The sequence below is a fragment of the Pristiophorus japonicus genome, chromosome 7, assembly GCF_044704955.1.
Source record: "Pristiophorus japonicus isolate sPriJap1 chromosome 7, sPriJap1.hap1, whole genome shotgun sequence".
Lineage (NCBI taxonomy): Eukaryota > Metazoa > Chordata > Chondrichthyes > Pristiophoridae > Pristiophorus > Pristiophorus japonicus.
The window spans coordinates 239,195,079-239,267,167 of NC_091983.1; the positions used below are offsets into that span (position 1 = coordinate 239,195,079).

At 49.3% G+C, this 72,089-nt stretch overlaps 1 protein-coding gene across 2 annotated transcripts; it reads right to left on the minus strand.

Moving 5' to 3' along the window:
- Nucleotides 1-28,025: 28,025 nt before the first annotated feature.
- On the minus strand, nucleotides 28,026-52,523 carry LOC139266966 (netrin-G1-like). 2 transcript variants are annotated; one of them, XM_070884607.1, is made up of 7 exons: nucleotides 52,281-52,523; nucleotides 39,437-40,080; nucleotides 36,321-36,497; nucleotides 35,208-35,227; nucleotides 31,551-31,718; nucleotides 29,881-30,015; nucleotides 28,026-28,255 (listed from the first exon to the last, which is right to left on the minus strand). In XM_070884607.1, exons 1-7 carry the CDS (start codon nucleotides 52,521-52,523, stop codon nucleotides 28,026-28,028), a joined length of 1,617 nt encoding a protein of 538 aa, XP_070740708.1. The 2 variants fall into 2 exon arrangements, with proteins under 2 accessions (XP_070740708.1, XP_070740707.1); XM_070884606.1 differs by lacking the exon at nucleotides 35,208-35,227 and having other exon boundaries at nucleotides 31,551-31,768.
- Nucleotides 52,524-72,089: the final 19,566 nt, after the last annotated feature.

Here is a 72,089-nt window from a genome sequence, read left to right on the forward strand (position 1 = left end):
CCCGACCTCGCCACTCCTTCGCCCCGACCTCGCCACTCCTTCGCCCCGACCTTCGCCCCGACCTCACCGCTCCTTCGCCCGGACCTTCGCCCGACCTCGCCGCTCCTTCGCCCTGACCTTCGCCCCGACCTCGCCGCTCCTTCGCCCCGACCTCACCGCTCCTTCGCCCCGACCTCGCTGCTCCATCGCCCCGACCTCACCGCTCCTTCGCCCCGACCTCGCCACGACCTCGCCGCTCCTTCGCCCCGACCTCGCCGCTCCTTCGCCCCGACCTCACCGCTCCTTCGCCCCGACCTCACCGCTCCTTCGCCCCGACCTCGCTGCTCCATCGCCCCGACCTCACCGCTCCTTCGCCCCGACCTCGCCACGACCTCGCCGCTCCTTCGCCCCGACCTCGCCGCTCCTTCGCCCCGACCTCGCCCCGACCTCACCGTTCCTTCGCCCCGACCTCGCCCCGACCTCGCTGCTCATTCGCCGTGACCTCGCCGCTCCTTCGCCCCGACCTTGCCGTTCCTTCACCCCGACCTCGGTCCTTCGGCCCGACCTTGCCCCGACCTCGCTGCTCCTTCGCCCCGACCTCGCCCCGACCTCGCCGCTCCTTCGCTCCGACCTCTCCCCGACCTCGCCGCTCCTTCGCCCCGACCTCGCCCCGACCTCACCGCTCCTTCGCCCTGACCTCGTCACGACCTCGCCGCTCCTTCGCCCCGACCTCGCCGCTCCTTCGGCCCGACCTCGCCCCGACCTCGCTGCTCCTTCGCCCCGACCTCGACCCGACCTCGCCCCGACCTCGCCGCTCCTTCGCCCTGACCTCACCCTGACCTCACCGCTCCTTCGCCCCGACCTCGCCGCTCCTTCGCCCTGACCTCACCCTGACCTCACCGCTCCTTCGCCACGACCTCGCCGCTCCTTCGCCCCGACCTCACCGCTCCTTCTCCCCGACCTCTCCGCTCCTTCACCCCGACCTCGCCGCTCCTTCGCCCTGACCTTCGCCCCGACCTCTCCGCTACTTTGCCCCGACCTCGCCGCTCCTTCGCCCCGACCTTTGCCCGACCTCTCCGCTACTTTGCCCCGACCTCGCCGCTCCTTCGCCCCGACCTTCGCCCGACCTCACCGCTCCTTCGCCCCAACCTCACCGCTCCTTCGCCCTGACCTCGCCGCTCCTTCGCCCCGACCTTCGCCCCGACCTCACCGCTCCTTCGCCCCGACTTTCGCCCCGACCTCACCGCTCCTTCACCCCGACCTCACCGCTCCTTCGCCCCGACCTCGCCGCTCCTTCGCCCCGACCTTCGCCCCGACCTCGCCGCTCCTTCGCCCCGACCTTCGCCGCGACCTCGCCGCTCCTTCGCCCCGACCTCGCCGCTCCTTCGCCCCGACCTTCGCCCCGACCTCGCTCATCTTCTGCTGTCATCTGAAAGATGTTTGGTTCTCCTCCAGCAGAGGGATATAATCAGTATATAAGCAGACACTCTTTGCATATTATATTGCTAGTAAATGGATTTGTATGTGGTTAGGGACGACCTCCAAGTATGAACAGATTATGAGAATGACCATACCTGTCAGATCAGAAGTAGGGACAAATTATTGGCAACCTAATTGAACCGCTCTTGTACCCATTCTAATGGTTGGCTGCCCAGTAGTTTTGGTAGCATCTGCCACAAATCCATTCAGGCATTTTTCATTTTCCAGATTGAGTAACGGGAGAATGTTATAATTGTCTCCAAATACGACTTTTGAAAAAGTTTCATTTTGTGATTGTACATTCATTAATGCTTTTCTTCTTTCTTTAAATTGTCCCTTTCTTAATTATATGGTCACCTCCTCCATTTACAGAAAGGGATTTATTTCAATGGTGCATTCATTCACATGCCATTTCCACACAGAAAAACTGGGTAGTGTTTCAACTTGTTTCCATGTGTGTGGCTTGCAAGACCATTGAAAGAATGATGTAACAATTGAAAATTCATTTATAGTTTGTTTGCCTTTATAGAATCAAAGAAATTGCAACACAGGTAGAAGCCTTTCATTCCACAGTATTTAGCGATTAAACTGGAGGAATCTACTCTAATCTTAATTCCATATCCTGTCTCCATATATAACTTTTTACATTCTTTTTCCGTGGAGAAAAAAAATTATATCCTATATATAAGCATAATACCTATATTTAAGGGGAATAGAACATGTCCAGGGAATTTTAGACCAGTCACTTAACATCGGTTGTAGGAAAAGTAATGGAACCCCTGTTAAAGGAGAAAATAGAAGAACATCTAGAAACCAAAAAGTTAGCATGGATTTCAAAAGGGAAAGTCTTACTTGACCAACTTCATTGAATTTTTTGAAAAGGTAACAGAGAGAGTAGACAAGGGTACTGCAATAGATGTAACTTATCTAGATTTTCAAAAGGCCTTTGATAAGGTAGCCCATAATAGACTGATGAACAAGGCCAGAGAATGTGGAGTCAGGGCACAAGTAGCAGAATGATTAATACAACCTGTGGTTAATGTCTGGTTATTGGATTGATTTTTATATTCAACAATCCAACACTAGAGGTTGCCATTGCCTTGGGAACTATGGGAGTGCGGGTTCAATCCTCAGAGTGACTATTTGCACTCGGTTTTTCAGTGTCCTTCTGAGCATGCGCATTGGACTCCGCCCGCTTTTTGAGCATGGGCCCTCGACTCGGTCGTGCATACGCACTGCGACATACGTGGAAGTCGGAAGTGGGGCACGAGACAAAGAGACAGCCACTGGAGCTGGAGCTGGAGCTGCTTCTAGCTTTTGGATTATTTGGAACATTTTCGCAGCCTTTTGTGGTAGAGAAAACATCGGAGGTCGTGGCAGAGAGAGAGACTGGGGAGGGAGGGAGAGAGAGAGAGAGACTGGAGAGGGAGAGAGAGAGAGAGAGAGACTGGGGAGGGAGAGAGAGAGAGAGAGAGAGAGAGAGAGACTGGGGAGGGAGAGATAGAGACTGGGGAGGGTGAGAGAGACTGGGGAGGGTGTGAGAGAGAGACTGGGGAGGGAGAGAGAGAGAGCGAGAGAGAGAGAGACTGGGGAGGGAGAGAGAGAGAGAGACTGGGGAGGGTGAGAGAGACTGGGAAGGGTGTGAGAGAGAGACTGGGGAGGGAGAGAGAGAGAGCAAGAGAGAGAGAGAGACCGGGGAGTGAGCGAGAGAGAGAGAGAGACTGGGGAGGGAGAGAGAGAGAGAGAGAGACTGGGGAGGGAGGGAGAGGGAGAGACTGGGGAGGGAGGGAGAGACTGGGGAGGGAGGGAGAGGGATAGACTGGGGAGGGAGAGAGAGAGAGACTGGGGAGGGAGAGAGAGAGACTGGGGAGGGAGAGAGAGAGAGAGGCTGGGGAGGGAGGGAGAGATACAGAGAGGCTGGGGAGGGGGAGTGAGAGAGAGACTGGGGAAGGACGGAGGGAGAGAGAGAGATTGGGGAGGGAGAGAGAGAGACACTGTGGAGGGAGAGGGAGATAGAGGTAGAGAGAGAGACACTGAGGGAGGGGGGAAGAGAGCGATTGGGGAGGGGGAGATAGAGACTGGGTAGGGAGAGAGAGCGAAAGAGACTGGGGAGGGAAAGAGAGAGAGAGAGATTGGGGAGGGAGAGCGAGAGAGAGACTGGGGAGGGAAAGAGAGGGAGAGAGACTGGGGAGGGCGAGGGAGCGAGAGAGCGAGTCTGGGGGAGGGAGAGAGAGCCTGGGGGAGGGAGAGGGAGATTGGGGGAGGGAGAGAGAGACTGGGGGTGGGAGAGAGAGAGAGACTGAGGGAGGGAGAGGGAGACTGGGGGAGGGAGAGGGACACTGGGGGAGGGAGAGGGAGACTGGGGGAGGGAGAGAGACACTGGGGGAGAGAAAGAGAGAGAGACTGGGGGTGGGAGTGGGAAAGAGAGAGAGACTTGGGATGGGAGAGAGAGAGAGAGACTGGGGGTGGGAGAGAAAGACTGGGGGTGGGAGAGAGAGAGAGAGATTGGGGGTGGGAGAGAAAGACTAGGGGTGGGAGAGAGAAAGAGAGACTGGGGGTGGGAGAGAGAGAGAGACTGGGGGTGGGAGGGAGAGACTGGGGGTGGGAGAGAGAGACTGGGGTGGGAGAGAGAGTGACTGGGGTGGTTAGAGAGATATACTGGTGGATAGAGAGAGAGAGACTGGGGGGGGGAATGAGAGAGAGAGACTGGGTGAGAGAGGGAGAGAGAGACTGGGGTAAAGAGACAGAGACTGGTGTAGAGAGCGAGTGAGCGAGAGAGACTGGGGAGGGAGTGAGAGCCTGAGGTGGGAGAGAGAGAGACTGGGGGGTAGACAGAGACAGAGATTGGGGGAGAGAGAGAGAAAGTGGGAGACTGGATCGCAGGGGAGAGTGGGAACTCAGGGAAGACGGATCACGTTCTTCCATCCAATTTTACACCCACACCCTATTTCTCGGAAAGTGCGTGTGTGACTAGGGACATCATTGGAGCGGATAAAATGTGGAGTCACGACACTGTCACTATTCACTTCATACCCAATAAACCTGTTAACAATCAGTGACCCACGTACAATACCCATCTATGGTGGGAATGGGGCAGGAACTTGGGCTGGGATGGGGCAGGAACTATGGTTGGGATGGGGCAGGAACTTGGTCTGGGATGGGGCAGGCACTTGGGTTGGGATGGGGCAGGAACTTGGGTTGGGATGGGGCAGGAACTTGGGCTGGGATGGGGCAGGAACTTGGGTTGGGATGGGGCAGGAACTTGGTCTGGGATGGGGCAGGAACTTGGTCTGGGATGGGGCAGGAACTTGGGTTGGGATGGGGCAGGCACTTGGGCTGGGATGGGGCAGGAACTTGGGCTGGGATGGGGCAGGAACTTGGGTTGGGATGGGGCAGGAACTTGGTCTGGGATGGGGAGCTTTATCCTGTTTGGCTCTGAAGTCAGAATGGCTTGAATGACATTTTTCAAAGTCACTCAGAACTTGGGCTGGGCAGTTCCAATTACACATTCCAGAGAAACGTCTGGGTGTGTATTACCCTCCAAGGGGACCAATCAGCAATCAGATCATGTGATCTGTGGTGTCCCTGCACCTTACTACAAAATCACACGAGGCATGTACTGCAGACACAGTCACTGTGTGACCTGAACCTTGGCATGCTTCTCTGTCACCTGAAGTGATTCCGGCCCATCCGGGCTGGCCGCGGGGACTGTGTATGCTGTGGACTGTCCTTGTTGCTCATCCACTGGCAGTGGTATGGGTGACAACTTATGCTCTTCTTCAGGTTACTCCGTGTCTATGCTGAACCTTTTCTTTACTTGGTCCAAATGTTTGCGGCATATCTGCCCATTGTTTAGTCTGACCACTATGACCCCATTCCCTTCTTTGCCGATTACGGTGCCCTCAAGCCACTTGGGTCCCAAAGCATGGTTAAGAACAAATACCTGGTCATTCATTTCTATACACCTCCACCTTGAGTTTCGATCATGGAACACGGTTTGGGACTGGCGCTTGCCCTCAACAATGTCTTCCAGGGCTGGGTGAATGCGGGACAGCCACGTTTTAAGCATGCGTTTCATGAGGAGTTCTGCTGTCTGGACTCCCGTGAGCGAGTGCGGGCGGGACCTGTAAGCCAGCAGGAGGCGCGATAGGCGGTACTGAAGGGAGGGTCATTAGATGCGTAGAATGCCCTGTTTTATGACTTGGACCGCCAGTTCTGCCTGGTCTTTGGAAGCCGGCTTGAACGGCGCTGTCCGGACGTGTTTGATACCATTGCCCGACATAAACTCCTGGAATTCATGGCTGGTGAAACACAGGCCATTGTCGCTGACCAGAATGTCCGGCAAGCTGTGGGTCGCGAAAACCATACGCAGACTCTCCACGGTGATGGATATCGTGCACGAGTTTAATATGATGTACCCGATCCATTTCGACTATGCATTGACAACGATCAGGAACATTTTCCCCATGAACGGGCCTGCATAGTCTACGTGAATACGTGACCATGGCCTGGTGGGCCAGGGCCATGGGCTGAGTGGGGTCTCCCTGGGGGCATTGCCCAGCTGGGCACACGTCGTGCACCTGCGAACCCAGTGTTCCAGGTCTGAGTCAATCCCCGGCCACCATACATGTGACCGAGCAATGGCCTTCATTAACACGATGCTAGGGTGCTCGCTGTGGAGTTCCCTGATGAACGCTTCCCCTCCTTTCTGGGGCATGACTACCCAGCTGCCCCATAGCAGGCAGTCGGCTTGGATGGAGAGCTCATCCATCCGTCTCTGAAACGGTCTGACCTCCTCAGGGCACGCCCCGTGTGCGGGCACCCAATCCCCAGTCAGAACACATTACTTTATCATGGATAGGAGGGGGTCTCTGTTGGTCCAGAGGCTGATCTGGTGAGCTGTGATGGGGGAGCCTGCGGTGTCAAAAGCCTCAACGGCCATGACCATCTCAGCGCTTTGCTCCGACAGCCCCTCAGTGGTGACCAGTGGGAGCCTGCTGAGCGTGTCAACGCAATTTCCGGTGCCTGGCTGGTGCCGTATGGTGTAATCATATGCAGCCAGCATGAGAGCCCATCGCTGTATGCGAGCTGATGCATTGGCATTGACAGCCTTGCTGTCGGACAACAGGGATGTTAACGGCTTGTGGTCTGTTTCTAGCTCGAACCGTCTACCGAAAAGGTACTGGTGCATCTTTTTCACACCGTAAACACAAGCGAGTGCTTCCTTTTCGACCATGCCGTATCCATGCTCTGCCTGGGAGAGTGACCTGGAGGCATAAGTCACCGGTTGGAGTTGGCCATCATCATTGCCCTGCTGCAACACACACCCAACCCCGCAGGATGATGCATCGCATGTTAAGACCAGTTTTTTACAGGGGTCATACAAAGTCAACAGTTTGTTAGAACACAACAGGTTCCTCGCCTTATTGAAAGCCCATTCTTGGCAGTCCCCTCAAAACCATTCACAACCTTTACGCAGGAGCATGTGTAGTGGCTCCAACAATGTGCTTAGGTTCGGCAGTAAGTTCCCGAAATAGTTCAAAAGTCCAAGGAATGATCGCAACTCCTACGTGTTGCCGGGCCTGGGTGCCCAGAGGATCGCCTCCATTTTTGATTCAGTGGGCCGGATCCCGTCTGCCTCAACCCTCCTGCCCAAAAACTCGACCTCTGGGGCCAAAAACACACACTTGGCCTTTTTCAGCCGCAAGCCTACCCGATCCAATCGGCGTAGCACCTTCTCCAGGCTGTGAAGGTGTTCTTCGGTGTCTCTACCCGTTATGAGAATGTCGTCTTGGAATACGATCGTTCCAGGAATGGATTTGAGCAAGCTTTCCATGTTTCTCTGAAAGATAGCTGCTGTTGAACGAAAGCCAAACAGACACCTGTTGTAGATAAATAATCCCTTGCATCGTGATGGTGGTCAGAAGCTTGGGTTCTTCAGCCAGTTCCTGAGTCATGTAGGCCGAAGTGAGGTCCAACTTCATGAACAGCTTGCCACCTGCCAGCGTGGCAAAAAGGTCCTCCGCTCTCGGGAGCGGGTATTGGTCTTGCAGCGACACTCGGTTGATGGTGGCTTTGTAATCGCCGCAGATCCTGACCAAGTCATCTGCTTTAAGGACAGGAACAATGGGGCTTGCCCAGTCACTGAATTCCACGGGCGAAATTATGCCCTCTCTGAGCAGCCTGTCCAATTCACTTTCAATTTTCTCATGCATCACATACGGCACCGCTCTGGCTTTGTGGTGCACTGGTCTGGCATCCGGGGTGATGCGTATCACTACTTTGGTGCCATTCAAAGTTCCGACACCGGGTTGAAACAGTGACCCGAATTTTTGAAGGACCTGTGAGCATGAACTTCGCTCCACAGATGAAATGGCGTGCACATCCCCCCATTTCCAATTCATCTCGGCGAGCCAACTCCTCCTCAATAGCGCGGGGTCATTTCCCGGGATGATCCAGAATGGCAGCCGGTTCTGTGATCCATTATGTGTTGACACCAAGTTTGCACTGCCTAGCACTTGGATGATCTCTTTGGTGTACGTCCGTAGCTGCGTGTCACTGCGTTCCAGTTTGGGCCTGCTAGCTCTGTGTGGCCATAGTCTCTCAAATTGTTGGGCGCTGATAAGTGACTGGCTAGCTCCAGTGTCCAGCTCCATGTGAACTGGAATGTCATTCAATAAAACTTTCATCATCAGGGGTGGTGTTTTAGTGTATGAGCTGTGGACATCAGCCACATGAACCCGCTGAACTTCAGCATCCATGGTTTTTCCCCAGGCATCATCCTGCATTGCAGACCCCTCATCTGGTTCCTCTGTCTCACAGATTAGCCTTGCTACAGCCTTTTTGCACATCCTGGCGAAGTGTCCACTGACATTACAAATCCTACAGGTATATTGCTGAAACCTGCAACTTTTCACAGTATGTCTAGCCCCGCACCTCCAGCATGAACTGAGATTGTTGTTAACAAAAGGACTGTTACCAGGCATTCCTCTCTGATTGCCCATTTGGTTGTTTCTAAGCACTCTGATGGTGGGTGTTAATGGTCCCATTGCGGGACGCATTGTTCTTCGTGATGGCGTGAATTGCCGATCCCCTTTCCATTGTCCCTGTTGCGGGCCCACCCTAGAGTCTGTTGCTCCCTGGGCGGTTTCAAAATGCCCTTGCCTGCCTGCAGGGTCCCGAGCCGCGTTCACCATGTTAACTCCCTGGTCCATCGCCACATTAGGACCAGGGCTGCACGCGTAAATTAGATTGGTCTCCTCTTCCCCTGCCATGAAGGACTGAGCTATCAACGCCGCCCCTTCTAAAGTCAAGTCCTTGGTATCTATGAGCTTCCCGAAAATCCCTGCATGATTAATGCCCTCAATGAAGAAATCCCTTAACACCTCCCCTCTGCAGGCGTCTGTGGACTTACAGAGACAGGCCAAGCGCCGCAGGTCTGCAACGAAGTCCAAGATGTTTTGCCCCTCCCGATGCCGGTGTGTGTACAACCAGTCCCGCGCCATGCATATGCTACTCGCTGGCTTGAGATGCTCACTGATCAGCTGGCTGAGCTCTTTGAAGGACTTGTCCACTGGCTTTTGGGGTGCGAGCAGGTCTTTCATCAGCGCATAGGACTGTGGTCCGCAGCTGGTCAGTAGATGCGCCCTCCGCTTGTCAGCCGCTGCCGCTCCCAGCCAGTCCTTCATGACAAAGGTCTGCTGGAGTCTCTCCATGAAGTCGTCCCAGTCCTCAGCTACACAATAACATTCCTGTGCTACCAGTGGTCATCCTCGTGGTTCGGTGATTCCCGTTTCTCGTTGCCATAAGTGGTGTCCCTGCACCTTGCTACAAAATCTCACGAGGCATGTACTGCAGACACAGTCACTGCGTGACCTTAATCTTTATTCCCAGGATCAAGGAGTTTAGAACCTGGGTGGGACCTCCCCTTTTATACCTGGAAACCCAGGTGAGGAGTGTCTCCCACAAGTTCATCCCTTGTGGTCAGGATCTGCATTTCTAGGGTATAAGTACAGTGTACAGGAGTTGCATGACGGGTCCAGTTACATGAAGGTTACTGTTGCATGATGGTTACATACTACATACACACAATGCCCCATCTATGGTGGGGATGGGGCAGGAACTTGGGCTGGGATGGGGCAGGAACTTGGGCTGGGATGGGGCAAGAACTTGGGCTGGGATGGAGCAGGAACTTGGGCAGGAATGGGGCAGGAACTTGGGCTGGGATGGGGAAGGACCTTGGGCTGGGATGGGGAAGGACCTTGGGCTGGGATGGAGCAGGAATTTGGGCAGGGATGGGGCAGGAACTTGGGCTGGATGGAGCAGAAACTTGGGCGGGATGGGAAGCTTTATCCTGTCTGGGCTCTGAAGTCAGAATGGTTTGAATTACATTTTTCAAAGTCACTCAGAACTTGGGCTGGGCAGTTCCAATTACACATTCCAGAGAAACGTCTGGGTGTGTCTTACACTGCAATCGGACCAATCAACAATCAGGCCATGTGATCAAGGAGAGCCAATCAGAGCATTTTGTAGTACAAATAGCTGTGTCGTGGCTTAGAAACATAGAAACATAGAAAATAGGTGCAGGAGTAGGCCATTCGGCCCTTCAAGCCTGCACCGCCATTCAATAAGATTATGGCTGATCATTCACCTCAGTACCCCTTTCCTGCTTTCTCTCCATACCCCTTGATCCCCTTAACCATAAGAGCCATAACTAACTCCCTCTTGAATATATCCAGTCAACTGGCATCAACAACTCTCTGCGGCAGGGAATTCCACAGGTTAACAACTATCTGAGTGAAGAAGTTTCTCCTAATCTCAGTCCTAAATGGCCTACCCCTTATCCTAAGACTATGTCCCCTGGTTCTGGACTTCTCCAACATCAGGAACATTCTTCCCGCATCTAACCTGTCCAGTCCCGTCAGAATCTTATATGTTTCTATGAGATCCCCTCTCATCCTTCTCAAATCCAGTGAATAAAGACCCAGTTGATCCAATCTCTCCTCTTATGACAGTCCAACCATCCCTGGAATCAGTCTGGTGAACCTTCGCTGCACTCCCTCAATGGCAAGAACGTCCTTCCTCAGATTAGGAGACCAAAACTGAACACAATATTCCAGGTGAGGCCTCACTAAGGCCCTGTACAACTGCAGTAAGACCCCCCTGCTTCTATATTCAAATCCCCTTGCTATGAAGTTCAACAGACCATTTGCCTTCTTTACCGCCTGCTGTATCTGCAGTGACTGATGAACCATGACATCCAGGTCTTGTTGCACCTCCCTTTTTCCGAGTCTGCCGCCATTCAGATAATATTCTGCCTTCATGTATTTTCCCCCAAAATGGATAACCTCACAATTATCCACATTATACTGCATCTTCCATACATTTACCCACTCACCTAACCTGGCCAATTCACCCTGCAGCCTCTTAGCGTCCTCCTCACAGCTCACACCGCCACCCAGTTTAGTGTCATCTGCAAACTTGGAGATATTACACTCTATCCCTTCATCCAAATCGTTAATGTATATTGTAAAGAGCTGGGGTCCCAGCACTGAGCCCTGCGGCACTCCACTAGTCACTGCCTGCCATTCTGAAAAGGACCCGTTTATCCCAACTCTCTGCTTCCTGTCTGCCAACCAGTTCCCTATCCACGTATATTACCCCCAATGCCATGTGTTTTGATTTTGCACAACAATCTCTTGTGCGGGACCTTGTCACAGGCCTTCTGAAAGTCCAAATACACCACATCCACTGGTCTCCCTTGTCCACTCTGCGAGTTACATTCTCAAAAAATACCAGAAGATTCATCAAGCATGATTTCCCTTTCATAAATCCATGCTGATCCTGTCACTGCTTTCCAAATGGGCTGCTATTTCATCCTTCATGGTCGATTCCAACATGTTCCCCAATACCGATGTCAGGCTAACCGGTCTATAATTACCCGTTTTCTCTCCCTCCTTTTTTAAAAAGTGGTGTTACATTAGCTACCCTCCAGTCCATAGGAACTGATCCAGAGTCGATAGACTGTTGAAAAATTATCACCAATGCATCCACTATTTCTAGGGCCACTTCCTTGTGCACTCTGGGATACAGACTATCAGGCCCCGGGGATTTATCGGCCTTCAATCCCATCAATTTCCCGAACACAATTTCCCGCCTAATAAGGATATCCTTCAGTTCCTCCTTCTCACTAGACCCTCGGTCCCCTAGTACCTTCGGAAGGTTATTTGTATCTTCCTTCGTGAAGACAGAACCGAAGTATTTGTTCAATTGTTCTGCCATTTCTTTGTTCCCCATTATAAATTCACCTGAATCCGACTGCAAGGGACCTACGTTTGTCTTTACTAATCTTTTTCTCTTCACATATTTACAGAAGCTTTTGCAGTCAGTTTGTATATTCCCTGCAAGCTTCCTCTCGTACTCTATTTTCCCTCTCTTAATTAAATCCTTCGTCCTCCTCTGTTGAATTCTAAATTTCTCCCAGTCCTCAGGTTTGTTGCTTTTTTGAGCCAATTTATATGCCTCTTCCTTGGCTTTAACACAAGCCTTAATTTCCTTTGTTAGCCATGGTTGAGCCACCTTCCCAGTTTTATTTTTACTCCACAGAGGGATGCACATTTGCTGAAGTTCATCCATGTGATCTTTAAATGTTTGCCATTGCTTATCCACCGTCAACCCTTTGAGTATCATTTGCCAGTCTATTCTAACCAATTCACGCCTCATACCGTCGAAGTTACCTTTCCTTAAGTTCAGGACCCTAGTTTCCGAATTAACTTTGTCACTCTCCATCTTAATAAGGAATTCTGCCATATTATAGTCACTTTTCCTCAAGGGGTCTCGCACAACAAGATTGCTAATTAGTCCCTTCTCATTACACATCACCCAGTCGAGGATGGCCAGCTCTCTGGTTGGTTCCTCTATGCATTGGTCTAGAAAACCATCCCGAATACACTCCAGGAAATCCTCCTCCACCGCATTGCTACCAGTTAGGTTAGCCCAATCAATGTGTCGATTAAAGTCGCCCATTATTACTGCTGTACCTTCATTGCACACATCCCTTATTTCATGTTAGATGCTGTCCCCAACATCACTACTACTATTTGATGGTCTATACACAACTCCCATTAGCGTTTTCTGCCCTTTGGAATTCCATAGCTCCACCCATACTGATTCCACAACATCCAGGCTAATGTCCTTCCTTACAATTGCGTTGATTTCATCTTTAACCAGCAACACCACCCTGCCTCCTTTTCCTTTCTGTCTATCCTTCATAAATGCTGAATACCCTTGGATGTTGAGTTCCCAGCCTTGGTCCCCCTGGAGCCATGTCTCCGTGATGCCAATCACATCATATCCGTTAACTGCTATCTGTGCAGTTAATTCATCCACCTTATTCCGAATACTCCTCGCATTGAGACACAGAGCTTTCAGGCTTGATTATATCCCTGAGGTAATAATTATACAGAGAGCCATGAGATCCGATATATCAATGTTTGTACTCTGAGGTGCGGAGGGGGAGTGATATGTCAGTGTGTTTACTCTGAGGTGGGGAGGAGGAGTGATATATCAATATTTTTACGATTCTCTTCTATTCTATTCGAACAGTGAGCCGTTTGATATCAATTAGCAAGGCTGATTGATAGATTGTTGGCCCCAATTGTGTCCTTAATATCCTGACCTGCCTTGGTGTTAATCACATCGAATGATCACCAGAAATATCAGGCAGAGGGAGAAGGCCAGAAGGAGGCAGTGATAAGGGGTTGGATTTCTGTGCAGTTAAATGTTCTCTCAGATGTCCCCGTTCACACACTGAGCTGTGTTTGAGGATCGGAGATATGAGCGAGTGTTGCACTAAATCCCATGGACTGTGGGACCGGGGTTAACATAATGAGACATTAATTAGAGCGATGAACAGATCACTATTAGTCAAATGTGGCCCAGAATCAGAACTGAGCATCAAAGCGAGAGAGCGGAGCCCCCGGATTATGGTCTGTTTGGGAGGTCAGCTTTCATTCGCTGCCGGAGGCAGAAATCTTTGTGAAAGATCGCACTTAAAGACAATGTTCAGATGTTCAGTGTTGATGCGTTTAACCAGAATCTTTAAACAGATTATTGAGGCTCAGTGGGTCTCAGATGAAACAATCTAATAACATTGAAGTGTGTGGGAGCTGTGATATATCAGCTGGTGAACACGGGCATTTCATTTCACTGGAGGGGCGGATACAGCGGGAGCAGTAGATCGCATCGTGACCAGAAATGGGGGTGAACGGATTTAACCCCCGATCTCCCTGCAGCCGGCTCCTCACTGCTGCTCTTCTCTACCTTAGTGTCTGCAGCAACTCGCCAAGGCTTCTTCAACAGCACCTCCCAAACCCACTCCCTCCACCCGCACCACACCGTGGCTGCAGTGTGTACCATCCACAGGATGCACTGCAGTAACTTGCCAAGGTTTCTTCAACAGCACCTCCCAACCCACCAACTCCACCATCGAGAAGGACAAGGGCAGCAGACGCATGGGAACATCACCACCTGCAAGTTCTCCTTTGAGTCACATACACCATCCTGACTTGGAAATATATCGGCCATTCCTTCATCGTCGCTGGGTCAAAATCCTGCAACACCATCCCTAACAGCTCCCTCAATACTGTCCCCCTGACAGTGCAGCACTCCCTCAGTACTGCCCCTCTGACAGTGCAGCGCTCCCTCAGTATTGCCCCTGTGACAGTGCAGCGCTCCCTCAATACTGCCCCTGTGACAGCGCAGCGCTCCCTCAGTACTGCCCCTTGAACAGTGCAGCGCTCCCTCAATACTGCCCCTTGAACAGTGCAGCGCTCCCTCAATACTGCCCCTGTGACAGTGCAGCGCTCCCTCAGTACTGCCCCTCTGACAGTGCAGCATTCCCTCAGTACTGCCCCTCTGACAGTGCAGGGCTCCCTCAGTACTGCCCCTGTGACAGTGCAGCACTCCCTCAGTACTGCCCCTCCGACTCTGCAGCACTCTCTCAGTACTGCCCCTCTGACAGTGCAGCGCTCCCTCAGTACTACCCCTCCGATTGTGCAGTGCTCCCTCAGTACTGCCCCCGACAGTGCAGCACTCCCTCAGTACTGCCCCTCTGACAGTGCAGGGCTCCCTCAGTACTGTCCCTGTGACAGTGCAGCGCTCCCTCAGTACTGCCCCTCCGACTCCGCAGCACTCACTCAGTACTGCTCCTCTGACAGTGCAGCACTCCCTCAGTACTGTCCCTCTAATAGTGCAGCGGTCCCTGATGATTGTGACATATCCTCCTGTGAATTTTGCAAATCTCTCTCACAAGTTTTAAGTTCATTTAAAAATATCATTCTTCTCACTTCTTCCCAATCTTCTTGGGATTAGAATCCTAGAGCAGGTAGATTCTGATCGCCAGTAAATCCCAACCCTTTAAATTGGGACAAGGCTCCAGTATTCCCACACTGTGCTTGCACTGGGAGCCTGTCCCTGTGTCCTGTTTTACATCGGCCTTTACTCCCATATTACTGCAGTATTCCCACACTGTGCCTGCACTGGGAGCCTGTCCCTGTGTCCAGTTTTACATCGGCCTTTACTCCCATATTACTCCAGTATTCTCACACTGTGCCTGCACTGGGAGCCTGTCCCTATGTCCTGTTTTACATCGCCCTTTACTCCCATATTACTGCAGTATTCCCACACTGTGCTTGCACTGGGAGCCTGTCCCTGTGTCCTGTTTTACATCGCCCTTTACTCCCATATTACTCCAGTATTCCCACACTGTGCCTGCACTGGGAGCCCGTCCCTGTGTCCTGTTTTACATCGGCCTTTACTCCCATATTACTCCAGTATTCCCACATTGTGCCTGCACTGGAAGCCTGCCCCTGTGTCCTGTTTTACATCGGCCTTTACTCCCATATTACTCCAGTATTCTCACACTGTGCCTGCACTGGGAGCCTGCCCCTGTGTCCTGTTTTACATCGGCCTTTACTCCCATATTACTGCAGTATTCCCACACTGTGCTTGCACTGGGAGCCTGTCCCTGTGTCCTACTTTGCATCGGCCCTTACTCCCATATTACTCCAGTATTCCCACACTGTGCCTGCACTGGGAGCCTGTCCCTGTGTCCTGTTTTACATCGGCCTTTACTCCCATATTACTCCAGTATTCCCACACTGTGCCTGCACTGGAAGCCTGTCCCTGTGTCCTGTTTTACATTGGCCTTTACTCCCATATTACTCCAGTATTCCCACACTGTGCCTGCACTGGGAGCCTGTCCCTGTGTCCTGTTTTACATCGGCCCTTACTCCCATATTACTCCAGTATTCCCACACTGTGCCTGCGCTTGGAACCTGTCCCTGTGTCCTGTTTTACATTGGCCTTTACTCCCATATTACTCCAGTATTCCCACACTGTGCTTGCACTGGGAGCCTGTCCCTGTGTCCTGTTTTACATCGGCCCTTACTCCCATATTACTCCAGTATTCCCACACTGTGCCTGCACTGGGAACCTGTGCCTGTGTCCTGTTTTACATTGGCCTTTACTCCCATATTACTCCAGTATTCCCACACTGTGCCTGCACTGGGAGCCTTTCCCTGTGTCCTGTTTTACATCGGCCCTTACTCCCATATTTGCCTCCAGGATCTCAGTCAGAGTCTCATTGAACCGAAACTGCTCTTCCGAGGAATCTCTCCCTATTCTGTGCTTTATAACTTCATCTTCAGACTGTCTCTCCCGAGACTCTTTAAAGACGGAGATTCAGTCCTCGATTGGCTCCCATCAGCCCTCCTCCCCAAGCTTTAAACTTCACTGCTCATTCCCAGAGGGAGAGTCACGGCTCAGAGTGTTGGTGCTAGATTCTCCCAAACATTCCTGGGCTGATCCAGTCCCATTTCTAATTGATTCCACCACATCCTCCTTCCAGAAAATCTCTCCCCCAGAATCCCAAAGGAACTGTCTGGGCCCACTGCCCCTCCCTGTCTAACCGTAACCCTGAACAGGACCTAGATTCTGAGAGGGGACAACCAGCCTGGGAGAGATTCCAACCATTCCCATTATCAATGACCAGCTTTATTTGAAATAAGATTGCTTTATCTCCTGATGATCCTTTTTGTCATGTATTCAACTGTCATTGTAATCCATGCATAAACTGATACAGGTTGTACACTGTGAGAACATTGACCACTTGGTGGTCAACCTGTGGGAGACACTCCTAACCTGGACTTGCAGGTATAAAAGGGGAAGCTCCACCCACCTTCATCTCTTCAGTGCTGGCTAATAAAGGTTACTGGTCACAGAGTGACCTTCTCTCAAGTATGGGCATCGTGTGCATTTATACTGTATGGTAAGGACATATTATTGGCGACGAGAAACTGAGATTTAAACCACGTGAGCATGGCCACTAGGAGCACAGACCAGAGTTACTGTGTTGGTGATGATTGGGACGTTGAGAGACTACAGCAAAGTTTCATCACCAAGGAATGGTTGGGACAGGATTCGGCCGACAAACGCAGGACTCATCTCCTGACGGTTTGTGGATCCGGGACGTACTCCCTGATAAAGTACCTTCTAGCGCCACAGTAACCGGCAGTAAAAACTTTTGAAGAGCTCAGTAAGTTGATCAGGGAACACTTTAAACCAGCGAGCAGCATGCACATGGCAAGACATCAGGTTTACACGCACCGGCGGCGAGGAGGACAAATCGTTCCAGACTTCATGGCAGACCTCCGGCGACTGGCGAGCCTATGTAAGTTCACAGATGCATGCAGAGCGGCGATGCTGCAAAACTTTTTTATTGAGGGCATCGGGCACGCTGGGGTTTTCAGGAAACTGATTGAGACCAAAGACTTGACCTTGGAAGCAGCGGCTCTCATAGCCCAGACATTTATCTCAGGAGAGGAAGGGACCAGAATAATGTTTGATAAAAATCTTGGTTTAAATGCAGCAAATGGATATGGAGTCAACATTGTTAACGTGGGACACAGTTCTCCAGGCAGGCAGTGGTAATCAGACATGCCCCAGCATGTAGGCGAACCCAACGGGGGAATTCAACAGAGACAATGGCTAGCTGAACGAAGATTCATGCCATCGCAAGGGACAATGCGGCCACTAATGGGGCCATCAACACCTGTCAATGGTGTGCGTAAGAACAGTTACAGAGACAGTCAGAGACGATCGACTGATAATGGATCTTTTGTTTCCAACAATGGCTCATGTTGGAGGGTGGAGGCAAACACACAGCCAGAGCTTGCAGGTATCAGCAATATATCTGCAGAAACTGCAATGTCTCCGGTCACTTGGCACGTATGTGCAGGAAGCCTGTAGCCAGGTTGAAGTACAAGGTGGATGGGCCCGATGTAAGCCCGATGAGGCCAGATGAACACTGGGGGAAATCGCTGGAAGCTGAAGTTCAGCGAGTTCATGTGTAGCACATATACAGTTCATACACCAGGATGCCACCGATAATGATGAAAGTGCTCCTCAATGTCATACCAGTATCAATGGAGCTAGACACAGGGGCCAGCCAGTCCCTGATGAGTATCAAACAGTTCGACAAGTTGTGGGCGTCCAAGGCCAGGAGGCCTAAATTATTGCCCATTGACGCACAGCTACGGACATATACAAAGGAGATGGTTCCGGTGCTAGGCAGCGCCACAGTAGTCATCACCTACAAAGGTTCAGAGAAAAGATTGCCACTCTGATTGTCCCGGGGGATGGTCCCGTACTACAGGAGAGGAGTTGGCTCACTGTCATGAACTGGAAATGGGGTGATGTCAATGCAATTTCTTCTGTGCAACGAATATCATGCTCACAGGTCCTGGACAAATTTGACTCATTATTTCAACCCGGTATTGGCACTTTCATGGGGACCAAGGTAGTGATTCACATAAACCCGGATGCCAGGCCAGTACACCACAAGGCCAGAACGATGCTGTACGTGATGCGGGAAAAGATAGAAGGCGAATTGGATTGCCCACTGAGGGAAGGCATCATCTCGCCAGTCGAATTCAGTGACTGGGCAAGCCCGATTGTGCCGGTGCTCAAGGTGGATGGGTCAGTCAGGATATGTGGTGATTACAAGGCCACCATCAATCGTGTGTCACTCCAAGACCAGTACCTGCTACCGAGAGTGGAGGACCTCTTTGCGACGCTATCCGGTGGCAAACTTTTTTCAAAATTGGACCTGACCTCAGCTTACATGACCCAGGAGCTGGCGAGTGAGTCGAAGAAGCTGACCACCATCACGACACACAAGGTGTTGTTTGAGTACAACAGATGTCCATTCGGAATTCGCTCGGCCGCCGCGATCTATCAACGAAATAGTGAAAGCCTCCTCAAGTCGATTCCAAGGACGGTGGTTTTTCAAGACGACATCCTCATCACAGGTTGCAACACTGAAGAACACCTCCACAACCTGGAGGAGGTGCTGCGCAGACTGGACCGGGTAGGGCTGTGACTGAAAAAGGCGAAGTGTGTCTTCCTAGCTCCAGAGGTAGAATTCCTGGGGGTGAGGGTAGCAGCAGACGGGATCAGACCTACTGCATCCAGACCCTGCAACATAACGGAGCTGTGTTCATTCCAGGGGTTCCTGAACTATTTTGGTAACTTTCTTCCCAAATTGAACACGCTGTTAGAGCCGCTACATGTGCTCATATGCAAAGGTCACGATTGGGTCTGGGGGGATAGCCAGGAAAGGGCTTTTGATAGAGTACACAATTTATTATGTTCCAACAATCTGTTGACGCTATATGATCCATGTAAGAAACTTGTTTTAACCTGCGATGCGTTGTCCTATGGGGTTGGGTGTGTGTTGCAGCATGTTAATGTCAAAGATGAGTTACAGCCAGTAGCTTATGCCTCCGGAAGTCTGTTCCAGGCAGAAAGGGGCTATGGGATGGTAGAAAAGGAAGCGCTTGCATGTATATATGCAGTAAAAAAAAATGCACCAGTACCTGTTTGGCAGGAAATTTGAGCTGGAAACAGATCACAAACCCCTCACGTCCCTTTTGGCCAACAACAAGGCCATAAATGCTAATGCATCGGCCCGCATACAGAGGTGGGCACTCGCGTTAGCCGCCTATGGCTATAACATTCGGCACAGAAAACTGTGCCGATGCACTCAGCAGGCTCCCACTAGGCACCACCGAGGGGGCAACTGAGCATGCTGCTGTGATGGTCATGGCTGTTGAAACTTTTGAAAGCGAAGGCTCACCCGTGACAGCCCGTCAGATCAAAGTCTGGATAAATAGAGACCCGCTACTATCTTTAGTCAAGAAATGTGTCCTCAATGGGGACTGGGCAGCCACGTATGGAGCATGCCCTGAGGAATTTATATCATTTCACAGGCGCAAGGATGAACTCTCGATTCAGGCCGATTGCCTACCACGGGGAAACCGAGTAATCATGTCCCAGATGGGCAGAGAGGTGTTCATCAGAGAACTCCACAATGAGCACGCGGGCATTGTCATGATGAAGGCAATTGCCAAGTCACACGTTTAGTGGCCAGGGATAGATGCAGACGTGGAACTTTGTGTTCGCAGGTGCAACATGTGTGCCCAGTTGGGCAATGCGCCCAGGGAAGCCCCCCTTAGTCCCTGGTCCTGGCCCGTCAAGCCATGGTCACGCATCTATGTGGACTACGCATGTCCTTTCATGGGAAAAATGTTTTGGTTGTAGTAGATGCCTACTCCAAATGGATCAAGTGTGACATTCGCAATTCAAGCACATCCTCTGCCACGGTAGAAAGTCTACGGGCAACGTTTACCGCCCATGGTCTACCGAACGTCTTGGTCAGTGACAATGGCCCGTGCTTTACAAGCATTGAATTTCAGGACTTCATGGCAGGCAATGGTATCAACATGTCAGAACGGCACTGTTCAAGCCAGCCTCAAATGGCCAGGCGGAACGAGCAGTGCAGATAATCAGAATCCAAGGGGGTTCCCTACAAAGACGCTTATCACACCTCCTGTTGCCAATAGATCCCGACCATTCTCGCTCACAGGGATTCCACCCGCAGAGCTACTAATGAAAAGGACTCTAAAAAACCGGGTTATCCCTTATACACCCCACCATGAAAGAAATTGTTGAGAGCAGGCACCAGTCACAATGTGACCACCATGACAGGAATGCAAGGGCGTGATGTATTGATGTCAATGACCCTGTCTTTGTCCTCAACTACGCTGCAGGGCCCAACTGGCTCACAGGCACTGTGATTGCCAAAGAGGGGAATAGGATTCTAGTAGTTAAACTTACCAATGGACAAATCTGCCGCAAACACGTGGATCAAACAAAAAGGAGGTTCAACAACACCAAAGAAGAAGCAGAGGAAGAACACGATGTAGAGTTCACTCCACCACCGGTGACCGAACACCGGAACCAAATGGAGGAGAGCCCAGTCACTGTGGGCAGTCTAGACAGGCCTGAGGCACCACAAACAGCAGACACTCAGGTCAGCGCCCAACAACCAGAGCCCCAATTCAGGTGCTCACAAGAGAGACTTAACCTGAGATCCCAATAAGACTTTGGGGGAGGTGATGTCATGTATTCAACTGTCATTGGAACCCATGGATAAACTGACCCAAGTTGTACACCATGAGAACATTGACCACTAGGTGGTGAACCTGTGGGAAACACTCCTAACCTGGACTTTCAGGTATAAAAGTGGACGCTCCACCCACCTTCATCACTTCAGTGCTGGCTAATAAAGGTTACTGGTCACAAAGTGACCTTCTCTCAAGTATGGGCCTCGTGTGCATTTATACTGAATAGTAAGGACATATTGCTTTTGTTTTTTGTGCTTTACACATTTATTCATTTCAGAAACAAGGCTGGGATTTATATGGATCATTATTGCGACCAATGTGATAATTTGCTGGAACAGACTCACAGCCCAGGGACTGTCTTTCTCGGGTTGTCCACTGTGAAGAGGGAAAGAGTTAAAGGTCTGACAAAGAAACTGGCAGAGTACCTGCAAATATTCACAAGGTTTGTGAAGGATAATTTCTGTTGAATATCCTTTGGGATTTTTCCGATTGTTATTTTGTGTGAGTGGTAAATATCCCAGCACCAGGTCCCTTGTTGGAGAACAGAATATACACTGAAACAAGACCTTTACATATTGAGAAGCCCAGAGCCATTGTCTTCAGTCCCCACCACAAACTCAATTCCCTGACCCCCGACCCCATCGCTGACCACTGTCTGAGACTGAACCAGACCGTCCACACCCTTGGAATCCTATTTAACCCTGAGCTGAGCTTCCCACCCAAATCCTCCCCATCACCAAGACCGTCTATTTCCATCCCCGTAACATCACCCGACTCCGCACCTGCCTCAGCTCATCTGCTGCTGAAACCCTCATCCATGCCTTTGTTATCTCTAGACTCCACTATTCCAAAGCTCTCCTGGCCGGCCTTCCATCTTTCACCCTCCGTAAACTACTGCTCATCAAAACTCTGCTGCCCGAGTTCTAACTCGCACCAAGTCCCGCTCACCCATCACACCTGTGCTCGCTGACTTACATTGGCAACACCTCAATGTTAACTTCTCATCCTTGTTTTCACATCCCTCCATGGCATTGCCCCTCCCTATCTCTGTAACCTCCTCCCACCCTCCAACCCTCTGAGCTCTGTGTTCCTCCAATTCTGGCCTCTTGTGAATCTCTAAATTATATCACCCTGCCATTGGTGGTCGTGCCTTCTGCTGCTGGGCCCTAAGCTCTGGAATTCCCTCCCGTAACCAATCCACCTCGCCACCTCTCTCCTCCTTTAAGATGTTCCTTAAAACCTACCTCTTTGACCAAGCTTTTGGTCATCTGCCCTAATATATCGTTATGTGGCTCAGTGTCATATTTTGTCAGATTTACGCTCCTGTGAAGTGCCTTGGGACGTTTTACTTCATTAAAGGTGCTATATAAATGCAAATGGGTGATGTTATAGGATGGCCACTACACGAACTGTGCCCCTCTGATACATCCCATGATACTGTTACCATTGTGATGAATGAAGAATTATTGTGAGAGAGTGCAGAGTTAACTAACGATGGCCTGAATTGTGCCCAAACTCTCCAGGAATCAGCGAGTGACTCCTGGCCCCGTGGATTGAGGCAGTGTGTTGAGGGCGGGCTCTCTGTGGCTCTTCCTGTGATTATATTGATACTCAGATATCCTGGTATTACTGGGAGCGCTAACAGTATCAATAACCTGACCCATAACCCTGACAGATTGTGTTAACACAATATCAATACCGAGAACATCAGTAACATTACACAGGCAATAAAATTACAGAGAATTACTGGAATAAGACAAGGTTAAGTCTCGCTCAATGCTCTCACTGAGTGGTCTAGTCCCATCTCTCGCAGTAATGGCCTGGTGCAGATCGAGAATTTCCAGCGGTAACATTCAGTTATAGTGTGTGTTGGCCTCAATTTATTACAATCATTAACCATCGGATCATCCTCACTGTTTCCCAGAATTCCATGACAAATCTTTCATTTATATTATCCCAAGTACTAGACAATTATTCCCAACCACAGCATATCCCACACACTGTGCTGTATAATGAGCGATATAAACCGTGCAAAACTCTCTTATACTGCGCCTCCGACAGTGCAGCACTCCCTCAGTACTGCACCTCCAACATTGCAGCACTCCCTCAGTACTGACCCTCCGACAGTGCAGCGCTCCCTCAGTACTGCACTGGGAGTATCAGCCTGGATTCTGTGCTTGAGTCTCTGGAGTGAGATTTGAACCCACGACCTTCTGACCCAGAGGCGAGAGTGCTGCCCACTGAGCCACGCCTGACACTGAGCTGTTGGTTGAAATTATTTTTTCGCTGATGCATCGAATGAGGAAACGAGGTCAATGTGGAGATTGAAGAAAGAAATGTAGCCGGGCTGGGATCATGTCCGTTTAATTTCTGTAAACCCTGAGATTATTCTATAAAGTGCTTCCTACACACAAAGGATCAGAGATTTCAGTGTTATTGAGATTCTCATCCTGCTTCTCATCTCTGGATTTCAATTTTATTTCATTCCCGTTATTAAACTGTGATATAACAACAACTTTCCTTTCAACAATTCCCGGTCCAATCAACTTGATTGACCCTGGGGTCCATCACAGACCCTTGACCCCTGAGCCAAGTGATGTCCATCAGACTGACCCTTGACCCCTGGACTGAGTGGTGTCTGTCAGACTGACCCTTGGACCGAGTTGTGACCTCAGACTGACTCTTGGACCGAGTGGTGTCCATCAGATTGACCCTTGAACTAATGGGTGTTGACCTTGCAGGGATTATATTATATTATTTTGGGGTTTGGGGTCTGGTTGGGGTTGGGATTGGGATTATTGCTGCTTATTATCCTGTGCCAGCAATGTCCTGATTTATACTTTGTTCACACTGACCCTGGATACTGAACCCATGATTAGAATCTGATTTCTTTTCACATTTAGAGAGGGGCGGAATCCTGAGCTCTGCTCCCTGCAGTTACAGAAATCAATGTGACCATTTTCAAATGACGGAAGATTGGTGGAAGGAGGTCACAAGCTGCAAAACCCAAGGAGTAAAGTAAGAAAGTGTGGGAGCCGCTGTGATGTGAGGTGGATATGGGGGAAAGGTCGCTAGGTTTGAATGCTGGAGCTGTCTGATCTCAGGCACATCATTAGTTTAGTGAGGGGAGAAATCTTTCTTTGACAAATACCAGGAGAAATGAAACAGAAACCACATTGCAGCATCTGAGCCCAGACAGGAGACAGAAGGACCAAAGATTGGGGCCTTCGAGACTGAACCTATTACTGAGATTTCATATTTGTGGAAAGAGGATCAGGTTTTTATAATGGTGATATCAGAAAGGATTAGATATTGGAGGGGGATTGGATCCGTCATTTTCATAAGGAATTACGTTAATTTGCAGGAAATGATAGATATTTAACAAGAGTGAACAAGATTTAATTATTTGAGGATTAATATTCTCAGCCTATGTCCCTTGTATTGTACATTCAGACAGATTGCCCTTTCATAAATCCAATCTTATTATTATTTTCTATGTGCCCTTAATAATAGATTCGAGAATTCTCCCTGCAACTGATGCCAGGCTAACTGGACTGTAGTTCCCCGTTTTCTCTCTCCCTCCTTTCTTAAATAGTGGGGTTACATTTGCTATCTTCCAATCTGCGGGAACCATCCTATACTCTATAGAATTTTGGAAGATGACAACAAATGCATCCACTATTTCTATAGCCACCTCTTTCAAAACCCTAGGATGTAGGCCATCAGGTCCAGGGGATTTATAGGCTTTCAGTGCCATTCATTTCTCCAGTACCATTTTTTTACTAATATTAATTTATTTCAGTTCCTCATTCTCGCCAGACACTTGGTTCTCCACTATTTCCACTAAGTTGTTTGCGTCTTCTTCGGTGAAGACAGACAGACACAACATATCTGTTTAATTTCTCTGCTATTTCCATATTCCCCATTATAATATCTCCTATTTCAGCCTGTCAGGGAGTCACATTTACTTTCACTAATCTTTTCCTGTTTATATACCTGTACCATTTTACATATCTATAGAAGCTTTTAGTCTGTTTTTACTCTCATATTCTAATTTCTCTTTCTTTATCAATTTCTTGGTCCTCCTTTGCTGAATTCTAAAATCCTCCCAATCCTCTGGCTTGCTAATTTTTATGGCAACATTATAAGCTTCTTCCTTTGATCTAATACTATTTTTACTATTCTCATTAGCCACGGTTGAACCACATTTCCTGTGGGGTTTTGGTACCTTAAAGGAATGTATTTTTGTTATAAATTATGTATTAATACTTTAAATGCTATCCATTGCCTGTCCACCATCATACCTTGCAATGTAATTTCCAACTTAGCCAACTCACCCCACATACCTACGTAGTTTGCTTTGTTTAGATTTAAGACCCTAGTTTCGGATTTAACTAAATCACTTTCAAACTTATGTAAAATTCTATCATATTAGGGTCACTCTTCCCTAAAGGCCCCTTTACTACAGCTTATTAATGAACCTTTCCTCATTGCACAATACTAGATCTAAAATAGCTTGTTCCCCAGTAGGTTCCTCAACATATTTTGTATACATTCCATGAATTTGTCCTCTACACTTTTACTGAAAATTTGGTTTGCCCAGTCTATATGTAGATTAAAGTTCCCCATGATTACTGTATTACCCTTATTACATGTGTTTCCAAATTCTCATGATTTATACTCTGCCCTACATTACGACTCCTGTTCGGGGGCCTATAAACAACTCCCACCAAAGTTTTCAGCCCCATGCTATTTCTTAGCTCCACCCAAACTGATTCTATTTCTGGATTTTCGGAGCTAAGGTCCTTTCTCTCTACTGTCTTCATCCCATCCTTTATTATCAGGGCTACCCCTCCTCCTTTTCCATGTTGCCTATCTCTTCTAAAAGTAAGTATCCTGTAATATTTAGTTCCCAACCTTCACCACTTTGCAACCACGTCTCTGGAATGGCTATTAGTTCAAAACTATTAATTTCTATCTGCGCTATTAATTCATCTATTTTATGGTGAATGCTTCATGCATTCAGATATAGTGCTTTTACCTGTGACTTATTTATATTCTTCCCTGATGTCACCTTAGTCACTGATGCCTTATTACCTTTGTTACTTTCTCCGTCTCTTCCTGACCCACTCTGCTTATTTTTGCCCAAAACTCGACTCTGCTCCAGTGCCTTGACATTTTTCTTGCTGCATTTAAATTTACTCTTTCCTGAAATCTCCCATCCACCCTCCAATTGGAGGTTAGAGAAATATTTCTATATTCAAGGACTTTCTATCTCCTGAGCACCATTTATATCAAGGCAAGGTCTTTCTTTAAAGGATGTTGTTGTTTGAGTCTAAAGCTCTTCCCCAGATGTTGCAGCAGCTGTGTCAGAGGCCTGGGAGGGAGTTACAAGCCCACCTTCCCATCCAGTCAATGTTGGGCAGTGAGAGGGAGGGAACGGGAAGATGGAATGGTTGTAACAATGAAGGAGGAAGAAGGGAGAAGTTTACAAATAAACATCGACACTGATAAAAAGGTCACTGGAAAGTGAACACACAGAAACCCAAATACTTTCCACAGACTCTCCCTGTCCCGTGTATCCGTGCCTGAGATTTATATTTCAGCTGACTTCAGTCAGAAATAAGAAACACATCTTTCAATTATTGATCTTTCCAACCTGTATATTTCAACTTGTTTCAACTCTCATTCGACATCCTGTCAACAGAGGCAGTAAATATTTCATTGAGGAAGTCTGTTGGTATCATTATTTGCTCAGGTGTCTGCCTGACAGTCGATGAGAAACAGGTTCGAAGAAATTTCAGAGTTTTTTTTAAAGGAAAGTTGAACTTTAGGTGTGAGCTGTGGTTCATTGGCAGCACTTCACCTCTGAGTCAGAAGGTCGTGGGTTCAAGTTGGTCTCTGAAGAATTGAGCCCATAATCCAGGCAGATACTCCCAGTGCAGTACCGAGTGAGTGATGTCATCTCATCTATGCACTGTCAGAGGGGGCAGTACTGAGGGAGTGCTGCACTGCCAAATGGAGTGAGGTAGGGAGTGAGGAAAGGAGGGAGTGGATGGACTGAGAGTGATGGAGTGTAACTGTTATATATGCAGACCATAGTTATACTCTCTGTGTAGTCACTGTATAGTTATATAAGATGGAGACTTGTTACCTGATGTACCAGCAATAAGGTTTACACTGCGTATATACTATGCTGGCACCACTAGAGGGTACAACTGGTGGAGACCAGGGTTTCCTGCTTCTGTGGCAGAGGATGTCCACCAGAGGGCACTGCGGTGGGAGAACTGAGGGTCACCTGCATAGGTGTGCAGGGCCCAGTATAAAAGGCTGCCCACCAAGCTTGTGCCTGACTCTGGAGTTACAAATAAAGGACCAAGGTCACTACAGTTTGAGTACAACACATTGCCTCGTAGAGTCATTCAGAAGTGCATTACAGACATAACAGTAACAAGTGTGAGTGAGTGCTGCACTATCGGAGGTACCATCTTTCGGATGAGACATTAAACCGAGGCTCCGTTTGCCCTCTCAGGCGGGTGTAAAAGATCCCATTTCAATATTTCGAAGAAGAGCGGGGGAGTTATCCCCGGTGTCCTGGCCAATATTTATCCCTTGACCAACATCAGTAAAACAGGTTGTCTGGTCATTATCACATTGCTGTTTGTTGAGAAAGTCCTTCATTGTCTGTGAGGTGCTTTGGGCCGTCCTGAGGGGCTGAAAGGCGATGTAGAAATGCAAGTCCTTTCTTTCTTTCTTTGTCCCAAAGCTGGACATGGGCCGAGCGGCTGGCGATTGCAGAATGAATATTAGCAGCTGCCTGGGCCCCGCGGGGAGTCCGTGAGTCCAGTCCCCACTGACTGCCCATTCCTTCCGGCCTCTCACATCCAGTCGGGCTGGGTGGGCTCCGGCCTCGGTTCCACTTTGCCTTTCCCAGGGCTGGGGGCGTGGGAGGGGAGCGTGTATTACCGGCGACGCAGTAAACGCTGGATTCTCCTGCGCTCTTCGTACCTTCCCGTGAGCGGCCATGGCGCTGGAAGCCGGTCAGAGCGGCGGGCGGCCGTTAGCGGCGGTTAGCAGCGCAGTCAGCGACAGCAGCACCCGGTGTAAGGTGGGGTCCCGCGGGGATTGGGAGACACACCCTCCCACTTCCTCGCCACACTGGCCTTTCTCACACAGGAGCCCGGTGTAGGGAGCAGGGCACACACACCTCCCATTGTCCTCACACACTCCTCCGTTCTCACACCGCGTCAGAAAGTTATCGCACACGCCCGCTGCAAGAGGTCAGAGAAAAGAAAGGTCAGGTCATAGAAAGTCTCCCACGTTACAGATTGTTCTAACTCTCTCTCACTTTTACAACAACTTGCATTTATATAGCGTCTTAATCGTAATAAAACATCCCAAGGTGCCTCACAGGTTATCAGACAAAATGTAACACCGAGACACAAAAGGAGATATTAGGACAGGGGACCAAAAGCTTGGCCCAAGAAGTCGTGTTCAAGGATTGTCTTATAGGAGGAGCGAGAGGTGGAGAGATTTATGGAGTGAACTCCAGAGCTTCGGGCCCAGGCAGCTGAAGGCACGGCCCCCAATGGTTGAGCGATTAGAGTCGGGGATATGCAAGAGGCCAGAACTGGAGGAGCACAGAGATCGTGGAGGGTTATGCAGCTGGAGGGGGTTACCGAGATAGGGAAGGATGTAGGGCTGGAGGGGGTTACAGAGATAGGGAGGGGTGTAGGGCTGGAGGAGGTTACAGAAATAGGGAGGGGTGTAGGGCTGAAGGGGGTTACAGATATAGGAAGGGGTGTAGGGCTGGAGGGGGTTACAGATATAGGGAGGGGTGTAGGGCTGGAGGGTGTCACAGAGATAGGGAGGAGTGTAGGGTGGGAGGAGGTTACAGAGATAGAGAAGGGTGTAGGGCTGGAGGGGGTTACAGAGATAGGGAGGGTTGTAGGATGGAGGAGGTTACAGAGATATTGGGGTATGAGGCCATGGAGGGATTTGAACACAAACATGAGAATTTTAAATTCGAGGCATTGCCAGACTGGGAGCCAATGAGGATCAGCGAGCACAGGGGGGATGGGTGAACGGGACTTGGTGCAAATTAGGATGGGATTAAATATTGAGGCAGAGACTGAGGATTAAATTCTGTGTCCAATTATTCTGTCTAGTTCTGGGCACATTAGGAAGGATATCAAGGCCTTGGAGAGGGAGCAGAGAAGATTTACAGGAATGATACTGCGGATGTGGGACTTCAGTTATGTGGGGAGACTGGAAAAGCTGGGATTGTTCTCCTTCGAGCAGAGAAGGTTAAAGGGAGATTTAATAGTGGTGTTCACAATTGTGAAAGGTTTTTGATCAAGCAAATAAGTAGAAGATGTTTCCAGGGGCAGGAGGGTCAGGGACCAGAGGTCACAGGTTGAAGGTAATTGGCAAAGGACCAGAGGGGAGATGAGGCGAGTTTATTTACGCAGCGAGTTGTTGTGATCTGGAATGCGCTGCCTGAAAGGGCGGTGGGAGCAGATTCAATAGTAACTTTCAAAAGGGAATTGGATAAACATTTGAAAAGGAAAGATGTGCAGGTCTATTGGGAAAGAGCAGGGAGTGGGACTAATTGGATTGCTCTTTCAAAGAGCCAGCACAGGCCCGATGGGCCGAATGGCCTCCTTCTGTGCTGTCTGATTCTATGACCCGTCCTCACTGAACTCCAGGCCTCCCTTTGCGAGGAGCTGTGCCACTAATTGTGTGGCAGGTGATGGGAGAGTCCAGGGGGATTCACTCACTAAAAGCCTCTGTGTTTCCCCCCACGGTACCTCTGCTATCGGATACTCTGCTGACCCTGACACCCAGAAGCCGGGGCGGAGTGAGGGGAGGGGCTGGTGCTGGAACGGTTACTTACCTCGACAGCCCCTGTGCCAGTTATATCCGGGCAGGCACCTGTCACACTTGGGCCCTGTCGCCCCCTCCTTACAGTCACAATATCCCGTGTCATTACAGCGATGGTGGAGCGAGCCATCAGGGTGACACTCACAGTCTGCAGAAACAAGACAACACACACACTGCACACGGCTGTTCGCAATAAACACAGCGACACAACCTCAGCGATAGGAATGAGTGCGAGCCGGGACAAGGGAGGCTCAGACTGTGGGGGTGAAACAAGTCTCCAACACTTTACAAACAGCTTCAATCCTCCACACACTGACTGCACACGGCCCGTGTTCCACTCCCTGGGGCAACTGCACAGAATTAACGCAGGTTAACAAGGCCAGAAAAAACAAACCAGGTTCATCAATAGAGGATAGAATGCACAAGCACAGAAATGAGGTTAAACTTGTATCGAACCTTGGTTAGACCGCACTTGGAGCACTGGGCACAGTTCTGGTCTCCGTATTATAAAAAGGACATAGAGGCAATGGAGAAGGTACAAAGTAGATTTACAAGGATGATACCAGAACTGAGACGTTGTACCTATCAGGAAAGGCTGACCAGGCTGGGGCTCTTTGCTGGGAAAGAGAAGACTGAGGGGTGACCTGATCAAGGTCTTTAAAATTGTGAAGAGGTTTGATAGGGTGGAAGAAGAGAAGATGATTCCACTTGTGGGGAGTTGAAAACTAGGGGTCATAAATATAAGCTAGTCACTAATAAATCCAATAGGGAAGGGAGGAGAAACTTCTTTATCCAGAGAATGGAACTCGCTCCCACAGGGAGTGGTTGAGGCGAATAGTATCGATGCATTTAAGGGGAAGCGAGATAAACACATGAGGGCGAAAGGAATAGAAGGAAATGCTGACAGGGTGAGATGAAGAGGGGTGGGAGGAGGCTCGTGTGGAGCATAAACACCGGCATGGAGCGGTTGAGCCGAATGGCCTGTTTCAGTGCTGTACATTCTGTGTAATTGTGTGTGTGGAGAATGGGAGGAGATGTGGAAATGGAGAGAGAGGATTGTTGGTGGACACTGGGGGGGAGGGGTAACATTGAGCAGAGGGAAGCGACGCTGCTACGATGCAGGATGGTCGTTTACCGAGAGTACAAACAACATACAAATTCCTGAAAAACAATGGAGACAGGGAGGCAATGATTATATCGTCAAAACACAGAGCTTTCGCTATAACTCAACAAAGCCTGGGACAGGCCTCATTGCTACGGAAAGCCTGGGCCAGGCCTCATCGCTAGGGAAAGCCTACACTGAACCCTCATTGATGGGTTGGATCGGGGCCTCATTGCTGGGGAAAGGGTGGGTTGAGGCCGAGTTGCTGGGAAAAGGTTGGTTTAGGGCCGAGTCACTGGGGAAAGGTTGGGTCGGGGCCTGGTCACTGGGGAAAGGTTGGGTCGGGGCCTAGTCACTGGGGAAAGGTTGGATTGGGGCTTGGTCGCTGGGGAAAGGTTGGGTTGGGGTCTAGTCACTGGGGAAAGGTTGGGTTGAGGCTGGTCACTGGGGAAAGAGGAGCTGATTTCCGACGCGCTTTGCTCAGCCCTATTGAAGGTATTTTCTTTGTTTCTTTATCTTGTTTTGGGCTGAAAGCAGAAGGGTGAAAGAAGGAGAGAGCAGAGATTGTAACAGGAACTGACCTTGGCAAACGTTGTGGTGGTCCAGCTGTGCTGAAGGGTTTCGGTGGTAGCCCAGCCGACATAACTGGCAGTGTCGGCCTCTAGTGTTGTGCTTACAGCTCACGCAAATGGCGGTGGTGAGCAGCTCGAGGTAACTGCACCGGTTCGAATGGCCGAAGCATTCGCAGGCTTGCAGGGAAAAGACAGAGAGTGTAGACGGGACACAGACAGTTTGCAGACTGTGAGAGGGTCACATGCTGCAGGAATGAGAGGTGGGGAGGAAATGGCTGGAATGGGAGGGAGGGAGGGAACACTGAGGCTTTTAGCAGTGAGGGGAAAACATCAGACTCCTGGCTAGTTACGATTTGCATTGAATCAGGCAGATGGCAATGGATGGTCCCAATCCCAGGTTATAGATTCTGTGCCGGGTTTTACACAGCACTGCCAAGTTAGGGGCCTTTCAACTGTGGCTCAGTGGGCAGCACGCTCGCCTCTGAGTCTGAAGGTCATCGGTTCAAGTCCCATTCCAGAGATTTGAGCCCATAATGCAGATTGACGCTCCCAGTGCAGTACTGAGAGAGCGCTGCAGTGTCGGAGGGGCAGTTCCGAGGGAGCACTGCGCTGTCGGAGGGGCAGTACTGAAGGAGTGCTGCACTGTGGGGGGGGTTTTACTGAGGGAACGCTGCACTGCCAGAGGGGCAGAACTGAGGGAGTACTGCACTGTTTGAGGGGCAGTACTGAGGGATTACTGCCCTGCCGGAGGGGCAGTCCTGAAGGAACAATATATAAATGCAAATCCTTGCTTTCTCCTGTGCTCTGAGCCAGTCGCGGTGTTTGAGAGTTCCTACCTTGCTCTGGGATCGTGACCTCTAGTGATAAGATTCTTGGCCATGTGCGACCGAGCTTTGGGTCAGCTGCATGTGTCAGGAGAAATCAGCAATTATTAATCCCAGCTGGAGAACACGCGTTCTGAACAGAACATCTGTACTGTGCGCACACACATCGAGTGGAGACTATCCGGGATTGCAGGAGTGTCCGAGAGACAAGAAAACAGACATTTCCATCTCCGCTACACCGCCAATCAGACAGAAACTCACACCGAGACTCTGGAGGAGATATTAGGACAGGTGACAAAAACTCGGTCAAAGTGATAGGTTTTAAGGAGATTCTTAAAGGAGCAGAGAGAGGTGGTGCGGAGACGTTTAGGGAGGGAATTCCAGAGCTTCGGGCCCAGGCAGCTGGAGGCTTGGGAAGGCGGTAGGGATGGAGGAGGTTACAGAGATAGGGAGGGTTGTAGGGTGGGAGGGGGTTATAGAGATAGGGAGGATTGTAGGATGGGAGGGGCTTACAGAGATAGGGAGGGGTGTAGGTCTGGAGGGAGGTCATAGAGATAGGGAGGGGTGTAGGTTGAGAGGGCTTTATTGAGATAGGGAGGGCTGCAGGGTGGGAGTGTTTACTGAGATAGGGAGGGGTGTAGGGTGGGAAGGGTTGACTGAGATAGGGAGGGGTGGGGCCACGGAGGGATTTGAATGCGAGGATGAGAATTATAAATTGGAAATGTTGCTGGACCGGGAGCCAATGTCGGATCAATCAATCGCTTCCCCGGGTCTACTCACTGCCCGGGCTGTCGCTCTAAGCGGATCGATGGATAATTCGTGGGAATCTGGTCCGCGGAGCGATGATTAAATGGGGTGAGGCCGTGACAGGCTGTTATTGTGGGATTTCGGTACATTCGAGTGGGTTGAGGGTTTGAAAGGCAAACTGTGTACTGCCGGATGTGACGGAGTCTCCCTGTTATTATTCAGTGTGACTGAATACAGCAACAACTCACTCAGTAATTCAGCAGAAAATGGAGATTCTTCGCCAGACATTAGAACTAGTTTGTCTTTAGTTCAGTTTGTGTCGGTGATGAAGGTTTTGAGTGTCGGTTCTGGCTGCACCTGGGCAGGAAAGGTGCAGGTTTGGGGTCAAAGTGTAACGTTTCATAGACCCCCAGTCTCGGTCAGTGTGGTGAGTTATGGTCACTTCCGGTCAGTGTGAAGAGTTATGCTCACTCCCGGTCAGTGTGGGGAGTTATGGTCACTCCCGGTCAGTGTGGTGGGTTATGGTCACTCCCGGTCAGTGTGGGGAGTTATGGTCACTCCCGGCCAGTGTGGGGAGTTATGGTCACTCCCGGTCAGTGTGGAGAGTTATGGTCACTCCCGGTCAGTGTGGGGAGTTATGGTCACTCCCGGTCAGTGTGGGGAGTTATGGTCACTCCCGGTCAGTGTGAGGAGTTATGGTCACTCCTGGTCAGTGTGGGGAGTTATGGTCACTCCCGGTCAGTGTGGAGAGTTATGGTCACTCCCGGTCAGTGTGGGGAGTTATGGTCACTCTCGGTCAGTGTGGGGAGTTATGTTCACTCCCGGTCAGTGTGGAGAGTTATGGTCACTCCCGGTCAGTGTGGAGAGTTATGGTCACTCCTGGTCAGTGTGGGGAGTTATGGTCACTCCCGGTCAGTGTGGAGAGTTATGGTCACTCCCGGTCAGTGTGGAGAGTTATGGTCACTCTGCTCCCGGTCAGTGTGGGGAGTTATGGTCACTCTCGGTCAGTGTGGTGGGTTATGGTCACTCCCGGTCAGTGTGGGGAGTTATGGTCACTCTGCTCCCGGTCAGTCTGGGTGTTGGTTCGGGGTTGCGATATGGCAGATGGTTTGGAATGACATTGACAGCATGCGAAGGGTTAAATAAATGGGAACAAGTTGATGTAAAATCCAGGAACAAAGAGGAACAGATTGAGGCCGAGACACTCACCCAGTTTCCATTCCTGTATCTGGGATAACGGGATTACAACAGGTCCCCATTGATCTCGGCCTCAGCAACCATATGGATTTCTACAAATCTTCTCTCCACTTCCCATTGAACGTTCTCACTGAGACACAGTTAAGAAGCATTTTCATCTCAGCTGAGATGTGGGTCCTATATATTACATCTTCCCTGCTTCATATCTGCTGCACCGCTCGAGGAGATTATACTTTACTCCATAGATGCACGGACAAGCAGACTCTTGATCCCAGCCCTGCTCACACCGACACTGCCTCACACCTTCACCTGTTCACACCTTCACCTGCTCACACTCAGCCCCTGCTCACACCTACACCTGTTCCTCGCTCAGTGAATGATGAGGGAGGTTTGAGGGAAGCGGATCATTCCCGATACAGAAATGGGCTCTGGGTCAGCAGGTCACAGGTCAGAGAGCATAGGTCCTACTTACGGCCACTCGCCACGGGGTCAAGGAGGCCTGGAGAGGGAAACGGAAACAGAATTATAGAGACGTCTGATGAACAATCTTTATCGATAAACACATTAACACAACCCATCACACGGAGTGTTCATCAGATCGATGTCAGTCAAACTCACGAACAAGGAACTGATAGGGGATTAGCGTGCTGCATCCTCTGAGAGCTCACACCAGCCCTGTGTGAGACCAGGTAGAGTTGCTAAAGTGCTTCCATAAGGTGTGTGTGAGAGTAGTACGTGGGGACGCTCCCACTACGTGCGATTAGTGTGTAAGTACGCAGGGTTAATACGTAAGGGCATCAGTGGTCACACACACCCCTCCCCCACTGCCCAGTCAGCTCACTATCTGGATATTGATCTCGGGACATTCCACACACAGCAGGCCACAGATGTCCCTCACAACCTTCACTTCCTGATCTGCTTCAGATATTGATTACACAGAGGCTTATTCTCCTCTCACCTTCCCCAGCTGTTCCCCAGATGTTCATCCAGCTGTGAACATTCCATTCTCACATCAGTCTGCACCTTACTGCTGGCTCTGAATCTGTGGGTGTCCGGAGTGAGGTTTCAGCAAATTCAACCCCTGCGGCTATTATAACCTCACCCTCTACATAATGCCAGCGATCCCCCCTCGCTCACTGACCCCGACATTACATTGATAGAGGGCTTCAAAATGAGGAAGGGTTTTGATGGAGTGAATAAGGAGAAACTGTTTGCAAGGGCAGGAGGGTAGGTAACCCAAGGACACAGATTGAAGGTGATTGGCCAAAGACCCAGAGGGAGATGAGGATTATTTTTACGCAGCGAATTGTTGTGATCTGGAATGCGCTGCCTGAAAGGGCGGTGGGAGCAGATTCAATCGTAACTTTCAAAAGGGAGTAGGATAAATACTTGAAAAGGCAACATTTGCAGGTCCATGGGGAAAGAGCGGGGAGTGGGACTAATTGGATAATCTTTCTTTCATTTTTATTTCCTTTTCTAGATCTCTTCCATTCTCTTTCTCACTTTCCTTTTCTCTCTCTTTTCTTCTCCCTTACTTTCCATCTCCCATTCTCAGTTAATTACTCTGCTTCTCTCTCCCTCTTTCTCACATTCTCTATTTCTGTTTCCCACTTTCTCACTTTTTGTTTGTTCTCTTTCATTCTTTATTTCTCTCTTTCTCTCTTTACACACCCCTCTCTCTCTCCCTCCGTCTCTCTTTCTCTCCCCCCTTTTTCGTTCCCTCCCTCTGCCCTGCTCTCTCTCTCTCCCCTCTCCCTCTCCCTCTCTCTCTCTCTCTCTCCCCCCTCACCCAACTCTGCCCCTCTCAGTGTGGAGCTGTGGGCACGGACCCTATCTCTGTCCCTGGCTCTGTCCAATCTCCCGCTGTGAGTCTCTGTTCCCACATGAACACAATGACAAAGATGGGTGGGTTGTATTTTGGAGTCGGTGCGTTGCTGGGAGTTGGGCTGAGAATGAAATATGAAGGGAATCTGGTGCCGGCACTGAGCCGGGCCGGAGCAGCTCTGGTTACTCACAGACATTGGCCGTCCCTTTGGGGATTGGGAGGTACGAGCCCGCTCTCCACGCTCGGCCTTGAAAGCCTTTCTTGCATCTCCCGCAGTCCGGCCCCGTCGTGTTGTGCTCACACTCGCAACTCAGCTTCCCCTTCTCCCAGATACAGTTGTTGGCGTGAAGGTTGCACTTACACCTGGCAAAAAACAACAGCAAGCTGGTTTCAAATAAGCTGAGCAGCCGGGTTAGACTGGGGACTGGCCGCTCCGCGAGTCCGCTCTCCCTTTCCCAGCTTCGCTCTGCAAACAGCAACATTTTTCTCCCACTTATTGCCTTTCAACACAGGCGGCGGGTCAGTTTCTGGGTGTGTTTCCGCTGATTGACGATCAGATTCTGGGCAGCAACAAGAACACGTTAGGAGAGAGTTTCTGATCAGCTCCGGCCTTCCAGGCCCCTCAAAGGAAGAGCTTGCATTTATAGAGCGCCTCTCACAATTTATTTCTTTACAACAACACCTGCAACTGCAACAACAACTTGCATTTATAAAGCGCCTTTAACGAGTAAAACGTCCCAAGGTGCTTCACAGGAGCATAAATCAGATAAACTGACACGAGCGACATAAGGAGATATTTGGACAGGTGACCAAAAGCTTAGTCTAAGAGGTCGGTTTTAGGAGCGTCTTAAAGGAGGAGAGAGAGGTAGAGAGGGAGATGTTTAGGGAGGGAATTCCAGAGCTTAGGGCCCAGGCAGCTGAAGGCACGGCCACCAAAAGTGGGGCGAAGGGAGTGGGGGATGGACAAGAGGCCTGTGTTGGAGGAGAGCAGCGATCTCGGAGTGCCGTTCCTGGTGTTGAAGGAGAGCAGCGATCTCGGAGGGCTGTTCCTGGTGCTGGAGGAGAGCAGAGATCTCGGAGGGCTGTTCCTGGTGTTGGAGGAGAGCAGAGATCTCGGAGGGCTGTAGGGTGGGAGGTGGTTACAGAGATAGGGAGGGGGAGACGCCATGGAGGGATTTTCAGACAAGGATGAGATTTTGTTGTTGTTGTTCAGTAAATGCAATTTGGAAAGGCCCAAAGTGCTGTGACGGTCTCTGTGCCGTGAAGCGTGAGAACGCTGGTCTCGGTGACTCTGTGCTAACAGCATCGAGCCGCTGTTTAACTCACTGCGAGGGTGAAGCTTCACAATCCGCAGATTGTACGTTGCACATTCAGCAAATTGTCAGTTCTGGGCACTGTTTGCTGAACGAAGCAGATACCCAGACAGTTCCTTGGAGTCACATTAACGGCAGCGTAAACATTTTACTGCTCCTGTTCTCTAATTAGTGTCTGAAGATTGTCCTCGGCTAAAAGCTGGAGCGAGCCTCCCAGAAGCTGAGTGTGGAATAATGAGGGAATGGCTCCGAGCCCTGGAGATTGTGTGATGGGAGAATGGGAACTCACTGACCCAGACTGAATATAGATCCAACATTAAGGAAGCCTTTAGTCACAATCAGTCATCGAATCAGGAAGGGCTTGGATCGAGTAAATAGGGAGCAACTGTTTCCAGTGGCAGGAGGGTCGGGGACCAGAGGTCACAGGTTGAAGGTAATTGGTAAAAGACTCAGAGGGGAGATGAGGAGAGTTTATTTACGCAGCAAGTTGTTGTGATCTGGAATCACTGCCTGAAAGGGCGGTGGGAGCAGATTTAATCGTAACTTTCAGAAGGGAATTGGATAAATACTTTAAGGGAAAGATTTGCAGGGCTATGGGGAAAGAGCGGGGAGTGGGACTAATTGGATATCTCTTTCAAAGACCGGCACAGGCCCGATGGTCTGAATGGCCTCCTCCTGTGTTGTGTGATCCTCTCACTCTCTGAATCCTGATCAGACTGGAGCTCGGCAGTGTTGAGAGTAAAGGGACAGACTCTGCTCGCTCCGTGCTGCTCGATTGGCTGAACACTGAGCAGGAACTCGCTGACTCATCGCCAGCCAGCCAGCAGGACTGTGAAAGCTCGCTAACGGGCCCATCACCAGGGGCAGGGGGAGCTGGCACAGTGCTGGTCTGTGCCCACTGTCGCAGGGCCATTCAGGGAAGCTCAAACACCCGACACAGGGGCAGCTGATGGTGCCCAGTGGGCTGGGGCAGGAATCCCCATCTATCGCTGTCAAACCTCCCCAGTTACCAGCGTTCACATAGGAACAGGAGGAGGCCATTCAGCCCCTCGAGCCTGCTCCGCCATTCAATGGGATCATGGCTGATCTGTGACCTAACTCCATTCACCCGCCTTTGCCCCATATCCCTCAATACCATTGGCTAATAAAATCTATTAATCTCAGATTTAAAATTAACAATTGATCGAGCATCAACTGCCATTTGTGGAAGAGAATTCCAAACTTCTACCACCCTTTGTGTGTAGAAGTGTTTCCTAATTTGACTGCTGAAAGGTCTGGCTCTAATTTTTAGACTTTTCTCCATACTCTTAGAATCCCCAACCAGGGAAATAGTTTCTCTCTATCGACCCTTTCAGTTCCCCTTCATATCTTGAAAACTTCAATCAAATCACCTTCTAAATTCTCGGGAACACAACCCTAGTTTGTGTAATCTCTCCTCGTAATTAGATGTTGGCCCTGATAGACTGCCCTTCAGATGTTCATTGAGATTGTGTGTCAGATGTTAACTCCGATATAGTGCCCTCCAGATGATAACTGATAGCGTGCCATGCCAGATGTTATCCCTGATAAAGTATCCCAGATGTTAGTTCTGATAGGGAACACCAGATATTTGCCCTGATGGAGTATCACCAAGTTGATAGACTGAGAGTATCCCCCAGATGTTGGCCCTGCGAATGCTCCCAGATGTTGGTTCTGATAGTGCCCCCAGATGTTGACCCTGAGCTCCCCCAGATGTTGACCCTGTGAGTGCCCTCCCAGATGTTAGCCGCGTGAGTTACCCCCAGATGTTGTCCCTGTGAGTGCCCCAGATGTTGTTCCTGTGAGTGCCCCCCGATGTTGACCCTGTGAGTGCCCATCCAGATGTTGGCCCCGTGCGTTACCCCCAGATGTTGGCCGTGTGAGTGCCCCAGATGTTGGCCTGACACGGCACCCCCCGGGTGTGAAGTGTGGGGTCTGCGACTCTGGCCAGAAGGGGCGAGGAGCTCTCACCGGCCACGAATGTCCAGGTTGGAGATGGCATAGAAGTATTTGGAGAGGTTGTGCTGGTCAACACTGGTGGCCCCAGTGGCCGGCCGGAGCAGCCTGACCCGCAGGTCGGTCAGGGTGAAGAAGTCCCTCAGGTCCTTAGTGGTGTCCAGCTGGCCGTACAGCGAGGCCATGTCCTGGAGACGGGGCCCCCCGAACAGGGCAAAACGCTCCTGGATCTCGAAGCGGACCATCTTGTCCACCTTCCACACGTAGCCCCTGGAATACTCCTCCGTGCAGATGATATCCAGCACCGAGGCTGGGCTCAGATCCCGGGCGCTTCTCGGTTCCATCCCGAAGGAGGTGAGGCAGTCGGCCGCGTAGAACTGGTAGGGTTGCCACGTCCGGCCGTGGTCCAGAGACTTCTCCAGGACCATCTGCTCCGGCCGGCCCGACTCGAAGGTGATGACTATGTCCTCGGTCAGCTCGATGGTCTTGCCCCAGGACAGAGTGATATTGATCAGGAGGGGCTCGGGGAAACTCCTCCAGGAGACGCTTTGCCAAAAGGTGTTGGGAATCCGCCCCTCGTCATCCAGCATCAGCTCGGGTGGGTGTGCGAGCTCGGGCGTGTGAGCATCACACTCGTTGTTGCACATGTACGGGTTCTCCTGGAAACAGAGACGGAACAACACGGGTTAGATACAGAGTGAAGCTCCCTCTACACTGTCCAATCAAACACTCCCAGGGCAGGTACAGCACAGGTTAGATACAGAGTAAAGCTCCCTCTACACTGTCCCATCAAACACTCCCAGGGCAGGTACAACACGGGTTAGATACAGAGTAAAGCTCCCTCTACACTGTCCCATCAAACACTCCCAGGGCAGGTACAGTACAGGTTTGATACAGAGTAAAGCTCCCTCTGCACTGTCCCATCAAACACTCCCAGAACAGTTACAGCACGGGTTAAATAAAACCGCAGGTCTGGACGGAACACTTTGTGCTTTTTAAATGAATCTGGGGAAGAAATAGCAGGGTCACATATTTATTAATTAGTTAGAAAAAGGTGTCATACCCGAGGACTAGAAGATAGCTAAAGTAATACTTATATTTAAGAAGGGAGATAGAAATGTCCAGAGAACTGTAAACCTGTCAACTTAATATCGGTGGTCGGAGAAATAATGGAATCCTTACTAAAGGAGAATATAGAAGAACATTTAGAGAGCAAAAGTATAATAATGAATAGTCAGCATGGAGTTCAAAAGGGAAAGTCTTGCTTGACCAACCTCATTGCATTCTCTGAAGAGGTAACAGAGAGAGCAGACAAGGGTAATGCAGTAGATATAATTTATCCAGATTTCTAAAAGATCTACGATAAGGGACCACATAATAGACTAATGAATAAGGTCAGAGAATGCAGAGTCAGGGAGCCAGTAGCAGAATGGATAGCTCGCTGGCTTCAGGACATAAAGCAGAGAGTCGGGGTAAAGGGCAGCTATTCAGAGTGTCAGAAGGTAGAAAGTGGGGTTTCCTCATCTCCCCTCTGGTACTTTCACCAATCACCTTCAATCTGTGTCCTCTGGTTACCAACCCTCCTGCCACTGGAAACAGTGTCTCCTTATTGACTCAATCAAAATCCCTTCATGATTTTGAACACCTGTATTAAATCTCCCCTTAACCTTTTCTGCTCTGAGGAGAAAATCGCAGCTTCTCCAGAGTCTCCACATAACTGAAGTCCCTCATCCCTAGCACCATTCCAGTAAATCTCGTCTGCACCCTCTCCAAGGCCTTGACATCCTTCCTAAAGTGTGGTGCCCAGAATTGGACACAATTCTCCCGTTGGGCTCTGCCTCCACCACCCTTTCAGGCAGTGCATTCCAGATCCTAACCACTCACTGCGCAAAAACAATTTTCCTCATGTCGCCTTTGGTTCTTTTGTCAATCACCTTAAATATGTGTCCTCTGGTTCTCGAGCCTTCCGTCAATGGGAACAGTTTCTCTCTATCTACTCTGTTTCGACCCCTCATGACCATGAACACCTGTATTAAATCTCCCCTTAACCTTCTCTGCTGTAAGGAGAACAATCCCAGCTTCTCCAGTCTCTCCCTGTAACTGAAGTCCCCCATCCCTGGGACCAGGAACGAGCCCCAGCCTGTTCAGCCTTTCCCCATAGTTAGATCCTCTCAGTTCCCCAATCATCCTTGGGAATCGTTTTGAGCAAAATAAAATGGACTGTAAAGAGATGAGGGAGCTGACATTTGGACAGATTTCTGACATGATGACATTTTGGAAGTTTTCTTTGTTTAGATTTTCCAAAGTTCATGTTCAGTGAAAGAATCTCCGACCTCTGACATCGAGAGATGGGAAAATGAGTCTCACTGCAGCTGTCTGTTTGGGTTAGAGAGAGAGAGAAAGGGCGAGTGTTTTGTGAGCGGAATGATTAATGGGAACTTGTCTTTTTATCGTCTGTTGTTAAAACAATCCCTTATTTGTGCTCAGGCCTTACCCCTGGGCTCTGTGTGTCGGACCCTCGCCCAGCCTGTGGACCTAATGATGCTTTACCTCAGGCTGGTTTGTGAGGGAGCAGTCGGAGGTGGCAGGGCTCCCTTGGGGTCACTTCAGGTCATTGACCTTCCGCAATGAAGCAGCGATGGACACAGCAGCAGCTCCACATGTTGTGATCTGGAATGCGCTGCCTGAAAGGGCGATGGCAGCAGATTCAATCGGGAATTGGAGAAATACTTGAAGGGGAAAGATTTACAGGGCTATGGGGAAAGAGCGGGGAGTGGGGTTAATTGGGTAACACTTTCAAAGAGCCGACACAGGCACGATGGGCCGAATGGACTCCTTCTATGCTGTATCATTCTATGATGCTGTGATTCTAAGTCGGGACACTGTGTGACTCGAGGGGAACTTGGAGGTGATGGTGTTCCCAGGCACCTGCTGCCCTCGTCCTTCCAGGTGGTAGAGGTGGCGGGTTTGGGAGGTGCTGCTGAAGAAGCCTTGGCGAGTTGCTGCAGTGCATCCTGTGGATCGGACACACTGGGACTCTGCCTGACATCGGCAAAACAGAATCAGCCCGACATCCTTTTCCAAATGATCAGACAGCTCACCTGTAACATCCTCATCCCCAGCAAGTGGCTGTTGCAGCAATCAATAAAACTAATGTGTGATAAAGATGGAGAGTGCGGCAATATACAGAGATCATAGAGATTAATGAATCTACAATTGTCACAGCATCGACTAAAGGCAGTGACTAAAGCCGCATATTGGATTGGTTATTTTTAATACTCTATGTAGAAGGAATGGGGTAACATTAGTACCACAATCCTAAAGCTGTGTAAAGTATAAATGAATAATGGAACGGTGCAGATGTGATGTGCTCCTGAATTGCCGTGTCCTCGGGACATAGTTAACAGCACCGTGCCCCAGCGCGACAACTGACCTCCGACTGCTCCGTCACTGTGTGTCCCAGGCCGTGGTCTTTGTTGGTGAAGGCACCATAAAGGTTCAGGCTCAGTTCACCAGCCATGCCCGGCCCATCCAAACCTCGCTCACCTTCTGGTTCCCTACTCAGCCTCACCCCTCCTCACACTACCCTTTCACAAGACTTCAGCCTCATCCCTAATCTGAGGCCCTTCTCACCTCATCCCACCGTTCACACATGCACTGTGAGCAGCCACGCAGATTCAAATGCACGTTTGCGCACATCCACACAGCAGCAGCTATTCAACTATGGAAGGCACATGTGGCACACGATGAGCTGCACACTCACTCACACCTTCTTGTGTTTCTTACTGCAGGTGAAACTGGTTCACAACAGGAGAGAGCAGCAGTGCACCTGTGGAGGGGAGCCTGACATACAAGCCCTCAGTGACGTGGAGGAGCGAGTGTCCATCCCCATGGGCACACCAGTTGGTGCGGTAGTGGCCGGAGAAGCAGCGCCCCCTGTGGACCATGACGGTATGTGAATGCCCTTTGGCATTTCTGTGAGATCCTTGACCCTTGACAGCAAACGCCGTCCACTTCAACTGACGGGGAAGATGATGAGGAAGGTGAGGAAAGTGTTGCCCTGAGGTTGGGGAAGGCCGCCTCAAGCATTGTCCCTGCCTCTCAGCAGTTCAATGAACCCATCCTTGCCCACTTACAGAGGGAGATGGACTCAACCAGCGACAGTGGAGTCGCAGAGAGGAGAGCGCGTGCCTTTGTGATGTGATGCTGTCAATCATTGTGGCAACAACTCTCAGAACGCTGCGTTTGAGACTCAGGCTGCTCTGAGTCAGTCACAGAGTGATGCCATGCAAACACTGACTGCTGCCATCCTCTCTGTTCCCCACAGTCCAACGGGGAGGTAATTGTGCCGAAGCAGGCCAGTAATCTGCGCTCCCACATATTGCTCCAGATGCTGAGGTTCCACCCTGGGGGAGTGGCAATGGGCCGTGGGAAATGGAACGTGTTGTCTTTGCTCAAGATGACAGCATTCTGGCTCCCACCATTGCCACTCTGCCTTTGCACGTGCCGCGGTCTACACACCAGCCAACCTAGACTGCTGCCGCCGATGCTGAGGTGGTGCAGTCTACAGCCGGGCCTTCCAGGCCCAGAGCTGGTCCAATGTATCCTACTAGGCCATCTGTAGTGTCTGTGTTACACACACAGCAGCCCTCAAGCAGCCTTGCTGCAGGCACTGAGGCAACATTGAGGAGGAGCAGGAGGTGTGGGAGGGGGTTAAGGTAAGGGGTAGCAAATGCCAGAGCTAGTCTCAATAAAACTTTAGCCACAATGGACAGAAGGCCTCATCCTGTAAATATGTTTGTCACGATCTGGTTGCAGTTTTTGAGGCCTGCTATTGTTGTAAGTGTATGTGCCTAATATGGCACATGGATACTGTTGTGGAATGACAAATGGCAGGGGCCTATGTACAGATATTGTTGAGGTTAATTGTGTGTTATGGTGTTTCAAGGGGCTGTTGTTAAATGTTTATTGGTTGCTGGTCAGGGGTTGTGTTGTGTTGTTGGAGAACCGATGTATGATGAGCCGCTGACATGTGGCCCTTGCATCGGGAGCAGTGCCACGGTGTCTCCTCCGTGGCTGCTGCACCTCCTCCTCTGGCTGGCCAGTCGGGGCCTCTCCAGGCTCCTGTTCCTCTTTCTTCTCCTCCTGAGGTGGGGCTGCACTTCCCGCTGGTAAGGCCTGGGCCCTCATGATGGCCAAGTTGTGCAACATGCAACACACCACAATGAATAGCGACACCTGTTGAGGGAAGTATTGAAGGCTGCCTCCAGAGTGGTCCAGGCTTCGGAAACGCTGCTTGAGCACCCCTATTGTCTGCTCGATGTTGTTGTGAGTGGCCATATCTTGGATCTTTGGATCAAGACCGCTCAAAATGGAGGAGAAGCATCCGAGAAGGCGACGAACACATCGAGTCTCTTTGCCAGGAGGATGCAGAAGCCAAGTACAAAGAGCAGAAGGTGCGCACGACAACCCAAGCACCCCACCCACCCATCCCTCTTACCGCCATCTACCCCACCTGTGACAGAGACTGTAGATCCCGCATTGGTCTCATCAGTCACCTGAGAACTCATTTTAATGTGGAAGCAAGTCATCCTCAACTCCGGGGGACAGCCGAAGAAGAAGAGAAGAATTAAACATCACCATACAGCCCAGGGAGAGAGAGACACAAGAGGCTCCTGCTGTGTGTGGCTGTATCAACGCGGGAAGGGAAGATACTTCAATATAAGGATTATGTATTACAGAAACTGCTCCTGCAACACTGGAGCATAAACGGAGCATCTTATGAATCATTGTTCCTTCTACAAATGCACTCACTCCTTGACATTTATTTCAGGCTTTAAGTGTTGCTGTCTCGGATTTACACTGTGTGGTGTGACGAAGAGCCTGTCGTTATCACTAACTAAACCACTCACTATCAGCACGGTTCAGTCCCCTGGTTAATGATATTAATTAGTGTATTATTGAGTACAAAAGTTAGTGGCTCCATAAAGTACAATCCCACAGATTGATGTCACTTCCCATCACCCAGTAATCAGGCCCTTTGTTGGAGTTAATGTTCGAGCAGAGTTGCTCAGTTGACAGCATTTAGTGGGCCAGTACTGAGCTGAAAGATTACGTAGGATTACATATAGGATTACATATAGGATCACATAGAATATACGGCAGAGAAACAGGCCATTCGGCCCAACCAGTCCATGCCGGTGTTTCTGCTCCACTCGAGCCTCCTCCCGTCTTTCCTCATCTAAATCTATCCACAATCCTCTATTCCCGTCTCCCTCATACGGTTGTTTAGCACCTCTTAATGCATCTACACTATTCGCTTTAACCACTCCCTGTTGTAGCATGTTCCACATTCTCACCACTCTTTGGGTACAGACGTTTCTTCTGAATTCCCGATTGGATTTCTTGGTTTTCTCTGTATAAACTCTATCAAGGTTGGCATGCAGGTACAGCAGGCGGTTAAGAAAACAAATGGCATGTTGGCCTGCATAGCGAGGGGATTTGAGTACAGGGGCAGGGAGGTGTTGCTACAGTTGTACAGGGCCTTGGTGAGGCCACACCTGGAGTATTGTGCACAGTTTTGGTCTCCTAACCTGAGGAAGGACATTCTTGCTATTGAGGGAGTGCAGCGAAGGTTCAGCAGACTGATTCCCGGGATGGCGGGACTGACCTATCAAGAAAGACTGAATCAACTGGGCTTGTATTTACTGGAGTTCAGAAGAATGAGAGGGGACCTCATAGATACGTTTAAAATTCTGATGGGTTTAGACAGGTTAGATGCAGGAAGAATGTTCCCAATGTTGGGGAAGTCCAGAACCAGGGGTCACAGTCTGAGGATAAGGGGTAAGCCATTTAGGACCGAGATGAGGAGAAACTTCTTCACCCAGAGAGTGGTGAACCTGTGGAATTCTCTACCACAGAAAGTTGTTGAGGCCAATTCACTAAATATATTCAAAAATGAGTTAGATGAAGTCCTTACTACTCGGGGGATCAAGGGGTATGGCAAGAAAGCAGGAATGGAATACTGAAGTTGCATGTTCAGCCATGAACTCATTGAATGGTGATGCAGGCTAGAAGGGCCGAATGGCCTACTCCTGCACCTATTTTCTATGTTTCTATGTTTCTATCAAAACCTTTCATAATTTCAAAGAACTCTATTAGATCACCCCCCAGCATTCTCTTTTCAAGAGAAAAGTGACCCAGCCTGTTCATCCTTTCCTGATATGTATACCCTCTCATTTCTGGTATCAGCCATCTCCCCACGGCCCACAGTGGGTCAGAGAGAGGGTCCATCTCCCCACGGCCCACAGTGGGTCAGTGGGGAAGTCCAACTCCCCACGGCCCACAGTGGGTCAGGGAGAGGGTCCATCTCCCCACGGCCCACAGTGGGTCAGGGAGAGGGTCCTCACCCCACGGCCCACAGTGGGTTAGGGAGAGAGTCCATCTCCCCATGGCCCACAGTGGGTCAGGAAGAGGGTCCTCTCCCCACGGCCCACAGTGGGTCAGGGAGAGAGTCCATCTCCCCACGGCCCACAGCTCAGGGAGAGGGTCCTCTCCCCACGGCCCACAGCTCAGGGAGATTGCCGTGAAGCCCAACTGGTTCAGTAATGTCCTTTAGGGAAGGAAACCTGCCTCCGTACCAGGTCCAGGCCTATATGTGACTCCAGGCCCACACCAACGTGGTTGACTATTAATGACCCTCTGAAGTGGCCGAGCGAGACACTCAGTTTGTATCAAACCCGCTCCCAGCGGATCAATAATTCGGCCCACCCCCATCTTCTCAGGGCACCAGGGGATGGGCAATAAATGCCGGCCGTATCAGCGATGCCCACATCCCCAGAATTAATTTAATAAAGGAACGGCGGTTTTAAGTCAACATCTTGCCAGGGAGCTCGATGGGATTCTACACTTTGGAATTTAATTATAAAGAACGTGAGCCGGCAGAAATGAATGTTTGTTCAAGTTAATGAAACCCAGAACTCTGCACCTGGTGTTTGTGTCTAAAATTTTCAGCAATGAGAAGACCAGAGGGAGGTTTCAGAGAAAGAAACCAGACTGGGGAAAGATTGAGAATCTGCAGCAAATCTTCAACCAGCTGTGGTGTAATCCCACATTATTGACCGGCCTGTGTCGATCGATCCTTATAGACAGGGTCAGGGGTCAGTAAGTGCCACAACAACAGTAAATCATTCTTCAAACATTCTCCTGTCTGAGCTGCTAAAGTGAGTGGAACATTGTCAGACAGCAGTGCAGTGAGGGAGCTCTGATCCAGGAATCAAGAGACTGGGAAAGTTTAATGTGCAGCCGGTTTACTGGGGACAGTGGGCAGTGAGTGAGATATTGGGCAGGGGGAGGATTCATGGGGATAAAGTCGATGGCCTCAGGTTTAATCCACTTACTGTAGGCCTCTCCCAAACCCTCAATTTCCCGTCTGAGTATTAAAGGTTTAGTCCCAGACCCAATAGAACGGACTGCGATATTACAAAGAGAATGTTTGGCTCGTTCAGACTGAAATCCCATCTGCTGCTCGCATCTGCTGAAAATAAACTCCCTTAAAACAGGGGTAATATCACAGAATCTCACAGCACAGAAGGCCATTCTGCCCATCGTGCCTGTACCCACTCTTTGAGGAGCTGTTTGAACCTGCTTCAACTAAACTCCCTTAGAACAGGGAAAAATATACTTGATAAATTTGAGAAAAAGGATAAATTTGCAAGGCTATGGGGAAAGAGCAGGGAGTGGGACTAATTGGATCGCTCTCTCAAAGAGCCGGCACAGGCACGATGGGCCGAATGGCCTCCTGCTGTGCTGTGAGATTGTGTGAGCAGCTGGAAGGGGAATGGATACAGATGTTAACAATCCCGAGAGGATCAGACACAATCTCCAGGCACCAGTTTACAATCAGTTCAAACTCAGCTTACAGAAATTACCCAGAAACTCCACGTTAACATTCACCTGCTGTCACCACTCGCTGGGATTTCCAGAATTGGTGATCGGATTCAGAAATAATTAGCTGTCAGACTTTTACCCGAGCAAGGCACAGACTGTGTTTCTACAGAAGTGGTGACGATCCTCCCTTTAATTCGACTGTTCGAGCTAACCTCATAACACAGTCCCTCACCCCCTCACCCCTGGTCACACTGTGTCCCTGTGCCCCGTGTCCCATTTCTTACTCCCCTCACCCCCGGTCACACTGTGTCACTGTTTCCCATGTCCCATCTCTCTCTCCCCTCACCCCCTCACCCCTGGTCACACTGTGTCACTGTTTCCCATGTCCCATCTCTCTCTCCCCTCACCCCCTCACCCCTGGTCACACTGTGTCACTGTTTCCCATGTCCCATCTCTCTCTCCCCTCACCCCCTCACCCCCGGTCACACTGTGTCACTGTGTCCCATCTCTCCCCTACAATGAGGAGCCCACTCTGCCCGCAGTATTCCAGATGTGCCTCTCCCTCGGTGTGTGCTCAGACACTGTGAGTTTTGCTTTGCAGCACGCGAAACACTCAAATCAATGAACAAATTGCCACTGAAGTGGAATTGGAGGCGAATACTTTGAGCTGGTGCCAGAGATGAATCAAATTGGGGATTACAGACCAGCGAGAGATTCTATTTCCAACACGGAGATCGATGAGCATTAACTGGTGCCTTTTGGTCGAGAATAACTAAAACAAACAATCATATCCGCTCCATCACCAAGACCACCTATTTCCACCTCGGTAACATCGCCGGTCTCCGCCCCTGCCTCAGCACATCTGCTGCTGAAACCCTCATCCATACTTTGTTCCCTCCAGACTCGACCATTCCAATGTTCTCCTGGCCGGACTCCCATCTTCCACTCTCTGTAAATTTCAGCTCATCCAAACCTGTGCTGCCCGTGTCCGAACACACACAAGTCCTGTTCCCCATCACCTCTGTGTTCACTCACCGACGTTGTTTCCCAGTCTGGCAACACCGAAGTGGCAAGTAACATTTGTGGTCCACAAGTGGAAGGCAATAATCATCTCCAACAAGCAAGAGTCCAACTACCTCTCCATGACATTCAACGGCGTTACCATTGTCGGATCCCCCACTATCAGCATCCTGGGGATCACCATTGACCAGAAACTTAACTGGACCAGCCACATAAATACTGTGGTACAAGAGCAGGTCAGAGGCGAGTATTCTCGGCGAGTGTCTCACCTCCTGACTCTCCAAAGCCTTTCCACCACCTACAAGACACAAGTCAGGCGGGTGATGGAATACTCTCCACTTGCCTGGATGACTGCAGCTCCAACAATACGCAAAAAGCTTCACACCATCCCGGACAAAGCAGCCCATCCACCACCTTAAACATTCACTCCCTCCACCACCGGCGTACCGTGGCTGCAGTGTTTACCATCTACAAGGTGCACTGCAGCAACTCACCAAGACTTCTTCGGCAGCACCTCACAAACCCATGGTCTCCATGGGAACACCACCACCTCCACGTTCCCCTCCAAGTTACACCGCATCCTGATTGGGAAATATATTCAATGTTCCTTCATTGTCACTGGGTCAAAATCCTGAACTCCCTTCCTAACAGCACTGTGGGAGTACCTTCACCACACGGACTGCAGCGGTTCAAGAAGGTGGCTCATCACCACCTTCGCAAGGGCAATTAGGGATGGGCAATAAATGCCGGCCTTGCCAGCGATGCCCACATCTCAGGAACAAATAAAAAACTGAAGGATATGCCTGGGACTGAGTCTCCCAGCAGGACCGGCAGTATCTCCCTCTGCCCAGTCTCAAAGCCCATGGAGGGATTGGAAGTGCGGTTCTGTGGATTACTGTTCCAGTCACAGAAGCCCTGCACCACCGTGCCCCGGTACATTCGATCACAACAGTTTGTGACCAGGAATTCGTGTCTTTGCACCAAGGTTACAGGCACAGTCTGAATACATTCTCACCCTGGAGTCTTTCCTTCTCACTCACCCACTCACAGTCAACATACAATCAGGGAACACAAGTTCAGGAGTCGGGACACATCGGGAAAGAAGGAGCGAGTACACCTGTCAAAAACTGTTACATATTAAAAAATGCAAACTACGAGATCAAGGCCGATAAATTCAGCCGCGTTTTTATCGGTGAAAGAAAAATTATTGCAATTTCTAAAAGTCCTTCATTGTCTGTGAAGCGCTTTGGGACGTCCTGAGGTGTGAAACTGAGATAGTAACATCTAGTGTGGTCTCACTGGGTCCGGGCCCTGTTTCACACACAGCTCCCACAGTGGGATATGGGACAGCTGGAAGATTTACCTCAAATACTCGTATTATTTTTATAACAGATTACTAATTGAGCTGGAGAATAATTCCCTCTGATAAACTGCATGTTCTGCAATAAATTATACATTTTCAATTATTGCTGAAACATACGGCTGATTATTAAACCAGGCGTTTCCCCTCGAACAATGATCTAGGAACCAATTATCCTGAGGAGATGATTCACTCAACAAGAGCATCATTAATATTTAGAAAGAGGCTTGAATTTACATCTCAAGGACATATTCCCCACTGGGGATATTGGGCTGGGCTCAGACACAATGGGACATATTCCCCACTGGGGATATTGGACAGGGCTCAGACGCAATGGGACATATTCCCCACTGGAGATATTGGGCAGGGCTCAGACACAATGGGACATATTCCCCACTGGAGATATTGGGCAGGGCTCAGACACAATGGGACATATTCCCCACTGGGGATATTGGCAGGGCTCAGACACAATGGGACATATTCCACACTGGAGATATTGGGCAGGGCTCAGACACAATGGGATATATTCCCCACTGGAGATATTGGCAGGGCTCAGACACAATGGGACATATTCCATACTGGGGATATTGGGCAGGGCTCAGACACAATGGGACATATTCCCCACTGGAGATATTGGGCAGGGCTCAGACACAGGGGTCAGGAGCTCCAGGGACTGTTTATAAACATTCGACCTCCCTCCTCACATCTATTACTGTGTCTAATTTTACAAACACTGTCACCCCTTACGGTGCGACACTGGGAAGCAGCGAGTTTTGTGGTTTACGTGTCCTGACCTTTCCTGTTCAGTCCAGCCATTTTACATCTCCTCACAGTTCCACTCAATACAACTTAACAGACTGTTATTCCATCCCCATATCTCCTCCTTCACCAAGCCCGCCTACTTTCACCTCCGTGATATCGTCTGTCTCTGCCATTGGCTCAGAGCTGTCCATTTAGTCCCACTCTCCTGCTCCTTCCCCATAGCCCTGTACATTTCTCCTTTCCCAGTATTTATCCAATTCCTTTTTGAATGTTATTATTGAATCTGCTTCCACCTCCCTTTCAAGCAGCACATTCCAGATCATAAAAACTCGCTGCATGAAAACATTCTCCTCATCTCCCCCCTTGGCTTTTTTGCCAATTATCTGAAATCTGTGTCCTCTGGTTACCGGCCCTCCTGCCACTGGAAAGTGTCTCCTTATTTACCCTTCATGATTTTAAACACCTCATCAAATCTCCCCTTAACCTTCTCTGCTCCGAGGAGAACAATCCCAGCTTCTCCAGTCTCTTCACATAACTGAAGTCCCTCATCCCTGGAAACATCCCAGTAAATCTCCTCTGCACCCTCTCCAAGGCCTTGTCATCCTTCCTAAAGTGTGGTGCCCAGAATTGGACACAATACTCCAGCTGGGGCCTAACCAATGATGTATAAAGGTTCACCATGACTCCCTTGCTTTTGCACTCGATGCCTCTGTTAATGAAGCAAATGTAGGAGTTTGGATGGAATTCACTTTGATAAAGGCCGTTCAGTGAGCGTCCATTCACAGTGTGACACACAACAGAGGCTGTCTCAGAAAGGCTTCTACTCACCAGCGTGCAGTACATCTCGGGGGTCTCTCCACACGTACTGTCGGCGGGATCCAAGCTGACCTTCAGTGACCTGGTGAGCAGGGCGGCCTCGGGCTGGCAGGCCATGTAATCCCAACTCATGGCCTGATCCCAGTGAAGCTGGGCCTTACACAGGTCATAGTGACCCCAGGACGGGAAGTGCTGCGCGGCGAGAGACAGGGCCGCCCAAAGGGTCTGAAGGAGCAACAAACCAGACAGACGCATCGCTCTGACTGGACCCGCTCAGAGAGGGGCCATCTCGGTCCGGCTGGGGGTGATTCAGGGGGTCCCCGCTCCGAATGGACCCACTCAGAGAGGGGCGATCTCTATGCTTGCAGATGTTCCAGGTGTTGGGATTCCAGCTGTTTTCCCAGCATTGGTACAGATGTTCTCGATGTTGGGATTCCAGCTGTTTTCCCAGTTGGTGCAGGTGTTCTCTCTGTTACCATTCCAGCTGTTTCCCCACTGTTGGTGCAGGTGTTCCAGGTGTTGAGATTCCAGCTGTTTTCCCAGTGTTGGTACAGATGTTCCAAGTGTTCGGATCCCAGCTGTTTTCCCCCAGCTGCCCGCTGTGTCAGACAGATGCTCTGATTGGCTGATTAGTCAGTACTGGGAGACAATGTGATGACTGTCTCCTGACCAGAGTCTGTTTCCCATCGATCATCTCTTCCTTCTGCCATCAGTTCCCTGTGAGGAGAGAAATAAAATCAATGCATTTCGGAACAGGTGCTGCTCCTGACCTTCGACCCCCACCCTCCAACTCCGCCTCCGATTAGCTGTAACGTTACACAGAAATAATCACCAGTTGGGAATCACAGCAGCCAATAGGAGGTGACAAAATCACTCTTGTTAATATACCAAATGAGACAAATGAACAATTATGCTATTTTAGTGATGTTGGTTGAGGGATACATATTGCTCAGGATACTGGGGAGAACTCCTCTGCTCTTCTTTGAAATAAAGCCGAGGGATCTTGGATGTGAAGCTGAGAGGGCAGACTGGGCCTCGGTTTACCGCCTTGTCCAAAAGATGGAGCGTTCAAAAGTGCCGCATTCCTGTAGTACTGCCCCTTCGACAGTGCAGCATTCCTTCAGAACTGCCCCTCCAACACTGTAGCACTCCCTCAGCACTGCTCCTCTGACATTGCTGCAGTCGCTCAGTACTGCCCCTCCAACAGTGCAGCACTCCCTCAGTACTGCCCCTCCGACAGTGCTGCACTCCCTCAGTAGTGCCCCTCCGACACTGCAGTACTCCCTCAGTACTGCCCCTCCGACAGTACTGCACTCCCGCAGTACTGCCCCTCTGATAGTGCAGCGCTCCCTCAGTACTGCCCTTCCGACAGTGCTGCACACCCTCAGTACTGCCCCTCTGACAGTGCAGCACCCCCTCAGTGCTGCCCTTCCGACAGTGCTGCACACCCTTAGTACTGCCCCTCCGACAGTGCAGCACCCCCTCAGTACTGCCTCTCCGATAGTGCAGCGCTCTCTCAGTATTGCACTGGGAGTGTCAGCCTGGATGCTGGGCTCGAGTCTCTGGAGTGGGATTGAGTCAGCTCCTTCAGCAAAATCTATTCTCCTTACTCCATCATCTCACCTCAATCTCAGAGCTCACACTGGAAAAGCAAAATTATTCTGCTGCCTACTTGAAAAAGTCGCCCCTTTAAACACTGACAGATTTTGTGTTTGGTGACCCTCCCACGGCCTGTTTTATGACACAAGGTATTACTCTGGGCTGTGACTGATATACAGACGAGTAATGGGGATATTTATAATCTATTTTCTATATTCAATGAGCTTTTACAAACTGCTGCACTGCGAGCAGGAATAGTCTCTGAATGTCTCACTTCCTCCCCCGTAATGCTGTTCCCCTTCAGCTCGAGCATCACAATCCACAGTCACCTTCTGGGCCTGACGTCACTCCTCCTGCTCAAACCCCAACACACGCTCACCATCTCCAGTCACACCCCCAACACACACTCACCATCTCCAGTCACACCCCCAACACACACTCACCATCTCCAGTCACACCCCCAACACACACTCACCATCTCCAGTCACACCCCCAACACACACTCACCATCTCGTCACACCCCCAACACACACTCACCATCTCCAGTCACACCCCCAACACTCACTCACCATCTCGTCACACCCCCAACACACACTCACCATCTCCAGTCACACCCCCAACACAAACTCACCATCTCCAGTCACACCCCCAACACACACTCACCATCTCCAGTCACACCCCCAACACACACTCACCATCTCCAGTCACACCCCCAACACACACTCACCATCTCCAGTCACACCCCCAGCACACGCTAACCATCTCCAGTCACACCCCAACACACACTCACCATCTCCAGTCACACCCCCAACACACACTCACCATCTCCAGTCACACCCCCAACACACACTCACCATCTCCAGTCACACCCCCAACACACACTCACCATCTCCAGTCACACCCCCAACACACGCTCACCATCTCCAGTCACACCTGATTTACGCTCCTGTGAAGCGCCTTGGGATATTTTACTGGGTTGAGGCGCTCTATAAATGCAAATTGTTGTACAATGTGTTCCTTCATCGTACAGATTGCTGCAGCGCTCCGATACAATGCACAGCTCTCCTATACAATGCATGCAATCCTCAGATACAATGCACTCTTATCCAATTGAAGATTGCTGCTCTCGAATGCACACAGAATCGTCCTCTCCAATTCTCCAGCCCTCCGATACAATCCACACAGGAACCTGTCTGATCCCCGCGCCAAGCCGCCAATCGCTGCTGCAAACAGCAAGGCGATCCCGGGAGGTCCCGGGAGATAGTCTGACTCACTCTGGGGGAGATCAGCGAGCTCCGGGCGCGGCGAGGTCCCGGAGACAGCTCCGCATTGCTCAGCAACAAGTTCAGCAGTCTCCTCAATGGACCGGAGTAGTTTAGTACAGAATCTGCCCTCAAGGGGAAGGAGGGAGGGAGAGGGAGAGGGGGAGAGGGGCAGAGAGAGAGAGAGAGTGAGAGGGAGCGAGAGGGAGGGAGGGAGGGAGGGAGAGAGAGGGAGAGGGAGGGAAAGAGAAAGAGAGTGAGAAAGGGAAAGAGAGGAGAGAGATTGAGGGAGAGAAAGAGGAAGAGAGGGAGGGGAGAGGGAAGGGAACAAAAGAGAAAGAGACAGAAGTGAGGAAAGGGAGTGAGAAACAGAAAGAGAAAATTTGATTGAGAGAGAGAGAGAAATAGAGAAAGAGAAAAGGGGAAAGAAAACGAGAGAGAGAGAGATCGCGATCCCAAGACTCACGGAGAAAACCGAAATCTCAATCCAGAGGCTCAGACTGGGAACGTCGCCCCAGCTCAGCATTCCGCGCGGTCCTAAAGCCCGCCAAGTTAATTATCCAATTCCTTTAACACTCGTCTGTCCCAATCAAAACGAATCGGATATTCAGCACGGTTGTGAGCTGTGAAAAGTGTTCTGCTGTTACTTATGTATAAAATTCCACATAAAATGCGGTAATGAGAGATTTAATAATATGGGGGAGGGGAGCTGACAGTCAGGGTGGAGGTCAGATGTCTGCAATTCTTCGGGGATCTGTCCTGTTGCTTTTTACAATCTTCCCGGGAGAGCTGACTAATATCCCATCTATACAGGGCTCTGGGGAAAGAGCAGGGAGTGGAACTGATCGGATCGCTCTTTCAAAGAGCCGTACAGGCACGATGGGCCGAATGGCCCCCTCCTGTGCTGTCTGATTGTCTGGAAGGATTAAACACACAAACCTTGGGGTGGGGGGGTTCATGGACCCATTGGTCTGCAGCATTTAACTCGAGAAATGAAGGCAAGTCCAGCTTATTCCCCATCCCATAATATCCCCCTGTCCCTGTCCAGCCCACTCCCCATCCCATAATATCCCTGTGCCGGGCCCTTGGACCTTCTGAACCATTCCCCACCCCTCCTGATCTGGGACATCCGCAGATTTCCCGCTCCGAAGCCTCAGTGACCAACACGCCCAGTGCCCCGATCGCAGAGACTCGCCGAATAAACTTCTGTCCTTCAGGCATCTCAATTGTTGCAGCAGCAAATCCTCAGCCTGTCAATCCGGATCAGAGCGTCGCCACACACCCAGATCGAGCTGCTTTGGATCGCTGGCTGGACCATCGACTCGATCAAACCCTCGGCCGTGCGGTTAGATACGGTGAAAGGAATTCTCTCCCAAACTCTGCTCCACACTGTTCCCCCAAGGAACAATGTACAACAATCAATGTGTCCGTTTGATAAACCCTCGAAAACACAAGCAATAACTCGCGATTTATTGGTATTTACAGCGATTTCTATAAACTGATCCTTAGATTAGATTTAAAAGATATCTGAGGACAAAGAAATCGATCCAAATATAAACAGAGCTTCAAAATTCCACACTCTGCTGTCACTGAAATAAAACCAGGATCTCTGCAATACCTCGATTTTCAAATTCTCATCTTTGTATTCAAATCCTTCCAGGGCCACGCCCCTCCCTCTCTCTTGACACCCCTCAAGTCCGACAACCCTCCCTTCTTTTGACAAGGTCCGGCACAAGAGATTAGTGTGCAAAATCAAAGCGCATGGTATTGGGGGTAATGTACTGACGTGGTTAGAGAACTGGTTTGCAGACAGGAAGCAGAGAGTCGCGATAAACGGGTCCTTTTCAGAATGGCAGGCAGTGCCGAGTGGAGTGCAGCAGGGCTCAGTGCTGGAACCCCAGCTCTTTACAATATACATTAACGATTTAGATGAAGGAATTGAGTGTAATATCTCCAAGTTTGCGGATGACACTAAACTGGGTGACGGTGTGAGCTGTGAGGAGGACGCTAATAGGCTGCAGGGTGATTTGGACGGTTAGTTGAGTGGCAAACGCATGGCAGATGCAGTTTAATGTGGATAAATGTGAGGTTATATATTTTGGGGGCAAAAACACGAAGGCAGAATATGATCTGAATGGCGGCAGATAGGAAAAGGGGAGGTGCAATGAGACCTGGGTGTCATGATCCCTTTAGCTGTAAGGGCCATATCGAACTCCCTCTTGAATATATCGAAGGAACTGGCATCAACAACTCTCTGCGGTAGAGAATTGCACAGGTTAACAACTCTCTGAATGAAGAAGTTTCTCCTCATCTCGGTCCTAAATGGCTTACTCTTATCCTCAGACTGTGTCCCCTGATTCTGGACTTCCCCAACATCAGGAACATTCTTCCTGCATCGAACCTGTCCAATCCCGTCAGAATTTTATACGTTTCTATGAGATCCCCTCTCATTCTTCTAAATTCCAGTGAATATAAGCCTAGTCGATCTAATCTTTCTTCACATGTCAGTCCAGCCATACATTGAATCAGTCTGGTAAACTTTCGCTGCACTCCCTCAATAGCAAGAATGCCCTTCCTCAGATTTGGAGATCAAAACTGTACACAATATTCAATGTGTGGCCTCACCAAGGCCCTGTACAACTGCAGTAAGACTTCCCTACTCCGATACTCAAATCCCCTCGCTATGAAGGCCAATATGCCATTCGCCTTCTTCATCGCCTGCTGTACCTGCATGCCAACTTTCAATGACTGATGTACCATGACACCCAAGTCTCATTGCACCTCCCCTTTTCCTAATCTGCTGCCATTCAGATAATATTCTGCCTTCATGTGTTTGCCGCCAAAGTGGATAATCTCACATTTATCCACATTATACTGCATCTGCCATGCAATTGCCCACTCACCTAATCTGTCCAAATCACCCTGCAGCTTCTTAGCATCCTCCTCACAGCTCACACTGCCACCAAGCTTAGTGTCATCTGCAAACTTGGAGATATTACTCTCAATTCCTTCATCTAAATCATTAATGTATATTGTAAAGAGCTGGGGTCCCAGCACTGAGCCCTGTGGCACTCCATTAGACACTGCCTGCCATTCTGAAAAGGACCCATTTATCTTGACTCTCTGCTTCCTGTCTGCCAACCAGTTCTCTATCCACATCAATACATTAACCCCAATACCATGTGCTTTGATTTCCAACATTCTCCCCACTACTGATGTCAGGCTAACCGGTCTATAATTTCCCGTTTTCTCTCTCCCTCCTTTTTTAAAAAGTAGTGTTACATTAGCTACCTTCCAGTCCATAGGAACTGATCCAGAGTCGATAGACTGTTGGAAAATGATCAACAATGCATCCACAATTTCTAGGGCCACTTCCTTAAGTACTCTGGGATTCAGATTATCAAGCCCCGGGGATTTATTGGCCTTCAATCCCATGAAGTGCATTGAGAGAGGATTAAACACTTACAGTGACAATTCCATTCTCATGGGAAGTATGGGATTAATTCAATCTGCAGTCAGCGATCGAGAGTAACCAGGTTACCATCAATCTGCAGTCAGTGATCGAGAGTAACCAGGTTACCATCAATCTGCAGTCAGTGATCGAGAGTAACCAGGTGACCATCAATCTGCAGTCATTGATCGAGAGTAACCAGGTTACCATCAATCTGCAGTCAGTGATCGAGAGTAACCAGGTTACCATCAATCTGCAGTCAGTGATCGAGAGTAACCAGGTTACCATCAATCTGCAGTCAGTGATCGAGAGTAACCAGGTGACCATCAATCTGCAGTCATTGATCGAGAGTAACCAGGTTACCATCAATCTGCAGTCAGTGATCGAGAGTAACCAGGTTACCATCAATCTGCAGTCAGCGATCGAGCGTAACCAGGTTACCATCAATCTGCAGTCAGTGATCGAGAGTAACCAGGTTACCATCAATCTGCAGTCAGTGATCGAGAGTAACCAGGTGACCATCAATCTGCAGTCATTGATCGAGAGTAACCAGGTTACCATCAATCTGCAGTCAGTGATCGAGAGTAACCAGGTTACCATCAATCTGCAGTCAGCGATCGAGAGTAACCAGGTTACCATCAATCTGCAGTCAGTGATCGAGAGTAACCAGGTTACCATCAATATGCAGAGCTCCAGTCACAAGCCGAGCTCTCAAGCAATGAATATTTGCTTTTAAGGAATGAATTATTTATGGTCTGATTCTCTGAGTAAAGTCATATGAGAATCTGGAGTTTTTTTTCATTCCTCTTGTGCTCCTGAAGGTGAAGGATGTTGGTGCTGAAACAGAAATACATCCCCATTGCATCACCCAGTGTCGGCATCAAACATTCCCAGGGCAGGTACAGCAGGGTTAGAGACAGAGTAAAGCTCCCTTTTTCGTGTCCCATCAAACATTCCCAGGGCAGGTGCAGCATGGGTTAGGGACAGAATAAAGCTCCCTTCACACTGTCCCATCAAACACTACCAGGGCAGGTACATAATGGGGTTAGATATAGAGTAAATCTCCCTCTCCACTCTCCCATCAAACACACCCAGGGAGGGTACAGCACGGGTTAGGTACAGAGTAAAACTCCCTCTACACTGTCCCATCAAACATTCCCAGGGCAGGTATAGCAAGGGTTACATGGAGAGTAAGGTGAAACAGGCTCGAGGGGCACAATAGCCTCCTCCTGTTGCTATGTAGCCAGGGATGGGCAATAAATGCCAGCCTTGCTAGCGACGCCCACATCCTGAGAATGAATTAACGATGATTGCCTGTTAATTTCCCGTTACACACACCGTGATTTCCCTGAATCACTCCGTGTGATATTAGTCCCAATCCCCCAACTCCCAGCTTTGCTCATTTCACAGGATTTACAGCGACAATAAGAACATAAGAACTCGGAGCAGGAGTAGGCCATTTGGCACCTCGAGCCTGCTCCTCCATTGAATAAGATCATGGCTGATCTGATCATGGACTCAGCTCACTTACCTGCCCGCTCCACATAACCTTTTATTCCTTTATCGCTCAAAAATCTGTCTATCGCCACCTTAAATATATTCAATGATTCAGCCTCCACTACTCTCTGGGGCAGAGAATTCCACAGATTTACAACCCTCTGAGAGAAGAAATTTCTCCTCATCTCAGTTTTAAATGGGCGGCCCCTTATTTTGAGGATATGCCCCCTAGTTTTAGTTTCCCCTATGAGTGGAAACATCCTCTCTGCATCCAGCTTGTCAAGCCCCCTCATTATCTTATATGTTTCGGTAAGATCACCTCTCATTCCTCTGAACTCCAATGAGTATAGGCCCAATCTACTCAACCGATCTTCATAAGTCAACCCCCTCATCTCCGGAATCAACCTAGTGAACTTTCTCTGAACAGCCTCCAATGCAAGTATATCCTTCCTTAAATACGGAGACCAAAACTGGATGCAGTACTCCAGGTGTGACCTCACCAATACCCTGTACAGTTGTAGCAGGATTTCTCTGCTTTTATATTCCATCCCCCTTGCAATAAAGGCCAATCTGTAAACAGGGGGAGATAAATGAACAAATCTCGATGGAATTTGATCCTCGATGGACAGACCGATCTAGCAAAATAAAACTAGAAGAATTGAGAAACGCGACGGGAAACATCAGCTGAGGCCGAGACTCGGGGGCAGAGCGGAATCTGAAATCTGCCGTCATTTATTGTCTGTCCCCAGGGAACAAAGGCAGTCGTTTCACTCTGAGTGAGAACCAGGTCTGGAACCCCCCAGCTCTGGGCTGCAGACAGTAAAGAAAGAAAGGACTTGCATTTCTATAGCGCCTTTCACCTCCTCAGGATTTCCCAAAGCACCTCACAGACAATGAAGTATTTTTGAAGTATAGTCACTGTTGTAATGTCGGAAACGTGGCAGCCAATCTGCACACAGTAAGATCTTCATCAAGAATGCAGTGGGATCTTATACATTGAACTGAAAAGACAGATGGGACCTCGGTTTAACATCTCATCTCAATAATGGCACCTCTCAGCACTCCCGCAGTACTGCCCCTCCAACAGTGCAGCACTCCCTCAGTACTAAGCCTATGACAGTGCAGCGCTCCATCAGTTCTGAGCCTCCGACAATGCAGCTCTCCCTCAGTACTGCCCCTCTGAATCCAACATTCCCTCAGTACTGCCCCTCTGACAGTGCAGCAGTCTCTCAGTATTGTCCCTCCTACTGTGCAGCTGGGAGTATTGCACTGGGAGTGTCAGCATTAATTATGGGATCAAGTGTCTGGAGTGGCACTTGAACCCACGACCTTCTGACTCAGAGGCAAGATTGCTGCCCACTGAGCCATGGCTGACATCCAATTAGTGCCAAACTCACTCTTTCCACCACCGACGCAACATTGCTGCAGAGTGTACCATCTACAAACGCACTGCAGCAACTCACCAAGGCTTCTTCCCTTCAAACACTCGCTCCCTCACAGCACTGTGGGAGAACCTTCACCACACGGACCGCAGTGATTCAAGAAGGCGGTTCACCATCACCTTCTCAAAGGCGACTAGGGATGGGTAATAAATGCCGGCCTTGCCAGTGACGCCAACATGCGGAGAATGAATGAAGTGATTCTCCCTCCTGCCAGCCCTCTGTCTGTCCTGCTGTGGGTGTCAGGAACAAACCATCGATTTTCTCCACATTCACAGAGAATGTTAATGAATGAAATGACTGCTCTGATATCGGCATCCCAGCAACATCAGTCACTGCTCCTACAGCACAGTTTACATGGAATTAAAAGGCTGGTGTTTAATTATGACTATGTCAGTAACACATGAGTCGAGAAATAGCAGGATAGAGCAGATGAATGCATGGCTTGGTGCAGGAGGTAGGGCTTCAGACACCTGGGACACTGGGATCGGTTCTGGGGGAGGGGGGACCTGTACAGGCCGGACGGGTTCCACCTCAACAGAGCTGGGACTAATTTCCTCGTGGGTGGCCTGGGGGGTGGGGGGGCTGGTGGATGGAGGTGCGAAGTGGGGGCGTTTGCTAGCGCCGTTGGGGAGGGTTTAAACTAATTTAGCTGCGATGGCCACCAGGATATATCATTAGTCATGGAGGCCAGGTCATTGAATATATTGAAGGTGGAGAGAGACAGATTTTGAACGATAAGGGAGTGAGGGGTTATGGGGAGTGGGCAGGGAAGTGGAGTTAAGCCCACGATCAGATCAGCCATGATATTATTAAATGGCGGAGCAGGCAAGAGGGGCCAGTGGCCTATTCCTGCTCCCATTTCTTATATTAGAAAGGAGAAACAAGGTGCACAAAGGATTGGGGAGACAGATAGCACGAGAGTAAGAAATAGTACAGTATTAGGTAGGGTCAGACTAAGAGAGAACACAAGAAGGTGTAAGAGTGGTTTACAGTGCATGTGTGTGAATGCATGAAGTGTGGTAAATGTTTGGTGAGCTGCAAATAGACAAATGGGAATATGATGTTGTGGCGATAACAGAGACCTGGCTCAATAAAGGGCTGGATTGGGTCCTAAATATTCCTGGATATAAGGTGTTCAGGAAAGAAAGGAGGTGGGGTGGCAGTGTTGATTAAGGAGATTATTACAGTGCTGGAGAGAGAGGATGTCTTGAAGGGGTCAAGGACAGATTCTATTTGGTTAGAGTTGAGAAACAATCGAGGTGTCATTACACTACTAGGTGTATTCTATAGGTCACCAACTAGTGGGAAGGATATAGAGGAGCAAATTTGCAGGGAAATTACAGAGAGGTGCAAGAACTATAGAGTAGTGATAATGGGGGACTTCAACTATCCTAATATAGACTGGGATAGTAATAGTGTAAAGGGCAGAGTGGGCAAAGAATTTCTGAAGTGTGTTCAGGAGAACTTTCTTGAACAGTATGTTTCTGGCCCAATGAGGAAGGAGGCATTGCTGGATCTGGTTCTGGGAATGAGGTGGGTCAAGTAGAGCAAGTGGCAATAGGGGAGGATATAGGGAACAGTGATCATAGTGTCATAAGGTTTAGACAGGGAGCAATCTAGAGTAAAAAATACTTAATTGGAAGAAAGCCAATTTCAGTGGGCTGAGAATGGATCTTGTTATGTCCAGAATAGAGTAATGTGATTGAGTACTGTAGACGTGAGTAAGTGTGACCTTAGTCTCTTTATTCTAACTCCAGAGTGTTGGAACAGCATGTGAGACCTGCTTATATATAGTGTCCCCAAGGGAGGCTGGGATCCCTTGGGACTCCAACAGACATGCCCTCTGGTGGCGGTAGAATGCTGGTTCCATAGGGTTGCAAATATAACATCACTCCCTCCCAAAGTCAATAGTACATTTATTTACAGGGTGAGACGATCTGGGGCTTTTCGCTCCCGAGTTAATCACCTCGGTAGAACTGCAGGTGCAGGTGAGTTGGTTGGTTCTTCACTGGGCTGCTGCGCAGCTGGTCTTGCTGTCCTGCAGAGGGTGATGAGTTCAGCTTCATGGTCAACCGTGATGTCGGTTGCCACTTGTGTGTGTGTTGGAGGGTCGAAATTGGTGGTGTCCTCTTCAGGTTGCTCATGGCTTTCTGTGAATCGCAGTTTGTTTTAGTCCAAGTGCTTTCTGCAAGTTTGTCCATTTGCGAGTTTGACCTGAAACACCCTACTCCCTTTTTGGCTACGAGAGTGCCAGCAAGCCATTTTGGACCATGTCCATAGTTGAGTACAAATACAGGGTCATTGACTTCAATATGGCGTGACAAACTTGCGCGATCATGGTACATGCTTTATTGATGCCGCCTGCCCTTGACATGATCATGGAGATCAGGGTGGACTAGAGAGAGCCTTGTGTTGAGTGCTCTTTTCATGAGCAGTTCAGCAGGGGGAACTCCGGTGAGAGAGTGGCGTCTGGTAGCTGAGCAGGACTCGGGACAGGTGGGTCTGCAGGAAGCCTTCCGACACGCGTTTCAAGCTTTGCTTGATGGTTTGGGCTGCCCATTCTGGCTGGCCATTGGATGCGGGCTTGAATGGGCCAGATATGACGTGCTTGATCCCATTGCAGGTCATGAATTCCTTGAATTCAGCGCTGGTGAAGCACGGCCCATTGTCGCTGACAAGGACATCAGGCAGGCTGTATGTGGCAAACATGGCTCGTAGATTTTCGATGGTGGCAGTGAATGTGTTCAAAGACATTATTACACACTCAATCCACTTTGAATAAGCATCCAAACAACCAAGAACATTTTGCCTAGAAACGGGCCAGCGAAGTCAACGTGGATCCCAGACCACGGTTTGGAGGGCCGTGATCACAAACTTAGCAGTGCCTCCCTGGGTGCATTGCTCAGTTGAGAGCAAGTCTGGCATTGGAGCATGCAACACTCCAAATCTGAGTCAATGCGGGCCACTACACATGGGATCTGGCTATTGTTTTCATCATTACTATGCCTGGTTGGGTACTGTGTAGGTCACGTATGAATGTTTCCCTGCCTTTCTTGGGCAAAACCACGCGATTACCCCACAAAAGACAGTCCGCCTGTATGGACATTTCGTCTTTACTCCGCTGGAACGGCTTGATCTCTTCATGCATCTCCACTGGAACGCTGGACTAGCTCCCATGGACAAGGGACAGTAAAGGATCCTGGCTGGTCCAGGTCCTGATCTGGCGGGCTGTAACGGGTGACTTTTCATTTTCATAAGAACATAAGAATTAGGAACAGGAGTAGGCCATCTAGCCCCTCGAGCCTGCTCCGCCATTCAACAAGATCATGGCTGATCTGGCCGTGGACTCAGCTCCATTTACCCGCCCGCTCCCCATAACCTTGAATTCCCTTAAAAATCTATCTATCTGTGATTTGAGTACATTCAATGAGCTCGCCTCAACTGCTTCCCTGGGCAGAGAATTCCACAGATTCATAACCCTCTGGGAGAAGAAATTCCTTCTCAACTCGGTTTTAAATTGGCTCCCCCGTATTTTGAGGCTGTGCCCCCTAGTTCTAGTCTCCCTGACCAGTGGAAACAACCTCTCTGCCTCTATCTTGACTATCCCTTTCATTATTTTAAATGTTTCTAAAATATCACCCCTCGTCCTTCAGAACTCCAGTGAGTAAAGACCCAGTCTACTCAATCTATCATCATAAGGTAACCCCCTCATCTCCGGAATCAGCCTAGTGAATCGTCTCTGTACCCCCTCCAAAGCTAGTATATCCTTCCTGAAGTAAGGTGACCAAAACTGCACGCAGTACTCCAGATGCGGCCTCACCAATACCCTGTACAGTTGCATCAGGACCTCCCTGCTTTTGTACTCCATCCCTCTCGCAATGAAGGCCAACATTTCATTCGCCTTCCTGATTACCTGCTGCACCTGCAAACTAACTTTTTGGGATTCATGCACAAGGACCCCCAGGTCCCTCTGCACCATAGCAGGTTGTAACTTCTCCCCATTCAAATAATATTCCCTTTTACTGTTTTTTTTTCCAAGGTGGATGACCTCACATTTTCCGACATTGTATTCCATTTGCCAAACCTTAGCCCATTCGCTTAACCTATCTAAATCTCTTTGCAGCCTCTCTGTGTCCTCTACACAACCCACTTTCCCACTAATCTTTGTGTCATCTGCAAATTTTGTTACACTACACTCTGTCCCTTCTTCCAGGTCATCTATGTATATTGTAAACAGTTGTGGACCCAGCACCGATCCCTGTGGCACACCACTAACCACCGATTTCCAACCCGAAAAGGACCCATTTATCCCGACTCTCTGCTTTCTGTTAGCCAGCCAATTCTCTACCCATGCTAATACATTTCCTCTGACTCCGCGTACCTTTATCTTCAGCAGTAACCTTTTGTGTGGCACCTAATCGAATGCCTTTTGGAAATCTAAATACACCACATCCATCGGTACACCTTTATCCACCATGCTCGTTATATCCTCAAAGAATTCCAGTAAATTAGTTAAACATGATTTCCCCATCCTGAATCCATGTTGCGTCTGCTTGATTGCTCTATTCCTATCTAGATGTCCCGCTATTTCTTCCTTAATGATAGCTTCAAGCACTTTCCCCACTGCAGATGTTAAACTAACCGGCCTATAGTTACCTGCCTTTTGTCTGCCCCCTTTTTTAAACAGAGGAGTTACATTAGCTGCTTTCCAATTCAATGGTACCTCCCCAGAGTCCAGAGAATTTTGGTCGATTATAACGAATGCATCTGTTATAACTTCTGCCATCTCTTTTAATATCCTGGGATGCATTTCATCAGGACCAGGGGACTTGTCTACCTTGAGATCCATTAGCCTGTCCAGCACTTCCCCCCTTGTGATAGTGATTGTCTCAAGGTCCTCCCTTCCCACATTCCCATGACCAGCAATTTTTGGCATGGTTTTTATGTCTTCCACTGTGAAGCAAAATAATTGTTTAAGGTCTCAGCCATTTTCACATTTTCCATTATTGAATCCCCCTTCTCATCTTCTAAGGAACCAACATTTACTTTGGTCACTCTCTTCCGTTTTATATATCGGTAAAAGATTTTACTATCTGTTTTTATGTTTTGCGCAAGTTTACTTTCGTAATCTATCTTTCCTTTCTTTATTGCTTTCTAAGTCTTTCTTTGCTGTTGTTTAAAATTTTCCCAATCTTCTAGTTTCCCAATAACCTTGGCCACTTTATACACATTGGTTTTTAATTTGATACTCTCCTTTATTTCCTTGGTTATCCACGGCTGGTTATCCCTTCTCTTCCCGCCCTTCTTTTTCACTGGAATATATTTTTGTTGAGCAAATGCATCCATCACCAAGAGCGAGTCTGCAGGCTGTGCCATTTCCACACTGGTGATGGGCAATGGTAGCCGACTGAGGGCATCAGCGCAGTTCTCTGTGCCTGGCCTGTGGCGAATTATATCGTTATATGCAGACAGCTTGAGTGCCCATCTTTGGATGCTAGCAGAGGCTTTGGTATTGATACCTTTGCTCTCTGAGCATAGCAATATGAGTGGCTTATGGTCAGTTTTTAACTTGAACTTAAGCCTAAACAGATACTGATGCATTTTTTTCACCCTGTAAACGCATGCCAGAGCTTCTTTTTCAATCATTCTTTCGGCCTTGGACAAACTCCTGGACGCATAAGCGACCGATTGCAATGTTCCCAATTTGTTTGCTTGGAACACACACCCGACCCTGTACGAAGACACATCTCAAGCTAGCATTAACGTTTACAAGGATCATACAGGACAAGCAGTTTATTCGAACATAACAGATTTCGGGCTTTCTCAAAGGCTGTCTCTTGTGATTTCCCCCATACCCAGCCATGTCCCTTGCGTAGCAACATGTGTCGAGGTTCGAGCAAGATGCTTAACCTGGTTAGGAAATTACCCAAATAATTGAGGAGTCCCAGGAACGACTGCAACTCCGTCACATTCTGTGGTCTCGGCGTGTTCTTGATGGCCTCCATCTTGGCGTCAGTGGGTATGATACCATCTGCCGCGATTCTTCTCCCTAAGAACTCGACCTCTGTTGCCAGAAAAACACACTTCGAGCGTTTAAACCTGAGTCCCACACGATCTAGCCGAATTAGAACCTCTTCCAGTTTCTGCAAGTACTCGATAGTGTCCTGACCTGTGATCAATATGTCGTCCTGGAAAACCACGGTGTGCGGAACCGACTTTAGCAGATTCTACATGTTCCTTTGAAAAATAGCTGCGGCCAATCGAATCCCAAATGGGCGTCTATTGTAGATGAACAGACCTTTGTGCGTGTTGATGCCAATGAGGCCTTTCGAAGATTCCGCCAGTTCCTGCGTCATGTAGGCCGAGGTCAGGTCCAACTTGGTGAATGTCTTTCCTCCTGTCAGCGTCGCTAATAGGTCATCTGCCTTGGGTAGTGGGTACTGGTCCTGCGGCGAAAAACAGTTAATCGTTTATTTATAGTCCCCGCAAATTCTGACCGTGCCATCGCCCTTGAGAACCGGAACAATCGGACTGACCCCTCGTTGAACTTGACCGGCGCGATGATGCCCTCTCATTGCAGCCTGTCTAGCTCGATCTCCACTTTCTCTCGCATCACAGATGGCACTGTCCGTGCCTTGTGGTGGATGGGTCGTGTATCGGGAATCAAGTGGATTTGCACCTTCGCCCCGAGAAACGTCCGATGCCTGGCTCAAACAACGACAGAAACTTGCTCAGAACCTGGGCACATGAGGTGTTGTCGACGGACGAAAGCGCTCGGATGTCGTTCCAGTTCCAGCGGATTTTTCCCAGCCAGCTTCTGCCGAATTGTGTGGGGCCAGCTCCTGGTACTATCCAGAGTGGTAGTTCATGCACTGCTACATCATAGGAGACTTTTGCTGCTGCACTGCCAATAACAGGGATCAGCTCTTTAGTGTAAGTTCTCAGCTTGGTGTGAATGGGACTCAGCTTGGGCCTGTGTGCCTTGTTGCACCACAGCCTGTCGAAGGCCTTTTTGCTCATGATGAACTGACGAGCACCCATGTCCATTTCCACTGATACTGGAATTCCATTTCGTTCAACTTTTAACATGATCGGTGGACATTTCGTGGTGAAGGTGTATACCCCATACACTTCTGCCTCCTCTGTTTGAGTCTCTAGTTCAGTTTGATCTGCCATGGATTGGTCTTCCTCTGCAACGTGATGGCTTGCAGAGTTTGCAGCTCATTTGCACATTCGCTGGAGGTGTCCCATTGTTCCACAGCCTTTGCATGCATTGTATTTGAAGCGGCATTGATGGGCTCAATGATCACCTCCACAACGCCAACAACGTGTTAACTGCCTTGCATTAATGCTTGATGGCGGTCTCTGAGTCATCTGAGGTCGTGCAGCTGCAGGCGTGCACGTTCTGCCATATGCATTCCTGCCTGAAAACGAAATTACTTTGTGTACACTACTTGAGGAAACATCGTTTTCCGGCAAAATTTGTTTGGTGTTATCGCTGGTGGACATAAATGCCTGGGCTATTGTTATGGCTTTGCTCAGATTCGGCGTTTCAACAGTCAATAGTTTGCGAAGGATAACCAATGCCAAAGCACAAAAAAGTCTCTTAGCATTTGCTCCAGGAGTCCATCAAATTCACAATGTCCCGCAAGGCGCCTTAGTTCGGCAACATTGCTCACCACTTCCTGGCCTTCAGACCGTTGACATGTGTAAAATCGATATCTTGCCATCAGCATGCTCTCCTTTGGATATACGTGCTCCCGGACCAGCGTACACAGTTTTTCATACAATTTTTGTTGTTGGTTTCACCAGAGCAAGAAGATTCTTCATGAGGCCATAGGTTATTGCCCCGCAGACAGTGAGGAGTATCGCCCTTCATTTGGCAGCATTCTCATTCCCTTCCAGCTTATTGGCCACGAAGTATTAGTTGAGTCGCTCCAGGAAGGCCTCCCAATTGTCCTCTTCTGAAAATTTCTCCAGGATACCAAAAGTTCTCCGTATTTTCGTATGATGGTTCGTTATCTCGTCACCAGTTGTTATGTCCAGAATAGAGTAATGTGATTGAGTACTGTAGACATGAGTAAGTGTGACCTTTGTCTCTTTATTCTAATTCCAGAAAGTTGGTACAGCATGGGAGGCCTGCTTATATACAGTGCTCCCAAGGGATGCTGGGATCCCTTAGGACTCCAACAGATACGCCCTCTGGTGGCGGTAGAATGCTGGTTACATAGGGTTGCATACATAACAGATATGGTCTGTGTAAAGTGCAATGTGCGGACACATGGCAGATGACATTTAATGCATAAAAGTGCGGAGTGATACATTTTGGCAGGAAGAACGAGGAGAGGCAATATAAACTATAGAGTACAATTCTAAATGGGAGAGACCTGGGGGTATATGTCGACAAACCATTGAAAGTGGCAGGGCAGGTTGAGAAAGCCGTTGAAAAAGCATAAGGGATCCTGGGCTTCATCAATAGATGCATAGAGTACAAAACCAAGGAAGTGATGATGGATATTCTAGGATACTTAAATTGGGAACTAAATATTCCAGGATACTTAATTTTTAAAAGGGATAGGGAAAATGGAAAAGAAGGAGCGCTGGCCCTGATAATACATAGAAACATACATTGAATCATACATAGAAAATAGGTGCAGGATTAGGCCATTCGGCCCTTCGAGCCTGCACCACTATTCAATAAGATCATGGCTGATCATTCCCTCAGTACCCCTTTCCTGTTTTCTCTCCATACCCCTTGATCCCTTTAGTCGTATGTGCCATTTCTAACTCCCTCTTGAATATAGCCAATGAACTGGCATCAACAACTCTCTGTGGCAGGGAATTCCACAGGTTAACAACTCTATGAGTGAAGAGGTTTCTCCTCATCTCAGTCCTAAAGGGTCGACCTCTTTTCCTTAGACTATGTCCCCTGGTTCTGGACTTACCCAACATCGGAAACATTCTTCCTGCATCTAACCTGTCCAGTCCCGTTAGAACGTTATATGTTTCGATGAGATCCCCTCTCATCCTTCTAAACTCCAGTGAATAAAGGTCCAGTTGATCTAGTCTATCCTCATATGTCAGTCCTGCCATCGCGGGAATCACTCTGGTGAACCTTCGCTGCACTCCCTCAATCGCAAGAAGGTCCTTCCTCAGATTAAGAGACCAAAACGGAACACAATATTCCAGGTGAGGCCTCACTAAGGCCCTGTACAACTGCAGTAAGATCTTCCTGCTCCTTTACTCAAATCTCCCAGCTATGAAGGCCAACATAACATTTGCCTTCTTCACCGCCTGCTGTACCTGCATGCCAGCTTTCAATGACTGATGTACCATGAAACCCAGCTCTCATTGCACCTCCCCTTTTCCTAATCTGCCGCCATTCAGATAATATTCTGCCTTCATGTTTTTGCCCCCAAAATATATAACCTCACATTTATCCACATTATACTGCATCTGCCATGCATTTGCCCACCTACCTAACCTCTCCTAGTCACCCTGCCACCTCTTAGCATCCTCCTCAGAGCTCACACCGCCACCCAGCTTAGTGTCATCTGCAAACTTGGAGATATTACACTCAATTCCGTCATCTAAATCATTAATGTATATTGTAAATAGCTGGGGTCCCAGCAGTGAGCCCTGCTGCACCTCACTAGTCACTGCCTGACATTCAGAAAAGGACCCGTTTATCCCGACTCTCTGCTTCCTGTCTGCCAACCAGTTCTCTATCCACGTCAGTACATTACCCCCAATACCATGTGCTTTAATTTTGAACGCCAATCTTTTGTGTGGGAGCTTATCAAAAGCCTTTTGAAAGTCCAAACACACCACATCCACTGGTTCGCCCTTGTCCACTCTACCAGTTACATCCTCAAAAAATTCTCGAAGATAATAAAGGATGGGATAAAGACAGTAGAGAGAAAGGATCGTCGCTCGGAAAATCAAGAAGTAGAATCAGTTTGGGTGGAGCTAAGAAACAGCAAGGGGCAGAAAATATTGTTTATAGGCCCCCACACTGTAGTTGTAATGTAGGGCAGAGTATAAATCAGGAAATTAGAGGCGCATGTAACAAGGGTAATACCGTAATCCACATATAGACAGGGCAAACCAAATTTGTAGTCATAATGTGGAGGACGAATTCATGGAATGTGTACAAGATAGTTTTCTAGATCAGTATCTTGAGGAACCAATTCGGAAACAGGCTATTTTACATCTCGTATAGTGCATTGAGAAATGGTTCATTAATAACCTTGTATTAATGGGGCTCTTCAGGAAGATAGAATGTTATATAAATTTGAAAGTGATGTTGTTAAATCCGAAACTAGGCTCTTAAATGTAAACAAAGCAACTACATAGGTATGAAGGGCGAGTTGGCTCAGGTAAATGGGGAAACTATATTAAAACATATGACTGTAGAGAAGCAATGGATAGAATTTAAAGAATTAATATATAATTTACAATAGATATACATTCCTTTAAAACACAAAAACCCCACAGGAAAAGTAGTCCAACCGTGCCTAACAAGAGAAATTAAATAGAGTGTTAGCTCAAAGGAGGAGGCTTATAATGT

Coding starts and splice junctions, on each gene's coding strand:
- LOC139266966 (XM_070884606.1), bottom strand. CDS start 52,523: ATGCGTCTGTCTGGTTTGTTGCTCCTTCAGACCCTTTGGGCGGCCCTG. Junction 36,498..39,436: donor AACCTGGACATTCGTGGCCG/GTGAGAGCTCCT, acceptor GTTTTTTGCCAG/GTGTAAGTGCAACCTTCACG. Junction 31,769..36,320: donor GGGACGGCCAATGTCTGTGA/GTAACCAGAGCT, acceptor ACCCTCTCACAG/TCTGCAAACTGTCTGTGTCC.